Raw genomic sequence first — 60,827 nt, forward strand, 5'->3', positions numbered from 1 at the left:
TTTTTCCTTTATATTAGAACTATTATATCTTTTCTTTATATATCTCTTGTAAGTTATTTAAAAAGGGTACGTCGATCTGTTGTATTATCGTGTGTTATAATCATCTTCTCACAGCGGTGGTTGTCAGTTGACGCTTATGTTTTTTGACTTTTCTAGTAAGGGTTTCTATATAAAATTTTGTGTCCGTTATGCTGTATTATTCTAACAAGTTGTATGAGAGCTCTAGAATTCATCTACCACCGGCGTTTATTGTCAAATTGATCTCGCTGAAAGGCGAGTTGGCAGAGGTGTGCTTCATCTAGTTGTTGTTTCGTTGAACAATCTTGACGAGTTGGAGAACACCAACGGGGCGACTGTTTGGCTTTTTCAGCCATATTTGTAAACTAAAAATAATTTATAAATAAAATTTATTATGCGTGTTCTCAGCGAGCTAAAAGTCAAAGACAAAAAATAATTACAATTAAAAACACTAAAATCAAATTCAAACATAAGGGTGACAATATAACTTTTAGCTTACAAACATAAATAAAAACAAAAAGATTGGTGCTAAATCCAAAAGCCAAGCCGACTGCTCATACATATAGCTGTTTGGAGTTCAAGCGCTGCAATATTGAAGCACACAGTGCGTCCTACGGCGCCTTCGTTTCATGCCTACTAAATTAACATACCCCTCCGCGGAAAACGATTAGTACATGATAATTAATTATTAATTATTAAAAAAATATAAAATATATTAATATGAATTTTTAAAACAACTTTTCTATAGAAAATTTTTTAAAAAATATATCATTTAGCAGTTCGGAAAACGTACCTGTAAAAAAACGAGGGAGATAAGTCTAGCCGAACGCGGCCCTACACGTCGAGTGGCAGGGCATCAACCATCCACCTCCGAGGCCGAGCGCGCGTTCACCGACGCTTACATTAATCCTGCTAGTCACTTTTGAATATTTCCCGTGGAAATTGCTATGGGCACATGCAATTTGTACAGGACGATTTTGAATGTTTCATATTTTTTTTGGTTTACACTTTCTTTTCTCCAACATGTTTACCACTGAATTTGAGATTGAGAAGTTGAATGTCAAGATCCATTTGAGCATATATTGTTCTAATATAAATCGATGTTTATAAGGACAAAGCAATTCACCGAGGATGGTTCATGGACTAGGACTAGGTGGGATAAGTTGGATTCATCCCATTTTGCAGCAGAATGAGTTGGTTCCATTTTCTTTTGAGAAAATTCTCTAGTACCGCTGAAATTTTGCTACATCCCTCAATACCCCTCAATTTTACCTCATCCCTTATATACTCATGAGTTTTCATTTTAATCATCTCTATACCCATATCCGTTAGTTGACCATTAGTTGATAGTTAAATATTTTAAAATGACTATATTACCCCTCCTATAAATATGTGTTACCTACCCAATAAATTTTCATATGAAAAAATAACTTATACTAAAATATAAGCGATATAATCATTTAACACCCAACTTAAAAAATATTTTTTTAAAAAATAATATGATTAAATCCATACATTAGTTTCACCAAAAAATTAAGTAAAACTAAATGTTATCTAGGTTTAAATTTTTGGGAATATATACAAAATTCATGAAATTTGATCTAAAATTTATTTAAAAAATTTAAATATGTTTCTAATTTTTGATAAACTAATTACATCCCCTTTATTTTTTCACAATGTATCTTTTTCACCACATATTTGTTGAAAAGTAATTTCTACCAAAACTAACAATCAAACTAATGGTCAACTAACGGAATGGGTATGTAAAGGATCCAAATAAAAACTCAAGGGTATATAAGAGATCAAACAAATTTTAGGGGCGTAGAAGGGATTGGGTGAAATTACAGGGCCACGTAGGGAATTGGCCCTTTACTTTTTGGTTGGACAGATATGTTAAACCATGTTTTTTTTGGTTGGAGGATGTGTTGAACCATGTTTTTTGTTTGGTTGGAGGGATGAGATGGGATAGAGTGAACTAATCATTTGTTGGTTTGAGGAACGAATGTGGGATGGTTGGATGTGATTACCTCTATACATTGAGTTGCTGAGGTTACCTCTAATATTCAAATGATATATTGAATACTACAATTAATATATGAATAATCTAAAGTAATTAAATGTATAGTTATATATTTAAAATATTTTAAATAATTTTAATAAAATAAAATGGACATTTCCCAAAAATTATCACATATGCACATGTCGTGCAACATGCTTGATCTTAATTTGTGTTTTATCATAAATAAATTCACTGGTTAAACAACATCAAATGATGTATCAACTAACAATATAAAAAATATAGCATCGCCGAATCGTCCTAGGATATATCTGTCTCACCGTTTTGGTGGAATGGGTTGGACCTGGATCTAAGTGGAATATTTCACTTCTAGGTCCAACCCATCCCACCTATCCACCAACAAAACAAGGTCAAGGATGGGTTGGTTCAGTCCCAACCCATCTCACCCTTTGAACCAAACACATCATAACCATTCCAATTGATTACTTTGATTAAATTGTTTTGGGCGTAAATTAGCTACATATACTTGTTGGTTAATTTATTGGCTTAGCTAATAATTAGGAGAGATATAAAAACCACCTAATATCTATCCATAACCGAATTGTAACAAATTTGGAGTCCTATAGTTGTTTACCGTGATCGGTGGAATAAGTTAGAAGTGGATAAGGAGAAGCCTCCGAGACCCACCAATACGCTATAAAAAATGAAGAAGGCATACGGCAATGCTCGTGTGGCAATTACGTACTCAAAAATCATTTTCCTTCTCTATCGATCAAGAGATGCACTGGAAGGACTTCGTGAGGTAATCCCAAGGCAGTGCCTTTGGTGACCCAAAGGTCGAAGACAGAGAACATATCACTGGTCCTCTAATATTGCCGGAGACAAAGAAGAGAAGACATAAATCAGAAGAGAAGACACTTATGGCCTTATTCATAGGTCTATATTTTATTTTTCCGTATCTAAATGAATTGGTGACCATATATAGACTAGGATTTTAACTTCTTTAATCTATTTAATAGATGTAATTAAACTCCAACACTACCCAAACACACGTACCATGATTTTATCACATCTCCGCTCGGTGCACAAATAAGTGTCACATTTCACATTTTCTACTAGTGTTATACAAACTCATTCTGGCAGTTTCAAGATTATATCCCATGGTTAGTTTGAAGTATGACTCATTGCTCCAATTTCGGTCAGGGTATTGCAGTGGAACTACTATAAGCACATAACAAACATATTATGAGGTTTATCAAGAGATTAAAGTATTTCATTTTGGTAAACATAAGTGTACTATGGTTTGCATCTCTGTTGGATTCCACTAGTTTATACCAGTAGATTAAGGAATTAATTTCCATAGCGAGTTTGAAGTATGCTTTACTGCTCCTGTTTAAAACATATGAGATTCTTGTTGTACTAAAGCTTGATTAGTGTTTATTATAGTCCAAAACACTATTTGCCACAAGATGATTTTATCTACATTAGGTTTCTTATGATTTTTATGCTACAAGAGAATTCATCTTAAGGTGGATATTATTAGAGACATGATCTGATTTATAATATGCAATGTTTTGGGTTTATGATATTAGTTTTCTAATATGATTTCTAGTCTATCTCTTTTAGAACTCTTAGAGTTTTCTAATAAGACTCGTAGTCTTTTTCTATTATGCTATTATATTTTCTCCGTATATATCTCTACAAACCTACACACCAATGGTACAACGGTCCATTATATCCTCTTACGTTGTGACCAGTGGTTGTTTTCGGTCAGCACTCATGGTTTTTCAAGGGTTTTCATGTAAATTTTCGTTTCTCTGTTGTGCATCTATTTTTTGAACAATATTACATATATGTGTATGTGTGTGTGAATTTTGCTAGAATGAGTCATGACTCCATATTTTGCATGCAATAAGATTTTGATATAAAAAGTTTATTGAGCCATATAAATCTAAATTCCGAGGTGATTTGATTTATTTTTTAAATCATGACGGAGCCGTCTGTGAGTCATGACTCATGGTAGCATAACTCTCTACAGTACCTATGCAATGCATATTTACTTGAAATTTTTTATTTTATACAATGCCTACAAAATTTACTTATTAATTTGTTAGTATCAATTGTTGGCTTAAATTTTCTGCAGTTTGAATAATATTGTCCTAGATATACTAAATTTACATTAGATTTGAATAAGGTGGGTTTCTATATATGAAACCCATTGGCCATAAAACTCAGTTTTGTATAAATTAACATGGGGCTATCTAAAATTAACTACTATTTACATACTACCTCAAATTTTTTTATTTGACACAATTGACTTTTAGATCAACGATTGACCGTTCATCTTATTCAAAAATTTTGTGCAAATATACAAAAGTGTAATTCTTAAATTTTATTTAGTAATAAAACAAATCATAGCAAAACAAATAATAACATATAATTTTTTAATAAGACGGATGGATAAAAAAAGTTAACGGTGTTAAATAAAGAAACTGGAGAGAGTAATTTGTAGGAAACTATAAGAATTATAAAACGAGCAATTCCAACGATCTAGAAATTAAGCATTACGTAGTACTCCCTACTTCCCTAAATATTTAACGTTGTTGACTTTTTATACATGTTTGACTATTCGTCTTATTCAAAAAATTTATACAGTTATTAATTATTTTTATATTATTTCATTTATTGTCAAATATACTTTTATACATATATATAACTTTATATATTTGACAAAAAGTTTTAAATAAGACGAATTATCAAATGTTTATAAAAAAGTCAATGCCGTCAAACCCTGAGGAACGGATGTAGTACAGTATAACAGCGGCAAAACCAAGCCTAAGTCACCCATTTGGGAATTTTTTGGACGGTGGTGTGCGGTAATCCGATCGGATGCTCAAACTGTGGTGTGTTGATATGATATGATCTGCAAGCATCAACCCTCCCACCCCTATTTATTTTATATATGTTTGTTAAGAGACACAGTAATTACTAGTATTTTGTTAAGAGCAGGAAAAGAGCAATTTGTTGAATTTTAATTTTATTTATTAAATAATTTACAAATTTAATTTTGCATTTCAAAAAATTACAAAACTAACCTCCTGCCGCCCTCTAGGAGGGCGCAAAGGTAATATGGCAAACGGCCACTCGGTTGTGACGAACGGCTGCCACCCTTTGAACCGCGGTTAGATACGTATATGTATAACGTATGTAATTATTAGAACATAAATAGTTCTTTGGCTCAGTAGTTACTATCTCTCTTCTATTTAGGTGAAAAAGGTCAAATCCTCACAAGAGCATATTTTCTTTCTATTTTTGCCAGCCCAAGAAAAAATCAAATAAAATATACCGGTTAGTCTCCAAGATAGAAGAATAGGTCAATGACCACTGACCTATGATAATAATTTTGATCAAACAATTACATTGTACATATACGTATCTAACTGTAGTTCGATCAAAAAATTCTCGTTTTAATAGAAAAATTCCTGGGCCGCATGGCAAATTTTGCATGACAGGAGGTTAGTTTTGTGATTCTTTAAAATACAAAATTAAATTGGCAAATTATTTAATAAATAAAATTCAAAATTCAAAAAATTCGGAAAAAAGAGCAGTAAATTAAGAAAGAGTGGGCCGCATGAAATGAGTTGGGTTTGTTAACGATGGACCTGGACTTGGGGATGCGTGCGTCGTCTTTTGGGCCCGATCGTCAAAGCACAACCTAAAGTAAGGGTGTGTTAGTTTGAAAAAACAAATTTTTTTCGGTTGACCGAAAATGTGGGAAGGAGTTTTTAGACACGAATAAAAAAAAAAATTTCATGGCCCGTCTGTAAACCGCAAGGCGAACCTTTTAAGCCTAATTAATAACTCAAAAATTCGTCTCACGAGTTTCCCATTATTGTGTAATTAGTTTTAATGTTCATATATATTTAACGATTTATTAGATGTCCAAAGATTCGATGTGATATTTTTGGAAAAAGTTTTTTTAGCTTATATGAGAAATGAAGATATATATATTATGATCATCAAATGCAAGCAGCTTGTTAGCCTACTGCACATGCATGCATGCTACATGCAGCTTACTTAGAAGCAAGTTGCAGAAGAGTATTTATTTAATGCCTGCCTGCCTGCCTAGTTAGTGTTGATTAATAGGCTAAGATACGATCGATCGATAATGGAATAATGAGATTCTCCAGCAAAGTCAACAGTATGAACCGGGTGGATGGATGAATGCATGGACCTAGCATGCAGCTAACTTAACCTCTGATCAGCTTATATTATCACAAATTAAAGGAATTTTCGAATTTTAATTTCTAGGGAGATCGCCTCCTTATTTGGAAATAAATGAAGACGTTGACCTTTTGGCACACCTTTAACTATTTTCTTTATCCAAAATTTTTTTGCAAATATACAAAATATATGCCATAATTAAAATATATTTTTAATAGATAACCTCGTTGACTTTTATGGATAAGCCAATAATATTGGTTGTGAATGATAAGCCAATAATAAAATGATGAGCAGCTTAATTAGGTTTGAGACAAGAGTCACCTAGCATCCCATTGTGTGGACAAATATGTGGTTCGTTTTCTTGGTTCACGGTTTGCAACTATGGTTGGCAATGCGGGGTGGGCCAAAGCTAGGTTGGGCAAGAACGGCTATGGTCCCAACCCCGAACTTCATCCTAGGCCTTGATCCCGAAGGATCCCCTAACTTGGACGGGGCCCTGACGCCTCCGAGGAAAGTTGCACATAGAGAAGATGAGGTACTCACTGCCCGGCTGTGTCGCCACCACCTATGCCTGGTCAATGAGAGGGAGAGGGATAGAGTGAGGCCGCTGTGCAGACCCGTTGTCACCGCTAGCTGGTCGAGTGACAGGGAGAGAAAGAGAGTGAGGGGGTAGATAGGGTTTGATTAGGTTTTTAGTGGGCTTTTGCTTTTGGACCATAAGGGATTTAAAAGTCTAATATATATCCCAAGTCCCCAAAGGTTCCCTGCGGGTTGAACCATTCCCTGTCCCTATCTCCGCCGGGTCCCAGGGCCCTAGCCCTGAATCCCCGCGGGGCCATTTTGTCCCCCGCACTCGTGGAAGAAATTATCAACCATATTTGCAATTAATTCTGACCGTTATGCCCCAATCCATCTAAATTCTAGTACCTGAAAAGAATGTAACCAACCCAATTGGTCCACATCATGTCATAATTTTAATTTCCACCAATTATGGTAAAGGAATTGGTTGCTTAACACAACTAGTAGAGTTTTAAAAATTTAATCACTGTCAAACCCTTTAGATCCTCTCAATACGATTATCATCAGATGATATTTTTCGAGAATCTTTTGCACAAATCTATGGCAACTTTGCACAAAACAACCAAAGACCACAAATTTCTTCTTTAATTGCATTTTTTGCAATTAGCCCACCATTCGTTTATGATTTTCTTTTTGCAAACAGGCACTCATAATTTGATAAATTTCACCCTTAAGCCCTCATTAAGGCCCCAAGAATTTCCTAGAACCTTCTAAAACCCACCAAAGCTAATTTCATCTAAACTTAGTTTCTAGAACTTTCCAAAAGCTAAAAAAACGTTTAGCCCCCATTGTTTTCACCTCCAAAACCATTGGCATACATTTCAAGTATTTAAGTTTAGTCATCCATATCAAAGAAGATAGTAAAATAGAGTAGAAGGAAGTAGAGGCATGTGTAAGCCTGATCCGGGCTGGCTGAGGGCCGCAGCAGCATGTGTGACCACCCACAGGCCCAGTTGGGAGGGGGTCCAACCGAACTTATATTTATATGTTCATGTGGTTTGATTTTTATTTATTTATTAAAAATAGATGATTAATCAATATTTGAATGCTAATTGATGATATTAGTTAAGGTTAGTAGCTCTATCATTTACTTGTTGGCTTCATAGTTGTAGCCAAAATTCGAAGTTTCAAATTCAATATTAGATTTGGTTTTAAGGTGCTCTTGTTGTAATTTAATTTTTCTAGCATTGTTTTTTAAACTGCTAAGAACAGAAATAAAAATAGTTTTAGTCATAAATTATTATTTTGTTTGTTTCATTGTTTCTTCATGTTCATTATTTTAGTTGTCAATTTAGTATCAAAGTTATTTATCGAAAACGAGAATAGAGACATTGCAAGTTTACTCTTAAGGTTAAGACATGGTGTATCATGTTAGCTACTGATATTTATTTGTGTCAGATTAGAGGATAAATGGTTATAAAGTATATATTGCATGTAAAAAAATATTTGACCTAAAGAGCTCATGACACCGAGTTTAATTACCAAAGATTCTCAAAATTATATGACCGGCCCGCTTATACTTATCCCAACTAGAGTTTAGTGTTTAGGGAAAAGGTCAGAGCGCATATATATAACCGGTTTGCTGGTATACCGCAGCTTTTGTTTTGCCACTTCCGTATATAATGGATCAATACTTGATTTTCTAAAAATAAACACAAAATGACATAGGATGCATGGATCGCCTTTGACTTGTACGTACGTGAGTATGAACAACTCCATATAGTATTAAATAAATTAATGTATACGTACGTGCATGTGTGGCTGACCGACAATATTACTGAGATCGATGCCCGTCTAGGCCTAGTCCATGTATCAAGTCAAGTCAGCTCCATGCTCTAGCTAATTCTGAGTAATTTACTAGTACTCCCCCATTTTTTTAATCGACACGGTTTTGACTTTTAGATTTACTTTTGACACTCTATCTTATTTAAAAATTTTGTGCAAATATATAAAATTATAAATCATGATTAAAGTTATTTTAGTAATAAATCAAATCATAACAAAATAATTTATAATAATTATTTTTTATAAGAAGAATGGTCAGACGTAGATTCAAAAGTCAATTCCGTCAATTAAAAAAAGATGGAGTAGTATTTTATTATTGTAGACAAAAACTCCTCTTTCTCGATATAAGTCATTGACTTGCTACACAATTCTACTCATTTTAGTTGAATGTTGCTGTTCTTGTAATAGACTACACAGAAAAAGTAACCATGTGTTTGCTATGAAAAAATTGTATTATAAAATGCTACGTAAGGGGTATGACAGGTATAAGGTGATTTGCATTATAGCTAGCCATTTGTTCTTAGAGCGCTGTATCATTTATATGTTTGATAAAAGAACTATCATCCAAAGGTAAGAAACAGTTATTTTGTAATTATATTTCTTCTCATAAAACAAGTTGATTCTAGCTTCTACGCAAAGTTAATTAAACTTCATTCTGGTTCACCATAAAGGAATATTTTTATTTCCATATATATAAGCCTGTTTACTTTAGTGAACTATAAAATTTGTGAGCTTACCAACCGAGGGAACATCATTATTGTGTTGATAAAATTGTATGACTCTATCTATCTACCAGAGTTTAAACTCTAAGCCTATAAAAATGATGTGCATGAATGATGTGGATAGATACTTATAGATGAAGGACAAATTAACCCCATGAACACGGAGCAAGGAATATGTGTGTGTGTGTAATTTTATATATTTATATATTGATGGTGGGCTGTTACCATTTTTGTGGGCTCTCTTTCGATTGGAACAATGTATGGCCAGAAATACATGCATGCATGTGGGCTGAGAGAAATAAAAGGCCCATAGATTGGAATTAGGGGACTATGAATGTGTTATGCCTTTTGGCTACCTGCATTCTCATTATTATACATCTAATCCTAGGCCCACACAGGGAGAAGCGAAACATAATGCTCTTTTTTTATTATTTTTTTAGAGAATGGTATTTTTAACCAGCCTCTATATCCACTCGGATATATGTAGCTATTTTTTTTATTTCAGAAACTCTGGGAACTTAGCCCAAGTAAGGATCTAGCCCCTCAAATACCTAATTTGAAATTCATACCCCTCAAATACCCAATTTGAAATTCATACTTCTATGGAGATTTGAACCCTGGACCTTGAATGTTACTCAGGTCACTGTAACCACTAGGCTGCATGCCCTTTCACAAATGCTCTTAGCTATCATGTTAATTCTGTTGAATTTCTGGATTAAAATATGCTAAATATTGACTAGATTTTCATAAATGATGACAGTACGTATCTTGACCAAGTACTTGTCAGAGTTGTTCAGCCAAGTTTGACAAGCTCGGTAATGATAACTTCAACCACATTTGTCCTGGTGTTGGAGTTGGAGCAGTGTTGATGGCTTCTATGGTGTTTGATCTATGACGGGTCAATTAAAGCCGCTAATCTAGGTGTGATGAGATGGTAATGATATTGGCAATCAAAAACATACGAGAGAACTTTAATTAGGCAAAAGCCTTGCCTGGTCTTTGACCAATGCCAAGCATGACCTTGAGGGTGAAAACCTAGTTTGAAATTCTAAATGGGTGTGCAGAAGGGGCGGATCAAGCAGGGGGCTTCAGCCCCGTACACGCTGGATCTCTCATGAAAAATAAGGGAGGGGGAAGAAGGGAGGAAGAAGAAGAGGGGGTTGGAGGAATAAGAAGGTAACTAACTTCTTCAGTCTTCGGATCCTAGAACCGCCACTGTATGCACTGTATTTGATGTTGTTTTCCTTCTTAGAGTTTTTGCCTAGAAAGTCATGTTCCATAGTCGTGGATTGTTGGGTGGATTTTGTGATAGTTGTTCGCTATAGGATGTCGGAGCTGCTTGTATTATGTGATAAGCTTGGCAATGATAAAGCCAGATATCAGTGTTGGTGTAGCGTAAGACTTTTTTTTCATCCTCCATATGTTTTCCTTCAATTAATCATGTTGATCTATGGTTTTTTAGCCTAGTTATCCTCATAAAACTTTTTTTCTTCTAAATATGAAGCAGAAACTCCATATCCACCTTCTTGAGGATTACTAAAAGAACATTGTATCATCATCGATGGAGAAAAAGTCTCATGTATAATTTTATCTTATGGAATAAGACAAAAAGGAAGAGACAAGATTACCATATACTCCCTCTGTTTCATAATGTAAGACGTTTTAGCTATGCTTAGATTCATTTATTAACCAATGTATATTGTTTATATATATGTCTAGATTCATTAATATCTATATAAATTTAGGATATGCTAGAAAGTTTTACATTATGAAACGGAGGTAGCATTAAATAGACGATCTAATAAACAACTCAACACCATCTATCTTATTATATGTAATATTTATAGAATTAGTCAAGTCTACCTGAAATAAATCAACAGATGACCTTTTATATGGGCTATCTTTATGTTATCTAGATATAAAGTGCACAGACTGTATAGACATCAATCGTCTAAACCACATAAGGCATTTATAATAGTATACTTTTAACTGTCTATAAAATTTGTCATAAAGAGTTTAAGATGAAGCAACAGATATAGCGAAAACATAAATAATGAAGTTGTATTTGGAAAACTTCAAAACAAAGTTAAAGGGAATATTTTGTCATAAAAGTTTTCTCCATGGGCTTCAAACCTAATTGTTCCCTCGTCACTTTGACTATCTTGTTTGCCCATTCATCATCCCGCATGTTATCCATAGGATATTTTGCAGAAGTTGAACTTCACATGTAAGTTGATCTCTTCTTGGTACATCATTTAGGCATTTCTCTTCTTGGTGAATTCCATTCAGGAACTGCATTGGAGTAATGCCCCCCATGATAAGTTGTTTGATGATATCTTGGGAAATTATATTGGTAACCACAACCATTTCCAATCCATAAGAAACTGTAGGCATTTCTGTTTTGATTGGATTCCGAGGGGTTTTAGGAGGAAAATATATAGGACCCCAAATATGGTTCATTAGCAATCGATCCGTCCACTATATTCTTGATTAAACTTTGAATAGTGTTTACTAATACACCAGATTGATCAATCATGCACAACTTAATTGATGGTTTCTTGGAACATTCTTTCAGACTAATGGGTGGAGGTTAGCTCTATTGACCTATCTCTCCAAATGTTTACGGTTATGGTGACTGGCTTTTCTAAACAGGCCCTTGTGGTGTCATACTGAATAATTCCAAGCATAACCTTTGATAATCTCTAACACTTTGTTCAACTGGATGTTTTTTGTGCATCGGTTAATTTCACAAAATCCATGGGTATTATATTACTGGAATCAACATCCCTTTGATCTCTCTGCACCAGACATATGAACTTGTGTTGAAAAATGGGTCCCATCCAAGAAGCGTGTTGGCATAAAATTCGCACCAACATGTCGAAGGTCTGAAAGATCTGCTTAACTCTAGTACATGTCCTAAAATTTTCGAGGTTCAAGGTGTGCCGGTCATATTGACCCTGCAATTAACAAACAAGATAGAAATAATTTTGGTTAGATCAATTAGCTGATTAGCCGATGGACGTTGTTTCAACTGGTCGATTGGTTTAAAAACACAGTAATAGGATAACCAGCTATATTATCAATGTGGAAACAATATGTAAAAAGTCATAAAAATCATTAGCTACAATCAATCAATGATTAACTTTAATCAATAATTTCCTAATATGGATACTCTTGATAGATCAGACTTAACCACAATAGTATAAGATTATGAGTAATAAGGATAGATCAACATTTTAATATATCAAAGTTAAATATCAATATAATGAGCTAATGACCATCAGCTATGTTCTAATGATGGCAAGCGTAGATTTGCCAAAATAATCAATTTAACTTATGAAGAATAGTCTTTATAGGTTGGAACTAGCCGAGACAGTACAAGATTATGCTTAATAAGAATTAGATTAGACGATTAGTAAATCTACACTAGCTATCAATCTAAAGAGCTAGTGGCTTATATTTTTATATCATATCAGGATAGCTCATCGGCTAGAATTACGATGAAATAATGAGCAAGTTAAATCAACTTAACATAAACTATTTGATGAACATAATCTAATAGATCAAACCTAACTGAGAACATACGAGATTGAGGATAACAAATACTAAATTGTTAAGCTGATATAAATTGCACAAAGTGGCTCATTAGAATTGCGGATGATATTGATTAGGGGTACCCCGTATACTTTACATATTCATATATGACAGGGAGTCTATAGAGATAGAGATAATATGTCATGTACAACTTGACTCGGAAAGGAAATGCCTAGTATTCTATGGCTGATCTAATAATCACAATCGAACTTGGACATGGTTTGATATTACATGGCTAAAGCTGAAATCGTATATTACTTGGCATCTAACTCATGTAACCCTATCCATCAATATATTAGAGGAGGTAGGGGCATCCCTCGAGGACATATTCACAAGCTTTCTACTATTCCATTACAATACATAAGGCTACAACCTAGCTAACATGAGTAGAGTGTTACTTTGTACTTGAAGTTCCAAACCTTGGCAAACCCCTATCTCCTGCACACCATCTATCTTTTGATCTCACTTGTCACCCCCTTTGTCACTACTAGTACAAAACATCGGCAATTGTCACATGATTTTTACTTAAGATCCCAATCTGAATATTGAGAAGGAAAAGTTTGCCCTCAGTCAAGCCTTCAAGTTTAGTGAAATTTGACTTCAAGCCGACAAGTTTGGAATGATATCTTTCTCTGACTCGGATTCGAGTCAGTCGAAGGAGTTATATATCCTAGCCCATCTCATCTAGTCCAAACAAAAGTCTAATACCATCTGGATCCGAATCCACGGAGAAGATACAAATCGAGTCGAACCCAAAATCACTCAGACATGAAGATGAAGCCCATAAAACTATCTAGATAGAGGCATCAAATAACTGCAACATCACTAAAAGTTTTGAGAAAATCTACTCCATACCATTGAGTTTGCATCGATTCAACGATCTGCCATTGACTTTGTCGAGTTCTAAGATATACCCTCGGTTAGCAGTTTTTCTACAATATACCTTTGGATCCTATGCATTTGTAATAAATGTCCAAAATGCCTTTTAGACATACAAAATTGGCTATTAATTTATCATGTTAGAAGATCGAGAAAATTATGAAAATTTTTGCCTAGCATCCTAACAAATCATTATAGTTTGTGGGTATCTAATAATAAAAGATACCCACAAACTATAATGATTTGTTAGGATGTTAGGAAAAAAATTTCATAATTTTCTCGATCTTCTAACATGATAAAGTAATAGTTAATCTTGTATGTCTAAAGGGTATTTTGGACATTTATTACAAACGCATAGGATCCAAGGGTATATTGTAGAGAAAACTGCTAACCGAGGGTATATCTTAGAACTCGACAAAGTCAATGGCAAATCGTTGAATCGATGCAAACTCAAAGGTATGGAGTAGATTTTCTCAAAAGTTTTCTCCCACCAGGTTCTTACCTTTGAACAAGTGGTCGAAAGGAAACAAAGAGAACATGAAGTTGCATGTTCGGCCAAGGAGAAGCATGAAGAGGAAGAACGAATCCATGGAGAAGAGGGAGATAGGAGGAGACATGAAACCAAGGCCTGCACAAATCTAAGGAACGTGTCTCGTAGGATGCATTCTGCTATCTTATAGACCCTAGTAATGGACACAAAGTTTTAACACTCCGAAACAAAACATTGATGCAGCCACTACACTCTTGGATACAATCTTAGAGCAACTTTTGAATCACCCAGATGTCCAAATATTGAAAAATGTAAAAGTGATAGTGACCGCTACCGCTATTAAGCAATCGCAACACAACAACCACACTCTAGCCCGATAAGAACCCTCTCCTCTAGGTCACCGAACTCAAGGCTTCCTACTAGAAGCAGAACCCTAGTTACCAACCACTCGGGCCAACCGTCCATAAGTTCTGACATCATGTGTCATTAGAAGAAAACTAGTGGTGTTTGAAGAATAACGATGATTAGAGAAGGAAAGGCAGCAATCCGAGAAAGAAAACTTACGTTGTACCACTAGATAAAGTTACGTCACATCTAAAAGTGATAGGTGAGGTGTGATCCATGAGACCATGTAGAATCTTTTAAGAGGAAAATACCTAGTCCTACTACTATTCCAGTAAAGTTTGTTTTGGGTACTTATACTTTGGTGGGTCAAACAAAACACTTCCATCGATCCCCGCAAGTTTCAAACTCTGGCACGACTCACGAATAGTAGTAGTAAGTATTAAATGATAATGGTGCTCCCCCACATGCAACCGTGAACTTCAAGGACTAGACACACACTCGCCTCGTCCTCCTCCTCTGTTACTGCCAAATTCCCCATCTCTCCCATCCATTGTTATCGTTGCTCTTCTTCTTCCTCCTCATATAGTACGCAACAAGATTGCATCTTTATTATTATTCAGTTATTGGTCTCATGATATGATATACTCCTACTTCTGTAGAAAAGAGTAACTATTACTTAGGGTGTGTTTGGTTGCCTGTATCTAGCTGACTCGCATAAGAGATACATAGAAACGTTTGTTTGGTTGCATGTACACTTTTCAGAGTTAGGCTGTCTACATGCAAAAACCATCCCATGGCCAGGCTGACGAGAAACGCTCGGCCTGAGCATCTCAACTCAGCCTGGCTCGTGTGATGCCCCACACTGCACCCGCGTGTGCACTGGTTTGCACCCGCACATGCAAAAATCAGACTGGGGTCACCGCGTAGCCAGCTCATTTCCCCCCTTCCCCCCACGTTTTAGGGTTTGGACCTCCCACCGCCATAAGCCACATCGTCGCCGCCAGGCACACCGCCGCGTCTCCTCTCGATACCAGCCAGACTGTCGCCGCCATCCACACCAGCGCCTCCTCTTCTGCTCACCATGTCTCCTCCCATCACCATCTATTTCAGATCCAGACCGCTGCCTCCTCCTCCCATCGCCATCAACACCAGCGCCGCCTCTGCCTCCTCAGCGCCGCCTTGTCCCACCACCATCCACAAGGGGTATCGGCAGTGCCAACGCCAGTCGTCGCATTGCGTGGCACCAGGGGCGTGGGCGCGGTGGTGATGGCAAGGCCACTGCTATCAACTCCTATCATTTCTGACCTGTTATCAACTCATCTACTAGTTCATCACAAGGTGTGAGCTGTGCCAAAATACTAACTCATATTCTAGGGGTTTTTTTTGAGATAGCTGACATCGAAATAATTATATAGAGATTTTGCTGTCAGCCCATGCGGCACTCATTTTGATGAATATGATGTGGTGTGACTGACCTCTCAAGTGTAAATATGCTTTGGTTTAGGTTTTGTTCATGTGGAAATCCTTTTTTGCAAAATATGAACTCTGACATTGGATATGCTCACTTATGTGCAGTGAGCATAGATCAATCTGTTAGATCATTTATGTCATTGCTTTGTTGTACTGGATTGCCAAATTGATCGGTTGTTCAATTTATTAATTATATAAAGTCTTTATTCAAATTAAAATTTTCATTCTAATGATTCATGCGGTAACATTTCCATTCAACATAAGAATTGTGTAACATCCAACCAAACACCATCTTCTGCATACAGTATCCAGAGATACAACCAACCAAACAGAATCTCATGTCATCCAGGACAAACCCATACAGACAACCAAACATAGCCAATTGCATGACTCTAACTAGGCTAAGAGCAGCCATGCTATAGGATACGGACCAGGCCGGTATCATACGGGCAACCAAACAGACCCTTACTAATTTTCTTCTTACCACGTATTGGACAATGATGCATTGAATGAGATATGTGATCCCATTTTCTTATTCTTACTTGTAGTGCTGGATTTAGAATTTTGTAATTGGGGATCTGAGAAAATTAGTAGAATACGTTTTTATCATTAATACTATAAACTTATTTTAATATTTCAATTTAATTTATTGTTTTACTTCTAAATATATATTGAAATTTAAAAAAATTATGTTATTTGTTCTCTCCATTTCATATTATAAGTCAATTAAGTTTTTCCTAAATTAAAATTCAACATATTTCAAATTTTTTTTATAAAAACACCAACACCTACAATATCTCATTTATTCCATTAAATATACAATAAATATGTCTTCATGATGTATTTATTAGTTACTACAAAACATTTGTTGTTTCTAGTGTTCCCTAGCAATACTGACGTATTTTTGTATACATTTATCAAGTTACACAAGTTTAAGATCACTTGAAAAATATTTATAATATACTATAATAATCAAATTGATAATAAATGACACACCCTTATAAATATTATATAAGTTTATATGATTTTTGTATCACATAATATTATCTAAAAATATTATTACCTTATAATATTATAATTAGGTGAAAAAATATCTTAAAAATTCTAAAAACTAGTCTAATAAATTGGATGCATATGTACAATCATTATATATAACATATACCATATAGTATAACCCACAAGCTAGTGCTGAAGTGCAACAGTTAGGTGACTAAAGGTAGGAATATCATCAGCAAAAATAAGAAAAGATGAGAAAATAATAAAAAGAACAATATGGCGATAAATATTTAGTTTCATATTGCATGGTAGTAAAGAATAAGTTTGTGTTAAAAATTATGAAGATTTCAAATAATATTAGTAAATTATTGATAAATGAGAGTATAACGCATAATAATTGTGTTCAATTTATCTCATGTGTGTAGTTGGAGACTAACCTTATATTTGTTTTCTCTTAGCATGTTTAGCCAAGGAACCTTTCAAATTGAATAAAAACGCATTGAAGTATATTATTTTTTTATACTAGCCCATGTATATAGCAAACTTTATTGGGATAATCTATATTTAAGTGATATTATTTGGAGTAAATTTCATCATAGTTGCATAAAACCATAAGTACTATGATATATGGCATATGACCATAGGTTTTATGATATATGGGTGTCACATAACCCCACTTTATCTAAATATCAAGTAAATTTAGAATTTAAATAATATTATGCATAGGGAATAATTAAGGTAGCAGCTCGTATTAAGAAATTAATAATAAAATTCCATGGACACTATATATGATGAAATTTGTTGATATAATGTGTGCTCAATATACATAGAGACATTTTTTTTGTTAAGTCTTAGGACAATAATAGTTGAGGTTATGTGAGTGACACAAAGCATAATATATGTGGTTTCTAGAAATCATTTTATTATTTAAGAAATTAGGCAAACCTTATATTATCACTTTTATCTCTTACACTTTATATCTATATATTTATACTGTAATTTTCAAAACTTTTGGTATGACAACTACATCTAAGATGGTTGATTTCGATTCCATTGGAAAAAATAGTAGTCTAAACTTAACATATAAGTAAAAAAAATGATTAATCAATAAGAAAGAATAAGAGGAGAGTCCTCTTGTGGCTAGAAAAAGAAAGGAGAAAATCATTATGCCTCGAGTATAATTTCTCGTCCTCTTGATATTAAGAAATTTGCTATTACACTGCTGCATTCGTAACATGTGACTTATCAAGGGGCACCTGAGGTGAAGAGAACGACTCTATCTGACTTGGGAAAAAACGTGTATGGAAATCCAAAATCAGTAAGAAATTCATTATCGTCCGACTTAGCTTGTAAAAGAAAAATAAAAGTAAGGTGTCGTATCCATCTCACTAAACATCAAGGAATAAGTGAACATCAACAATAATAAATCTAATCATAATAAAATAAACAATAATTACGTAAATTTTAATTAGATATATTGTCAAATGTGTGCCACTAAATCAAAAGTTTCATCTAAGAGCAAACCTAGTAGATCATCTATACTATTTTTCATCCTAAAAATAGATGATGTGAGGAAAAAAAATTCCAGCGCTCATCTATCCCATCACCCAAAAATAGAGTATAATCCATATTAGAGAGAGAAACTCTAAATATAAATGTTTTCTCTTCTCCTCTATATCTCAACATTCAATTACATGATGAGAGAGCAATAACAACATACATGAGAGTGGGTGGTTACAAAATATTAATAAAATATATATGGATGATGTAAAATGAATGTTGTAGGAGTGATAACTGATATGAGTAGATAATCTATTGTAGATGATCATCCAGATAGTAGGGATGATAAAATTTGGATAAGCTGTTGGAAATACTCTAGAAGATTTTTTTATCGAAGAAAACAAAAGTATGTTTTATGTGTGCTCTATATTCTAAATTTATGTATTGACGATGTAATGTATGCTAATATTATGTGACAACAAATATAAGTAAAAATCTATTGGTATATTTTGTATATAATGATAAACTTTTAATTTTATAATTAATTATTGGTCAATTGCTTGAAAGTTCGAACAATGTACAAAGTCAAACAAAAAAATTATTTTCTAGTGGTATCATTATAATGACGAACTTTGCAGGCATCCGAAAAGTTTGAGAGAAGGAAACGTAACCAGATCGATCTCCTCTCCCCCCCTGAGTGAGAGAGAGAGAGTATGCTGCTGTTACTACAAGTGTCTTTCTTTTCTCCGTACTCCCTCTCTCCCGTACGCAGCCGGCCGGCGAGCTCCCCCCTCCCCCTCCCAGGACGAGCTTCTCATCTCCCGCGACCATCGTCCTTCATCCTCACCGGTGAGCGTCCTCATTTCTCTTCTCTTCTCTCTCTATCCACGCACTTTACTTCTTTTTTTTTTTGTCTCTTCTCTTCTGGAATCTGCATCATGAACCCTAGATAGTTTCTCTTGTGGATCTGGCTTAAGGGAGATTAATAGCAGTTCTTCTTTTTTTTTTTGTTCCGAAAAAGTTTAGGAGTTGGACTGAACCCCATGTCCCACAGTAGATGAGATCCGCCCCTGCCTACTTGTATTGTATTGGCATATCCTATTCCTATTCCTATTCCTATCATCATGCAAATATACTACTCCTACATAGGACAAGATCTCCACAGTTTTATACATAGGCCTGATCATAGGGATGGAGATTTGTTTCTTCTTTCCTTCAAAAGGATTGGATTTGCTTTGTGACTTATATACTGCTTGCTCCTATACTGTTGCTCTCCTGCGCCTAATAATGCACAAATTTATTTTCCTTTCTCTTCAGCTCAAATGGACGCCAATCCTAGCACCGCCATGTATCCTCTGCACCGCTGCAAAACCATTTACCTGGTTCGTACTTCATCATTCATTTCCAAATACTTCATTATAAACTTCCCAACACAACACAAAACCTACTTACTATGCGGTGGGATCGATTCCCATAACCACCAACAATTCTTGTCTGCAGGTGAGGCATGCCCAGGGTATTCATAATGTGGAAGGCGACAAGGATCACAGTGCTTACATGTCACAGGAACTCTTTGATGCACACCTTACTCCCTTGGGCTGGAAGCAAGTAAATTGACACTTTCTTGCTTTCCTTCTACAAATTCATCACATCTGATTCATTCTTGGCAATTTCAGCTGCTGGTTTCCATCATAATGTTTGCTTATCATGCTACAAGGACATTTCCTTGTGTTTGGTATTTTATTGTTGACTTGTCCAATCGAACCAAAGTACAATTGCTGCTGAAATGGAATCCACACTCATTTGGTGTGCTTTAGGTATTCAGTCGTCCATGGTAAAAATAGATAGAATTACGAAGATAGTTACACTCCCCATTCTCAGATCACCAATATATGTAAAACTATTATGATTTAGTATTTAAAATGACATTGTCAATAAAGACACTTTCATATGGGACTATGTTGATGTCCTAAATATCAAGTAAAAAAAAGAACGGAAGAGATAATGCAAAATTTCTTATCAAATCACTTTTAACAAAAAGACCTTTTTTTATTTTTAGTTTTAGGTCATAAAGTATTGCCTACATTATTCATTTTACCTCCCTGGCAAATCTGACTTGGTATAAGTTAGGAGATCATCTTTTTATTAATAAACTGGCTTACATTTGCAAAGAAACATTTTCATTGCGTTTACAGATTTTGTGTGAAACTTCCATATAGATGGATGAAGCATGGGATGATTACCTTTTTATGTCATGAATGATTTTTGGGTTCTTATAAAATGTAGAAATGTCTGATTATTAGATTCAAAATGTTATGTTAATGCATAAATGCCCTAACCCTAAAAATATTTTTTAATGGACAACATTATTTTGAATTATGTCAATGGGGTTTCACGGTAGTTTTGTTTGAAATTTTCAAGTTCCAGTATTAGTTGGTTTGTGTCAATTTGTAGGTTGATTGCCTGCGTGAGCACGTGAAAAAATCTGGACTTGCACAAAAGATTGAGCTGGTTATTACTTCCCCTCTACTGAGGTAGTTTTTTCTTGACCTTCTTGTATGCATTTTAAGTGTTCTCAATCCTCTTCTAAGCTTCCTAATGTTTATGAAATAGTCCTGTTCTGTAATAAATCATATCACTGCTTACAAGCTAGATTAATCCAACAAATCGATTTTCTAATCTTTTAACTGAACATGGTATTTTGGAAGGCCTATAAAATCTGCCTGTGTTCCATTATAGTCCCTGATATATATGTGAGTTGGTGATCTCTCGGTGAACCTTAACAGATATGCCCAAGAACTGTACACATTCAGTTAGTGATGCATACTAAAGCATGGTTTCAGACAGAAGAGCAGCACTGGCTTATTGGGGATTAGGCAAGAACTCAAAACTTTGCAGCATAGCCTCACTTGGTTCAAGTAAAATCATGATAGTTGGATGTGCCATGTTGCATACAAGCTTGACTTTTCTGCACAATGAAGCATAGGGTTTCTGGTGTTCTATTTTTAAATGTAAATAATAATCATGATAGGCATTAGTAAATAACTAAATATGCATGTGGTATGGACCTCATTCAGACATGTCTGTATTTTCTTGTAGCATTGGCTGCAGGGTCAATGTGCGTTGTATCTGGTAAAGACAAATTTAAGTTTATCAGAAACATATTGCCTCAGCATAATATGATATTGCATTACTGTAATGTGTTTATAAATCAGCCTCACCATCATCTAAACTAATTTTGCAGAACTATGCAAACTGCAGTTGGGGTCTTTGGGGGCGAAAACTCTGTTGATGGAGTAAGTGCACCACCATTAATGGTGGAAAATGCTGGACACAGTAGCCGGTCAGCTATTTCTAGTTTGAACTGCCCACCATTTCTTGCAGTTGAGGCATGCAGGGAGCACTTGGTATTTCTCCTAAAACAATTTTAACTATGCAATTATTATTGTACGTACCATGCTTTTTTATTATAATTAAACATGCTATTTATGCTGTTGCTCGAATCTATTTACTTTACTGTGCAATAACTTTGTAGTTGAAGTAGCACACATATTGCCCATGCGTTGCAACAGGATTTTATTAAAGAAAATTTTCATTAGCATGTTATTACTGTTATTTTCTGCATGTATCGTCTTTTAATTGTACTGACACATGGGTCCATTGGTCCCACAGTTTTTTTTCTCCCCACAAAAAGTAGCGTTAGTGAGGGATGGTTGACAAGTGGGTCCCACAATCATTTTTCCTTTAAAAAAATAGGTAGTGGTGGGGTGGGTGCCACCATCTCCACTGATTCTTTTTGTAGAATGTAGATACCCTGTTTGACAAATTGAATATTTTTATATCTGTAGTTTTCTCATACCAGTAGTTTATATGAATTCTATCAGTAAACTTCCATAAATTTTTATTTCTTTTGTTTGATCCTCTATTTTTATGCAGGGTGTGCATCCCTGCGATAAGAGGAGGAGCATTACAGAATACCACACTCTTTTTCCTGCCATTGATTTTTCGCTGGCAAGTATCCATTGCTGCTATTCCTCAGATTCCCAGGGATCTCTTTGCTTCAAATGGTGTTGCAGTGATGTAACATAAGATTTGTGTACACTTTCTTTACAGGTGGAGAATGATGAAGATGTACTTTGGGAACCAAATGTCAGAGAAGCAAATGCATCTGTCGCAGCTAGGGGCATGAAGTTCATTGACTGGTAATTTCTTTTTTGTAATATCATTAGTTCCTTTTTCAATAATTTCCGTGAAACGCAATAGCCATATTTCATGAATTCTTTTTCTGTAGACATGCATCATAAGAAAAATAGTTAAGGTCAATCGGTAGTTTATAAGGTTGTGTCAAAAATGTCTTGGTTAGACAGAAGTCAACTTGCATCTTTCTGCTTTTCTTTTCTTCACTTTAAGGGCATGCCCTTGTAGATATAAAATTGCGTACATCATGTTAGGAGGAACCTGAAATTCAGCTAATTTTGCTACATCTATATTGACAAGCCAATGATTTAAAGAACAAATACAGAAACAGAAAGAAAGAGAAGGAATACTGGTGGGAACAAGTATAACAGGGACACTCAGCAGTGGATGTACCCTTCCACTGGGCCATAACAATACTTGTTTTGCATGCCATTAACTAGTAAACATGGTACTTGTTTTTTTTATATTTGTCTCATTTCCCGTGTTAACAAATCATCTGTATGCAATATTATACATTGGAAGACCCTAGATGCAGAAGCCAGCAAGATTATAACCTGTTACACATAGCATTTATAACGGACTATGTTTTTTTCCCGATGTAATTTCAGGTTATGGACAAGGGAGGAGAAAGAGATAGCTATTGTAAGCCATAGTGGATTCTTATATCACACCTTAAGCATGTACAGCAGGGAGTGTCATCCAACCGTAAGAGAAGAAGTGGGCAAGCAGTAAGCACCTTGACACTGAGAATCCTTTTGGCTCAGTAGTCGATGATTATCAAATCTGTCATATTCTTTAAATATATGCAGATCATATTAATACATTCATTAAACATCACCTGTTGATTCATAATTTGTAACATAACCAAATTGGGCTGTACTCTTTCAAAGTTCCTAATGCTTTGAATCCTAATGATACTATTAAATAGGAGTACCTTTTTACTTTTTGTAAAACTCTTGACATGATAATTCTAAACACTACAATGTTAGAATCATGGACAATTGCATAAAAGGATTTAGGATTGTGGCTAACAATTACTTGGTTATATACAGCTTTGCCAATTGTGAGCTTCGGTCGATGGTGTTGGTGGATACAAGGTCAGTTTTGTGTCGTGATGTTCCAATGGCATGCTTTGTTTTCTTTCCGCTATGGATTTGCTAACTGTTTGCATTCTGTATTGGTAAATTGAATGCTGCAGTATGATTGGGTCAAATTCCGCCAGTTACAACTACCCTGGAAGTACTCCAGCTGGACTTGATCTTCCTAGCGATGCTGTAGCTTGAGTAAACTCAAAAGACCTGTGCTAAGAGATAAATTGGGTGCCTTGACTATTTTTTTTCCTAGCCCATTAACACTACTCAAGCTTGAATTGGGAGTCTGAAACTTAGCTGACTTAAAACAGCATCTACAGATAGGACTTACCATTTGTTACTCAGTATGTTTCACGTTTTTACAGGATATTTCATTCTTCAAACACGGTACTGAACTTTGATTGTAATAAACCTACGAGTCACTGAACTTGATTGTAATAAACGTCCGATTACAAACTCTTTGGATTTGCTTTATGAAGCTACTTCCTTTGTATTGTTAGATGCTGCTACGCATTGTTCGATCTAATACCAGATTAGGCTAAATATATCAAGTTTCATCATAGACAATTATAAAATGGCCTTTCAAAAAAAAAAAGAAGGTAAAATGGCACAATATATCATTTCGAGTTTGCCCTTGCTAAATAGATGCAAGGAGCAAAACATCTAGCCATAAATTAGCCAGATGAACACGACGATGGCACCAGTTGGGTAACAACACAAACTTGAAAGATCAAAATTTAACAACCCGTATGGTTATTCTTATGATTATTGACTTCTCCACGAGTAAATAGTGAACAAGTTCAGAATGATGTTCTACTTGAAGCAACTAATCTCTCAATAACAAAATCCATCGACGGGAATTGTTACACCACAGGATGTCAAAAGCACTAATTATCTACACTTTATTATTTTTCGCCATCTCTTCCACATCAAGCTCTACTGCAAGAACTGGTGAATCCTGGTTCATGGCCACTTGGCTGTAGCATAAAGCAGGAGCAAACAGTGAGTCTATGTCAAATTACAAACTAGTGTAAATGAGAGGCAGCCCAGAATTTAACAAGGAACCTACCTGTTCTCTACTGGGCCATGGTCGACAGCTGTTCTTAAAGAGTATATCACTCTGCCCAGGATATCAGTCATAGGAACTGGTCCAAACAAGCGGCTATCCCTAGCTTCCTGTTACCAAAAAAGCATAAGAAAAATTCATAAGTCGTCCTATGCTCAAATTTAATACACATATTTGTTAAGCCATCCACACTACACTTTGTGCCTACAACGATGTTCCCAAAGCCCTTTTGCAGCAACAATGTGAAGATATCTCGTCACTAACTTCTCTTCATATAGTACTTCTATGCTTGTCACTAACAAGTAATGGCAACATTTGATTCTGCTTATAAGCTTATCGTGTGTTTGGTTTGGTCAGGTGGATATGTGTGGATGGGATATAACAGCGATCCAGGAAATATTCCTCAAATATGTTGGATGGATAAATCTGGCCAATTCGGATAGATGAGACCATCCACCCTTGCTAACAAGGGTCATTAGCAACTAATTGGTGATAATTAGCGTGTATTGTTATTAATTAGAGAGTCCTCCCTCCATCCCAAATTGATCATCATATAGGAGAAAACTAGAAATCCCAAATTAATCATCATATAAGAGAAGAGAGCCTATTATACATTAATTGTAGTGTGAAAAACTCTTTGATTAACACGCACATTAAATGCTTACATGCGTCTACCCAATCAGCTTTGATGTGATTTGCAAATTTAGATTATGCATGTATTATGTATACATGCAGATTGGGATTTGTGACTCATAGTTTTTCAATGCTAATTAAATAGATTCTTGATCTTTACACCTAGACCTTATATGATGATCAATTTGGGATAGAGAAAGTATTATTTTAAGATTAGTGTTGATTAGGGATAATTAGTATATTTTTCTTAATTAGTTTTAATCATGTTAAGCTTAGTAATAATTAATATCTTTGGATATGGATTAATAATTTACTATTTTCATTCCATCCACCCTCGTCCATCCATCTATACAAAAAAATTTGGCTCATCCCATCCACTCAATCAAACAACCAACCAACATAGATCATCATATCCAACAAAACATAAATCGCTATATCCCAACATACCCTCAGTTACTCCCTCACTTTTCGCTTCTTGAATTGCTCATGGTGCATTTTTGCCAAAAAAAAAAGAAACTTTCTATGTATAAGATTCTTAAAAAGAATCAAATAAATCCAACTTTCAAGTTTATAATAGTTAATACTTATTTAATCATGCATTAATGATCTGCCTCATTTTATGTGCAGCTGATCAGCTCAGCTTTTCATAGATCAATTTTATGTAAAAGCAATGAGTGTATATTTGTATAGCACCAACCATCAAAACTATGTTTACTTTCTTCATACATCAATTAGCATACATACCTTTGGCTTTAATGATTGGTTATCTGCCAGAACCCAACATTGATCCTTATCAAGTACAAAAGGCTCGTCCTTCTCATCATTAGAAACCATCTCATAGCCTTCTAGGGCAGCCAATCGTCGAACGATTATATCATCAGATTTCTCTGGGTCTTTCAGTAAGACAACATCCCCAACAAAGACTTGTCTGTGGAGATAATTTGATGCATAAATGACTACCACATATGGATTGTGGAGATGATAATAGTATCTAATTCAAAAAGGTACCTCTTATAGCAATTCGAAAAGACATTCTAGCATTAGGTTATATCAAACTTCAAACATGGTTATTCTATGAGACCCGTTAGTTGTTTTAAGAAAAGATATCAAATATTAGGCAGTCCAACAACCATCACATAATGATATAACCACTTTTGTTTGGTCAATTACAACCTCATAACAATCAGTATCTTCTTCAAATTATCATTTGTGAACTAACAAATTAATGAACAAAAAAAATCAAGACTGGAACAGTATACTCAGAGTACTCTTCAACATTTTTCTTAAAAGGACAAATTTCTATGCACAAAGATGAAGGGTTAGCATATGAGTAACAAGCAAAAAAAAAAGTGAAGAGCAGTTCATGAAACTTGAAAAGATTGACAAAAGGGATTATCACAGGCAATCACTTACAATTGCATCAAGTTCTGTCACTCTTCTGTTAAGATCTCAGTTACAGCCTCAACTTTAATCACTATGCATTAGTATGAAACAACATGTTGTTTCATAAGGAGGCAGAATTAGTAAGTGAACCGATAAAAGGGTGTCCTTATATCCTATTATATAAAAATATTCTACAATCATTCTGGCCAATTAGATGGTATAATTACTCAGAATTAGGTTCACAAGAAAAGAAGGGGTCATATGCTATGCAAGTCTGACAAAAGGCTAAAGATAGATTAAATTTTGTCATGGTCTATATCATTTTGGAATACACCAAGCAACATGCTTATACCAGCATCCACACTACCCAGAAGGCTACCAGGCCGAAGTACTGGATGTGTTGCTGGCTTGCCAATGCGAACAGCCAACAGAAATTCAAACAATAAAAATCCAGTAAATATAGCTATGTAAGGGTTTTGGTTCCATAATGGAATTTAAACATTCAGGATATCATTTGAACTGAAATTTTTCACTGCATCTTAGAATCATGTTTTGTCAACATGGTCAGACTAACTTGCATATGAATATATACATGATACATCCAATGGTCACTTTGAATAGTAAATATTAGTTCAATAAGTTCCATCAAGAAGAAAGATGCTAAGTAGTATGACATAATCGAGATAAAAAAAAGATAAACCATGGTAGTGAACTGAGGAAAGTATCAAGTTTACAGGAATTTGATGATGACGAGTAAAAAAAAGAGTTTTGCTTTTATTGATAAGCACGTTATTCAACAAAATGGACAGCAAGGAGTGTGGGAGAGAGTAGAGGTAGAGAGGGTAGTTACGTTGGAGACAAATTGGCGAGCTTTCTAACGAGGAGGGTTCCTCCGGTTGTAGATACTATGGGGGCCATGGCTTCTTCCCCTTTATTCCAATGCGTGTAGGTGAGCTTGCCTTGGAAAAAGTTCTTCCAGATTGCGTCAGTTAGCTGGGTGCTGTTGATCTGGCCAACGTTATACTTCTGCATTGTGAAGAAGACAAATGAAAGAAAGCTACAATCTTTGCGGATAATATGGTTGGCAAGTAAAGTAAGTAGGTCACATAGTTCCATGAAATCAAATCAAAGCAATCCATGAGATGAGATGAGATGAGAGGGATTATGGCATGGATCTAGGGTTAGAGAGAGGGGCGGGGGAGGAAGGCATATATACCTTCCATGAGAGGGAGATGGAGTACTCGAATTTGTGGGCGGCGTAGCGGAACCACGTCGACAGAGAAACCATCCTCCTCCTGCTGCTGCTTGATTAGCTCCTCCTCTCTCCCAATCCCCCTGAGGGAGTGGGGGGAAGAAGGCAGAGGCGGCGGCGCGGGGGGAGCGAGGACGACCAGAGCTCACGGAGGCGGCGGCGCAGGACGAGAAGGGAAGGGGACCGGCGAGATTTTTATTTTCTTTTAATTTTTCGAGAAAAAGAAAGAGAGAGAGAAAGAGAAGGGTTTTGGCTTTGATGCTTCTTTTTTGTTCTTGCTCCTACCACCAACACAGCACCAAGGATGGGATCATGTTTCTTGTGTTGATTACCTAGGGTGTTTATCCACTCAAGGTGCCGAAATTGCTACCAACCGGCGGCGGAGGAGCGGTTACATAGAAACCACGGTGAATTTAAAACTAAAATTTTAAATTTAAAAAGTCTGATAACCACGGTTGGAGGGCAAAAAACATATGGTTTGGGATAAAAACCACGTGATTTCTGAAGAAACCTGACAATAACACAAATCAAGGATAAAAAGATTTAAAAATATAGAAAAATAGGGCAAAGTTATAGAAAAAATAGGAAATAAATAATATGCTATAATTGTAACCCGCTAAGACATGTTTCATATAACATATGCATTCATATAACTAGCAAATAATTCAATAATATCTAAATATAACCATTTTCATTTTCCCTACGCACATCTCTATAGTACAAATATATATCTACATATAATTCACATACATAGTAACTATTAACAAATAAGTGACAATTATGATTTACATTTTTATATGACCTTAATAACTCTACAATGTATAAACACATGTCTTACAAATCATTCACACAATGACTAACAACTTCATTTTATTTTCTATACAACCTTATATCTATAAACAATTATTATAACAGGAAGGTCACCTATAATTTACATACATATATTGTTTCACTGTACTAGAAAGTTAACCTTAGTAGCTTATATCTACGGACAAGTATTATAACATGATAGGTAGACTAGAAATTAACCATCTACCTACAAACAATTATTAAAATATCTATATATTAAGTACATATTCTAAGCATTCAAATTCAAGTACCTAAAGCATTTAGATATATTTTAAATACCAAAAGCAGAAACTACAAAACTGTTGGTTTTACAGAAGAAACCGCTAAATAATGGACGGTTATCACGGTTTGAGGTGGTAACTGCGCCATTAAGGTGCCGACACTAGCTCCTACAAGCGGCGGTTACCACGGTCACCGTGGTATTATGAACCCTAATGCACTCTTCATTTTTATCTAGGATGGCTTTAAAAATATAATGGTATGATAATTTCTTATATTTTATCTAAAAATAAATAAGAGCTAACCTGAGTAGGGTTGTGAAAGAACCATACTTCCACCTTATTATTACCACTCCTTAGATACAAGAGTCGCTTGTGTTAACTCTGCCCCTTCGCATATACTCATCGTGTTTAGTTTGTTTAGCAAACATTAAAATTGGGTTAAAAAATCATTTTAGTGATTCAATTAAATGGTTTAAATTCTGAATCTAAGCTTTCAATTGACTAAAGGATCATTGATGTGATAGGTATCAAGGGAATCTGTGAAGAAATGATTATATTATGCTATAAAATTTGGATAGTATATATATATATATATATATATATATATATATATATATATATATATATATATATATATATATATATATATATATATATTGGTACGGAGTGAGTATTATGCACTCACACTCCCATATCTTATCACAGTTTTAAAAATTACTCCAATTATTTATCTCTCTCTTTTTTACAAATTAATTACCCTATTCCGATAGGACGGTTTATCATTTATCTCTGAAAAAGAATGGATTATGCCATGGCACGGCACGGCACATTGATAGTACCATATGTCAAAGTCATTGTCACCAAATCATGTCATCTTATATCTTTATTATTAAACGTTCCAAATAAACTTCACGTCTACTCATCTAGAGTAAATTGTACTTTGCACAATCATTTTATTACATAATTCTCACTTAAGATTACCTTTAAATCTATCTTCTTACTTTGGACGAAACAAATTTGTCATTTTTTTGATTTAGATCACTCAATTCTATTTTATAATCATGTTTAGCCTCCCCTTAGCAAATATATTTACTGGCGTTGTCACCCATTTCCGCCTTGAAAAATAGTCAATCTGCCCGTTGTTGGATGCTACAACCAACATCGCATCTAGGGTGGTTCTCTGCTACCCAAGCCTCAACTCATCTCCAATCGGATGCATTGATTGATGTGGGTAGATGGATATCTCGTGGTCATTATCCCCTGAGCTTACATAAGCAACAACTTTCTATGACAGCAGACCGGCTCTACATGGAGAGCAGTTGCAAACAACCAGTGATCATCAAGGCATAAAAGGTATTCTTCCCCTCCTCAATCTCACAAACCCTCCTTACAGAAGCTGTTGTGCTTCTTCCTCACTTGTGCACCGCAAAATCTAGGGTGTTGTTCCATCCTGCAAAAATAAATAAATAAAAATGTGCAACTCTTTCCACATTCCCCTCTCATGCTTACTCTGATATACTGTAATATCTGGGACATGCAAAGATCAAATATTTTCCTTTCTACATCAATGAGCGATTTTAATTTGTTCTGTGCTCGTATCAACTTAAAATCGCTTTTAATTCACTGCCATCTTACCAATACAATTTGAACTTGCTGATACCGCGAATGGCTAAGAGGAGTACAGATCAAAATTTCAGAAACCAAGCAACAAAACTACTGAACACTGTAGGTTTCATATCTGTTGACTTAAAATGATTGTAATGCTACTCTGAACCGTTGTTTGTTTGAATATAGATTTTACCGGAATATATATATATGTATGTGTGTGTGTGTGTGTGTGTGTGTGTGTGTGTGTTGCATCGATATACAAGACCTAAATAATACAGAAAAGGGAGCTGCAAGCAAGGGGATGAAAGAATTTCAGGAAGACATGTTTCCTTGTCGGAGGTAGTTCCGTAGCAACACACGGTACATAACTAGTCAATGTAAATTCTCAACAGTCCGTTTCTTTCAACTTGGTAAACGCAGACCCAACAACACAACGCTAACGACTGCCCATGCAAATGTGCGTCACCCCTGCCATAGAGAAAACTCATTACATGATACAACACCAGAAAAATGACCGAAGCTTCTGTACGAATGTTCTGATTAAAATGTACTACCAAGTTTCTCGAGACAGCCCATAAATTATTGATGGATACATATGTAATTCGGCATTCAGACCTTGAGGATGTCATGAAATGCAGACGGCCGTTTCCGCTTGTTCAGACACAACTCCTATATGCAGGTAGAATCAACGTCAGAAGATATTGACTGGAATACTGACATATTGGACTGGGATACTACTAAAATGCAGTTGGCAAACCAATGAAACAAGACATGCAAGAAGATAGATAAATAAAAAATAATACTACAGAACTTTCTAAATTCATGTTAGTATATAGAATTGTAGTAAAAAGTGTTGTATATACATGTTTCCACAAGAATTAGAGGTAAACGTGCAATGGAAGAACCAAAAATAGTGTACTGTCTTGGAAATGTTCAGATATTCATCAGCATTCATATTAAGGCAGCCTCCACAGTCACATCTAGACTTATTCAATATGAGCACATTTTCAGCAGAACCCCAAACACAACATTTAATTATTTCGCACAATACCTCCAATGCAGAAGCCACCCTTAATAAGCTAGCCTCGCCCCATGGACGACCTATCAGTTGCAAGCCGATAGGAAGCCCTTGCTTGTCATGACCAACCTGAGTCCAGAAGTAGTAACATATTAACAAGTACCCTTTTTAAAGATATCCAGTTAGTGAACAAAAAATCCTCATATTTTTGTTCCGTTTTAGATATAAAGCCTTACAAATTCTTTACTATTGGAAATAATGCCAATCTTGAGGCTAAACGTTTATGAGTAACTAATCCAAGATTTTCACTTTCGAATGCTAAGCTGAAGATGCAATATATACTCTCCATTATTAAAGGAAAGGTGCAATGTATACATACACCATGAGTTGGCACAACTTACAGGTACAGTTATGGCTGGCAAACCAAGAAGATTGCCAGCTATCACAAATCGCATCAGGTAAGCTGCAATGAAGTGGCAGTGTGAGACAAAAATGTTTCACATGGTCTATACATAACAAAGTAGCTGAATTTGCAGCTAGCACCAAAACAGACATATACCCTTTAATTCATAAACTACTCAAGTCACATATAGATGAAAGATTTTTTAGATAAGGATGAAGTGGGCCCTTGTGTAGAAGATGCACAAAGCCCAAAGGTACATTATTGCAAATGTTCCATACCAAATGGAGTTGAGATAAATAAAGCAACAAACTTCCAACAAGATAGAAAAATGCCAATTTCAATTTGCCAAGATAAACAGGCAACAAGATGAACATATAGATAAAAGATGATGGGCTTATTGCTTTAAGTTGTGTAATTAAGTCCTATATCAATCTAGACAGGAACAAAGATTTCTTGTTTAATAAAAACATAACAATCTAGACAGGAACAAAGATTTCTTGTTTAATAGACACATGATTCCCACATTTTTTCCTTCAAACTGAATGCTTTATAGAGCAAGAACAACAGGTATGTAGCGGTTTGGTTCTCCACCATAGCAATATTTGGAAGAACTGGCTTAATGCCAAAATTTTGATAATATGAGATGACTACATAAACATTCATTCCCAAAATTTTGGTAGACAAGGTTTCGCTGGAGTGTTTGGCTTGCTGCCTTGCCAGGCCATAGCCCTATACAGGCTCATATAATGTAAAATAGAAACAAAACATACCCTATCAAATAACAGCAGTCTCATCCTGATTCGGGTTTTGTCAACTTAAAAGCTCCGCTTTCATAGATAAACGAACTAAATAGCTAAAGAAGATGCCAAAAGACAATGTCTTCCATACAATTTACCTGACACAACATAATCAGACTCTCCTAACTTTAGAGAACTTTGCGGTATTTTAGGAGCAGTAATGCTGGAGAAACAACAAAATTTTGTTAGCTGTTTCGCCGACAGAAAATACATTCACAAAAGAGGCAAAGTATATAAAAGTTTTCAAATATAGTAAACCCAGTAGACAAGAGGTGCATCACTCTATGGAGTATAAAGACAAACACTTACAGATTAGTTAATTTAACTATTCCAGTCTATTCAGAACTGCATTGCCATAGGACGATTCTCAGACATATAACATAACGTTCATTTAAGGTAGAAACTGCAATGCTAGCCAGGGAGAGGAAGAAAGCACGGGAAGCACTATTGTTGAACTTGCGACCATTATCACACTGGGCGGCTTTGATGGTGAGACCGAACTGAGTGGTGACCCAGGCGAAGAAGTGGAGAAGGGTGGAGAACATGTCAGACTTCGCACGTAGCGGAAAGGTCCAAGAGTAGTGGGAGAAATCATCAACAATCACCAGATAATATTTCAAGCCAGAAAAAAAGACTAATGACAGGAGAAGTCTACAGATCACAGTGAATGAGATCAAAAGCACGATTCACATGCGAAGAAGAGGAAGAAAAAGGAAGTCTAACATGACGGCCTAACTAGCGCGCATGACAAAAATGCCCATCAGTTCCCCTAGTACAAGTAAGATCTGCACTACGACTAAGACGAGACAAAACGTCGCGGCCGGGATGACCGAGGCGACGGTGCCAAGTGGTGGAAGAAGTGGTAGAGGCCAAGGCAGCAGACGAAGGTTGAGTCGATGGAGGAGCAGCGGAAGCAGGAAGATGGAGGGTGTAAAGAGATCCCTGGCTGTCACATCGGAGGAGTGGACGCCGGGAAGCCAAATCCTTCACAGTAAGACCAGAAGAGCCAAACTCAACAGAACAGGAATTGTCAGCGGTAAACTTGCGAATGGGAAGAAGGTTGTGAACCATCTAGGGAGCAACAAGAACATTGGGGAGGTGAAAGAAACCAGGAACAGAACCCACAGAGGTGACAGGAAGGCAAGTAACATTGCCAACCATGATGGCAGAAGGGCAGGAAGGGGAGGGTGGACGGAAGAAAGTATATCAGCATTAGGAGTGGTGTGGTAAGAGGCGCCCGAGTCGGCGATCCACTCTGCGCTGATCGGCGGCGTGAGCAGCATGGTGCTGAAGGACTGGGCTAGTGCCGCCTGGTCCCACCCCCCGGTCAAGCCAATCGAGTCGGAGCAGGAGGAGTCCAGGACACCGGGGGAGCAGGGCCAACGAACATGGCCATGGGTTGGTGTGGAGGGCGAGCCCCGTCTCCCGGAGTCTGGAATGGCCACATCGAGATGCGCCCTGACCATGGGTTGCTGAAGGATGGCCAGGGAGCAACAGGAGCCGGTGTCGCCGCAGGCGTCGCCACGGGAGGAGCATGACCGCCCCCACCCGAACCACCACCCCCACCACCTCCACCAGAGCCACCACCACCCTTCCCATTCCGGCGACGACGCCCGGAACGACCGCCCCCACCCCCGCTTGGCCCGAGGGGAGGAGCGCCAAGGAGAGAAGTGGCAGGCGGGGCCGAGGAGGCCGGTGGAGCCGTCACAAGAGCGGTGGAGGTGGATGAGGAGGAGGAGCCCACCGAGAGGCCCCGAGTGATCTCGTCGAGGCAGAGGTCGTCGCGAACCTGCAGGAAAGAGGGCAAAGGCCGTTGCCGAGGTAGCCAAGTCCGGAGAAGGTCGTAGTGGCTGCTGAGACCCTGCAGGACATGGAGCACCAAGATCCGGTCACTCACTGGGCAGCCGAGGTCATGAAGAGCATCCGCCATACCCCTCATCTTTCGGCAGTACTTGCCAACAGAGAGGTCCCCTTGCACGAAGGTGCGGAACTGCGCGTCAAGCTGAAGAGCACAGGCCTCGACGTTGCCTAGGAACTGGCCCTCGAGAGTCAGCCAGGCCTAGCGCGCGGTGCCGCCAGGAGTCCGCACGACGTCCTGGAGATCAAGGGAGATGGTCCCAAAGATCCAGGAGACGACGATGCTGTCGAGGTGCAGCCAAAGCCCGTCCCGGGCCAGAGCAGGAGTATCGGCAAGGACGTGGTCGTCGAGGGCGTAACGGCGAAGAGCGAGGACCTGGTCCCGCCAGCGGCCGTAGGAGGTGGACGAAGTGTCGAGGACGACGGGAACCAGGGCCCGGATGTTCTAGACCCCGACAGCCTGGAGGTGGAGCTGGGCGACCATGGGGTCGCTGGCGGCGAGTCGGGGACTGGGGCCACCGAATGGAGACTCAAACTGATGCAGATCGGAAAGAGAGGTACCGGTGTCGGTGACGGGCGGCGGATTGGCGGAGATGAGCAAGTACTGCTCCGCCTCAGCGACCCGGCGAACGAGAGCCTCCGCCGCAGTCCGCTCCCGCTTACTGCTCCGCCTCAGCGACCCGGCGAACGAGAGCCTCCGCCACAATCCGCTCCCGCTCCTAGGCAAGAGCGGCGGCATGAACCCGCTCCTAAGCCGCCAGCGCCTCGGTCTTCACCGCAAGGAAGGCAGTGGCCAGGGCGGCATCCGCCGTGGCGGTCCTGTCAGGGGAGGACCGTCCGGCCCCGTCCGGCCAACCGTCCAGCCGGGTGTCTCGGCCAGACAGAGAGGTCGGGCTGGACCGTCCGGCCCCTGAGCCCGGACCATCCAGTTATGGCAGAGGAGCAAAGGGGAGGAACCCCGGCGGCATTCCCAGGCCGGCGTAGGGGGAGGGCGCGGCGACGGGGGCGGCCGGAGGCGGAGAGCGGGCCATGGCGACCGGGGTGGCGCCCGCGCCCGCGGCGGCAGCGGCCGGGGCACCGGCACCCAGGGCGGCCACGACGGCTGGGGCGGCACGCGCGGGGGCCACGGCGGCCGCGACGGCTGGGGCAGCAGCAGCTGGGGAGGGGGCGGCGGCGACAGCGGCGGAACCAGCCGGCGGCGGCGATGCGGCGGCCAGGGCGGCGGCGTAGGAGGGAAGGGGAGGGAAGGAGAGGGGGGAGGGAGGAGGCGGTGGCCGGCGGCGGCGGCGGCAGCCGGAGGAGGAGGATGGGGAGGGAGGAGGGAGAGAGAGAGAAAACCCTAGCTTGATACCATGTTGTAAATTGTGATTAGATTAATCTTAACCCTAGAAGGGTAGAGGGTATAAATACACAGGCCTCATGGGCCTTGGGCCAAGCCACACACCAACACATACCATGAAGCCTATCCATTTATGTTACGGTAAGCACTTAATTTGATTAAAGAAAGTTTGAAGTCCTTCCAAGCACACTATCTTTTGCCTCCTGCTTTTCAAAATTAGGGTTGTCATTGTGCATGATTATTAAGAAGCAAATGATCACCCATTAACTTAATCTTTGAATCTTGTAACACTAACAACATTTTAAACTCTTCAGCATGATAAGAGTAGGTACAATAACAGGCTATAAGCCAACTATAAGCATATTTTAAAGAGATAAGAGGGGAGAGAGAAGAGATGTGAGCTACTAATTTATAGCCAGCCAGTACGGGCTCCAATACGAAATGTGTGTATGACATGTGGGACCATGTATTGATGTTTTGTAGATAACTATTGTATGAATTGGCTATTAGATTGACTATAGATGAATTGGAGCTAGTAGTTGGCTATACTATTGAACTTGCTCTAAGGCAGATGAACTGCTTATTTGACACATGTTCAGGAACCAAGACTCAGCATTAACACAGTGTTCGTTTTCCAAATCATGATTGTTCTAATGGACATTTGCTTAGAAATGCACAAGTTCTGGCTGGAAACTACAAACTTCCATTATGAGCTGGACTTGCTAACTAAGCAAAAGATAATGGATGGAGGAAGCATTCATCTAATTAGTATGAGCAAGGGGTAGGATCATGTGTACAGAGTGATTATAATGAAATTTGTAGACTCATTACCCAGTTGTAGGGGTCGCTATGACATCAACCTTCTTGAAAGCTTCATTGTGATAGTACATTATCCTTCTCCTAAACATGCCCATCAAAAGATAATATAAGTACACAATTAGCACAATATAGGAGGCATCATACAAGAATAATAAGAAAGCACAAACATCAGCATTCCCTGGTGCTCACTACGGTAATTGGTCAGTAACATATGATTTATGCTTTAGACTAAATTGCATGAGGAACAGAAAATCAATGCATAAGCTGCATGTATACCCTTACTCACCTTATTCGTTGAGAAGCAACATAGTCAGTTGAAGTGAATGATCCAAAAAGTGCCAAACTTGTTCGAGTATCTAGCGTAAATTCAGTTCGTTTTCTGGAGGAAATTGGCAGAAGAAGATCAATGCTACAGAACAGTTACAAACATATATTTTTACAAGAATATATGTAAAAGACAACATATATTTTTAGATTACCAGGGAGCAATACCAGAAGGAAATTTTAAAAACTCTAGCTCAGAACATGTAGAATATCATATTCATAAATAGCTATGTGTACCCTGCTCTGTAGTGAGGATTCAGGTCGCAGAATGATTCTGTGCCAATTGAGACAACATGGGCAGTACGCATCTCCTCAAGCTCTGGTAGTATTATTTCTTCTATCTTTAAAAACATAAACCAAATCTTATCAACTAAGATGACAAAGAAAATCTTATCAACCAAATCTAGGCTCCAAATTATAATAAGCTGACACAATAATCTAATTTTTTGTTTCAGATTATTTATATAATCCAAATTGCAATAATCCTAAGCCAAAACAAACAGGGCCTTAAGAATAGCTCATACAATTCATTAGCTTCATAAAAGCTACAGATAATAAATTATCAGTTACAAATCAGTTAAGAATTGCAGAGTTAGCAAAAACAAACATATCATTTACACTTCATAGCTATTTCAAAAAAAAAAAATATTGATGTACATAGAAGTATTTGTACACATGGAATGCCACATCAGTAAGTAAAAAAAAAACAGAAAACCAGAAGATAAAACTGTGATAATTAACTAGTAGAACACTGCACTCCTATTGTCTAAGGTATATTAGATAGTGATGGTCTTACTTGACATCCAAAGTTGCTGCAAAGAAGATTAAGTGCATCCTCACATGTATTAGAGATATCAGGATCAGAAACATCATGAAACCACTACAAAAGCCAGTGTAATTTTAGAATAGATTCATGCATACCAAAATGATGCTTGATGTGAAAATTTGTACCTCTGTATATTTTCCTATTTTCACAGATCCCAATATACTGTTGTTGTCAGGAGACACCAAATTAGGGACACAGAGTGGTGACTGTAGAGATGAAGGGAAAAATGCAGAAGATGTGAGCTTGACAGATTGCCTTAAGATCCAAACCAAATGTTAACTCCAGAGGATAACTAGCAAGTTAAATGTTTGACTATATTATGATCAGAGCACTCTAGCTGTAAAGTTTAACTTTATACAAAATAAAACATCGTACTACGCTATCATTCAGTTGTCCCCACAATAAGAAAACAGCAAACTGGCTATATGCTATGACTGAAGCAGCCAGTCATATGGCCCAAGGAATAATGAATCAGCCAGCCACAAAAAACTTCTCTGTTTAGCAATCAATTATTTTCTTACCTATCCAATTTATTAGTAAGAATTATCTAGTAGTTTTAATTTGTTAGCATGAGGATACCATATTATAAGGAGCTATGACATTAGTCTTCAGGCAAGATTAAAGTACCACCATCTCTCCCTGTACATCTGACCCGATGTGCTTGAGCCAAGCCACTTCTTGCTCTTCCCACCTATACTGTTCAATCTTCGTCTCCAGCTATTTTATATACTATCCTAGCCTACACTAGCACCATAGAATGGTGCAACATGAAAGGCATTCCAGCTTTTGTGGTATTTAACAGTAGATGAAAAAAATACAGCAATTGTAACTTACTGGTCTCAGGGTAAGTTTATCCATAGGTCTAGAGCCTGCTATTGCAGAATACCTGAAAAATCAGTACATTAAAATGATAGTCAAATATAAGGATCATTTGTATCATGTAAAAGTAGTGTTCACAAACTTTCAGCTTATAATCGAGAAGAAATCTAAGCCTCACAGTGCAAATGATTTCAGATCTCGTGATCTCTCTAGCAAGGTAAACAGCTTACACTAGCATTGCATCCTCCACTGAAGAAGCTAGAGGAGAGGCGACTTCAACGGTCCCACAATCACAAAGTGCCCTGCAAGTGAAATCTCTCATTACACATACTTCCAATAGGATGTTTGTAAACATATTGTAATCTGGTCAGTTGTAGGATAGCCATAAAAAACAACTCATCATGTACTACGCTGTTTTGAATAATTTCCACCAAAAAAAAAAACAGTTTCAGAGCTTCTGGAATGTTAGCAGAGAGCTATATCATAAATTTATAATTAATTTGAATTATAATGCTCAAAGGAGTTACTACAGTAAATATTATGTGCATTCTAACTTCTCTTAGTTACCCAGTCATATCTGTTCGTCCATAGGTTGTCTTCAAACCAACAATGCCACAAAGTGCAGATGGAATTCTAACAGAACCTGGCACAATAAAAATGCAGTAACTGGAGATCAGTACAGAACTACAGACAACACAAGAATCTAGGGGCAATGAAGCTTGAGAATTATATGTACAAACCTCCACCATCTGTTCCAATTGCTGCTGAGCATAACCCTGATGAGACTAGTGCAGCTGGTCCAGATGAAGAACCACCAGTATATCTATCAATTGAATGTGGATTTCTTGCTGTTCTGCAATTGGAAAGGTTTAAGAAACGAGATGGTCAAGTGATAGGCATCAGAAAACATTAAGCTAGACAACCAAATTAAGACTGAATGAAAATTTTGAATTCCTGATCTTTTGTTTTCCCTTCAGAATGTATTGGATTTTGATGTGATTGCTTAGGTCAAAATATTTATGTTCATCCCAGTACTTTACTAAGCCTCTAATGATCAACTTAGTTTGGGGAAACAGATAAGAAAACAATTAATAGTCCATCTGTCCTTTGAATATGTTGTTCTCATTTGTGTACACACACTGTTAGGTGTTCTATAGAAGCTAGCTAAGTTATCTAAACAAAACAAGCAGCCACATAATTATAACACAAACCCATAGTTTGGATTGTTTCCAGTTACTCCAAGTCCTAGCTCATGCATATTTGCTTTCCCGATAAATAGCACTCCACATTTCCGCAAACGGGCAACACAGACTGCGTCTTTTTCCACGGAGCGGATTTTGTCGAAAAATGTAGTAGCACCTGTATTTTATTTTTGGAAAAAAGAAGAAGACATAAGTTGGAATAAGATAGAGCAACCAAACGGCAGGTCCCTTGAGTATGTTAACTAACCCTTTGATGGATATGGGAAGCAGTCAATGTCATCCTTGATGGCGATAAAGATGCCGTCCAAGATGGAAATCGGGTTTCCTGAGGAACGGAACGGAAGAGTGTGACATGTGAAGAAGATAGGATTGTAATTGAAAGTGAAAGATATAATAAGAATATGGTCCAGTATAACGGTGTTAGAGAAGGGTAAAAGAAAGAAAGAAAGAAACCTTGGTGAAATCTCTTGGTGGAAGCTTCAGCCTGTTTCCTGAGATCATCCGCATCAAAATAAATCAACATAGGCATGGGAGGCTTCCTGTTGCTCCACTCCTCCACGGCGGCGATGATATGGTCGGCAACCTATTATATATATAGTATAGTACAGAGTATAATAGTAGAGTAGAGTATATTGCAGTATGGTATAGAGGAGAAGGGGAAGGAAGAGAAGAGAAGACTGACAAGGGACGGGGTTGTAATCCCGGAGCGGTAAGCGTGTGCAAAATCACGAATCCTCCAGTAGAGGAAAGGCAGAGGAGAGGGGTTGAAGGTGTGGGGAGGGAGGAGCTGAAGCGCTCGCTCAACTCTCACCACAGGGTCTGTGTCATCCCCGAGAACAACGACGCCATGCTCCGCCTCTGCCGCCATTAACTCATTCATTCATTCCAAACCAGTGCTATAGCAGTAGAACAGCAAATCGAAATCGAAATCTGACCCTGCGGCGGGTACTCCGGGCGGTACATGGGGCGCTCGGGGATCACCGTATCCTGCAGCATCTGCATATGTAGATATGATGGAATTGCATAAGCAACTAGTAGAATCCAAAGGGCAAGGGGGCAAGAGGGCAGAGGAAACCAACCCACCCGCGTGATGTTGTTCTGCGACTTGAGGATGGAGGTGAGGAGGCGGCCCAAGATGGGCGACTCCATGAGCCACACGAAGGCCCTCAGGGAGAAGCCGCTCAGGTGCGGCGCCTGCAGAGACGGCGACTCGTACCTCACCGCCGAGATGTCCACCTCCTCCACCGCCCTCATGGCGCGCGGCTTCGTCTTCCCCATCTCCTCCTGCACCGGCAGCTGCCACTGCAAAATTGCAAATGGAGGAGGAAGAATTTTGGACACCAACAATGGTGACGGCCGGCGCCCAACGACTTCCTTTATTGGCGGACTATTAATTCATTCATTCATATTCAACATCTACCACATCTTATGACTATTAAATTCATTCATTCTTTGTATATTCTACTCCTACTCTTCATCTCCTCGTGACTGACGACCTAGGCCCCGTTCGGCAGCCCCTATTAGTTAACTTATTATTTTCACGCGTACGTTTCCTGAAGTGCTAAACGGTATATTTTTTATAAAGATTTTATATAAAAAGTTATTTTAAAAAATCATATTAATCTATTTTATATTTTTTAATAATTAATTAATCATGTAGTAATCTATTACTATGTTTTCCATGCTAAGACATAAGTAAGTTAACTTATGCCCCAACAACTAACGTGGCCCTAGTCTTCTTCTAGACGATTGATTACTATATTCTTAGTATTCTTTTTTCATTTCGTCCATGTATATCCATGGACCAATCAATGTCTAAACCCGGTATCCTTTACTAGGGAAGGAATGGATCAGGACTTAAATGTAGGTGGCTTATAGTTTTTTTTAAGAAAAAGGAAATAAATGAGCGATTGTTTGATATATTTTTTTTGCATGAAAAAAGTTCAACGGTATATTCACAAGTGAAAAATAGTTTTAAAATAAACTTTTATCAAAGTAAAAAAACCAATACTTAAAAATAAACTTCGATAAAAACAATCATAAAATTAACTTAATTTAAAATTAAAATTTCAGCATATAATTATATGTATAATAAAAAGATAGAGGTGAATAAAAGACATCGCGAGTACACTAGTCCATATATCCATCCACCATTAGGACATGGCTTGTCATCGCTACCATCGGTCGGTCTCACCCAACTCCATTATTAGTACTCAACTTAACACTTCTTTTAACTCGAGAGAACACTCAATTCTTTGCTCTCATTCATAATGTCAACCCTACCCAACCACCCGCAACCTCTCCTTAGTCCTTACTTTTAATATTCACCCATTAATATTTAATCATTAATTTTCTTAAATTACATTAATTGCTTTCTTCATACCTAGAAAAAATTAACTATCATGTAACCACCTCAAATTCGAAATATTTATCTGTTGGCACAGTTTTTATACACTAACCTTTAATTTAATGTGATTAATATTTGTAAAATATATGTGCAAATTTTACCTTTTCAAACCCAAATTCCTCCCATAAAAATCACTGAGAAAGAGGTTAGGAGTTAGCAGGCAGGACGATGACAAAAGACAAGAGGAGACATCAACGGAGTATACGAGACTCGTGATCAGAGCAGGTACAATAGCAGCAGGCTATAAGCCAGCTATAAGCATATTTAAAAAAAATAAGAGGAGAGAGATGGGACGTGGGCTAGCCAGCTGCACACGGGCTCCAAGACAAAATGTGTGCATGACATGTGGGACCATGTATTGATGTTTTGTAGGTAACTATGTATGAATTGGCTACTAGATTGACTATAGATGAATTAGAGCTAGTTATTAGCTATACTATTGAATTTGCTCTCAACAATTAATATTGGTATAATTACATGTTTGACCCTATTTTGTACTTTACTCCCTTCGTCCCAAAACAAATCAATCTTTCGGTTTTCGTGTCCAGTATTTGACTATCCGTCTTATTTGAAAAAAAAATAAAAAATTTAAAAAAATTAGTCGCAAAAGTACTATTCATGATTTATCGTCTAATAAAACAAAAATATTAATCGTAAAATTTTTTAATAAGACAGAGTGTCAAACATTATAGGAAAAAAATAAAAGATTGATTTGTTTTCGGACACATGGAGTAATTACTAAAATAACACCGTTTTACCAACTTTACTTATTTGAACTTTTTCAAAATCAAAATCACCGTTGAACCGTATTCCGTTAATTACAAGCAGAGCGACGGTGTTAACTAAGGTCAAAAAAATTCATTTCTTACTTTGTTCATTTCACCTACTTTCCAAAGCCTCTTCCTGTTTTTACATAATGTTCAGGATAGATCAGTGCAATTGAATATGGTTTGACATACTTGTGTCAGATCTGAATTACTTTATTTGGTTTTATGAAAAAACTTAAATCAATTTGATAAATGTTATCCTATTTTGACAAAAAAATTGATAAATTTGATAGAACTTTGATGAATTTCACATATGAATAAACATTTTTTTCAATTTCAATATGACATATTTGAAATAGTTTTAAAAGTTAATTCATCAAAATCTGTCAAAATAGAATACATTTTCAAATTTGACTTAATTTATTTGGTTTGTGAAAAATTTGACTTTGACTTGACAAATTTTATTTCATTTAGATAGAATTTTGATGACTTTGAAATATAAATATTTTTTTTAAAAAAAAAATCAAAATTGATGAAACTGAAATATTTTTAAAAATTTATTTTTTTTCAAATTCAAGAATGTTCTGTCAAAATGGAGGAAATTTTCAAATTTGACGAATTGAAATATTTTCGGAAAGATTATTTATATTTCAAATTTGTCAAAGTTTGATCAAAATGGAATAAAATGTGATGTTAAATTTATCCCAAACCAAATTAAATTAATTCCAATACAAATTTGTCAAACCAATATACAAGGTGCACTTATTTGTTGCAATCGTTAGGCCAAACTATCAAAGGTACTTACGACCTAAGTTAACATTTTCGCTTGTGCTTAATGGAATAAGGTCAGACATTCGGTTTCGAAAAATAGGTGAAATGAGCATAGTTCGCAAAACATATCAAACTAGACGGGACCCGCGCTTCGCTGCGGGTGGGTAAGGAAACACAAACCGAAAACATAATATAATCTAAAGGAGAGCAAGTGATAAAAGAACATAAGAAGCAGCATAATCTATTCATGGAGATTTTGCAATGAATGAAGACAAATATAAAATATAGAAGAGTATACTCCATTACATATAGATGTCAAACGGATAGGTAAATGGGTTTAAAGTGAAAATAGGATTTCTGGAACTATTTTTAAAAGGATAATCCTAATTTTCTCTCTCTCCTATATGGAACTGCCCACAGAATAGCACACTAAAACCACCTTAAAAAACTGGCCTGGAATAAATTGTGCATACAAAACGAAAGCATGGCCTAATTAGCCTTTGTATTATGATCTGATGCAACACACGAGTATTATGACTACTAACTTGAAAGAAGATGAAGCGAAAGAATTTTACATGGAAACGCACAAGGTCTGTCACAGACTCACAAAAATTGCCAGTTACATTGTGGCGACGAAACAATTTTGTTAACTTTACTGCTGTTGTTTACTATATGTATTACGTTCTTTTCTTTCTCTCCCTCTCGTCCACTGGGGGATGGACGCCAGCACCAGGAGGTGGCCGGCCTGGCCGGGAAAGGCGGGCTCCAGCGGTGGAAGGCCGAGGGGGACCGGTTCCCCTCGGTGGTGGTGACTGGGAGGCGGCGGGTGAGGCTGGCGACGGCGGAGGCAACCGCAAAGCTCCGGCGAGGGCGCGGTGTCGGGGAGGTTCAGGGATAGGTGAAGACGGTAGGAGAGCAAGCAGCTGGGCGCATAGAGGCGCTGGCCGGCAGGGCGTCGTGCAGTCCGCCGGCAGTGAACAGAGCGGCGACGGGGACAGCGGTGGTAGGCGATTCCGACGACGATTTCGCCAGAGAAATTCAGGGGGAAAAAGAAATAAGAGGTGATGATTCCCGTTTTTACCGCTGATTTTGGGGATGGAGCAGCGGGGGGGATGGCGTCGGTGGCCGGCGGTGGCGAGCTCTAGCTCAGTAGGTCGAACAAAAAGAAGCAAACTTGGTTTTTCTTGAGGGTTGGCTGGTTCAAGATGGTGAATGGATGTACGATGCAGGGGTGATAAAAGCTGGTACGTGGCAAGAAGATAATTAAAGACGACATCGGCGACGTCGGCTGGAACGGCGTCGCATCAGACGTGGCCGTGCGGGGAAGCTGAGAATGAACAGCTCGCACCTGGAAAACAATAGGTAGTATATGATTGGTAACTAGGCTACAAACTAAGATCAAACGCACGAATGCCCCAATAATAATCGTCAATTGGTTGTTGCTATCTCTAGTTTTTTTTTTCATAACAAACTTATGTCAAACGGTTGTCACTTTCAGTATTGTAACATCGTTTAATATGTGATATTCTTTTTCACACTAGCTAAATATTCGTATATTACAATATGTTATTGAAAAACAACAAAGTTAGGGCCATGTTCGGTTGGGTAGGAAGGATGCTAGAGCAAGTACGATATAAGCCAGCTCTAAACATATTTTTAAGGAGATAAGAGAGAAAAGCAGCGAGCTATAAATTTATAGTCAGGTGCAACACGAAGCACGAACTCTAAGATACAATATGTGTATAACAGGCGGGGCATAGTAATATATTTTTTTTGTAGGTAGCTATTATATGAATTGGTTATTAGATTGACTATAGATGAATTAGAGCTAGTAGTTAGCTATACTATTGAACTTGCTCTTAGTTATCTAGTGCGGAAAACACAGTAGTATATTAGTACACGATTAATTAATTATTAATTGTATTATTTTTAAAACAACTTTTCTATAGAAGATTTTCGTAAAAAATACACCGTTTAGCGATTCGGGAAGAGTGCATGCGAAAAACGAGGGAGTTTGGATAATAACTTGCCGGGGTGCCGAACACGGCGTAGGTCTTGTTAACAAAATACTTTTGATTGCTTGACACAAGATCACACGTTTGTTATACTTTGTTTACAAATTTTTTAGAAATACTTTTATCTGAAATAAAACAAAAATGTCATGCTTATAAAATTAAGTCGTAGAGCTATCAAATACAAATAACATGAAAATCATTCGGATATGCATTACGCGGACATAATGTATGTAATAACCCACTTGATAGTGACGGTGGTTATGACAACTCACCACTACCACTCACTTGATAGGGTAGTATTGTATGTAAAGTTATAGCGCCACCCTTACTGCCATGAGAGAGCTTTGCCACTTGGTCAAGTAGTGACGGCAACAGCAAAGTGGCGGCAACGGAAAGGTACAAGAGAAAAAAAAACAAAATAAGAAAGAAAAAAATCGAGAAAAAAATGAGAGCCGGCACGAAATCAAATAATATAATATTATTCTGGCATTTTATTAAAGTTATACAAATTGAGTGGTAAAAAAACTCAAAAACCCAAATTAAGTAACTCGCGTGTGTGTTATGGCGTGAGTGTGATGTATGTTCATGTGCGTCCTGAGTCGTACACAAAAAGGCAATGTTGATTGCATAACCATCGTTTTTAGAAACAATTGAAAATAACACTTATTCTAGCGAAAATGCAGCAGAAAGGTAGGGTAGACTAGCTTCAGTGGGTACGGCTCCAGTCCACAGGCAAAGCTTCGATGGTAAACCAGCTCACTCCTGAGAGTCACCTCCATCGGATTCCACTTCTAACTCTGGAGGGGGAAATAGGGCAAAACTGAGTACAAACCATCGTACTCAACAAGTAGCACGGAAAAGAGAGTAGTAAATGATGCATAAGGATCATCAAGGGCAGGCTAAGGATAGTTGCAATAAAGCAGCATTTAAATAAACAACAGAGATTAAAATTGAATAAAGAAAATTAAATAACTTAAAGAATAAGCAAATAACAATTGTAAAATACCGCAACACTGTCCAACGTTACACCACGTTGCGACAGGCCCAACCACTACTCAACGTTACATCACGTTGCAGTAGTCCCAAGTGAAAGCCAGTTTACCTAGGTCATTAAAGGTTCAACTAATCATAGTGAAGCTGGCAGCTCGCCCTTAACCGTGGGCATGGCTATTCGAATAGATTATACTCTGATCAGAAGTGTACTACTGTACTCACAAGATATAGTCCCACTACACTTGAACGTGCGCCGACATGCCACCATGGCATACCGGAAAGGGAACTATGACAAGACCCGTCGCATAACCCTCCCTATTCAATCGCACCACACTTCAGGTTTCGCCCCCTCCTTTAAACTAAGTCGGGCAGCCCCCTCTTGTGTCTAAGTGAATCCGGAAGCAGCATAGGCCATCGTTACACCACGACTCCCATCCCTACTCCATCACGCTCACCCTTGCCTGGGTACGTCAAATAGTTCGCAATTACACTCCAAATCCCACCGTTACCCATTCTGGCTTGTGGTTAGCACGGAAATAACTTCCAGGGTTTCCTGCGAACCGGTCCTTAATTACCATGGGTGCGACTCTCAAAACCATGCACCCACAGCCCACCATTATCAATATTTTAGTTGCAATTAACCCGAACCAGGTGATGAATCATAAGTAACAGCTATTCAGAGCTAATCATGATTATTAAATGATCCCATGAGCTACTTAAACTAAGCACGGCTAAGCATTAACCTAGGCCTAACTCTAGTCAAGTTACCCCTGATCTAGCATGAATAAAGTTAGATAAATAATAGCATAATAATAAGGATTACCCGAAAATAAATACGGTAAATACTTTAATTAAAACAATGCATATTTGAATAAATAAAGCGGGGGATTTTGTAATAATAGGTTCAATATGATCAAATATGGGTGCTACTTGTCTTGTTCTGGTCCTTGAGGAACTTCGGCAACGATCTTGAAGTAAACCGGCTCTTCGGTGGGGTCCGAGTCTAAGCGACAAAGCACAAAAATAAATAAAACAGACACAAACTCTACTGAAACAGTAAAAGAAAGTATTTTTAATGGATTATTGACAATTTTATGAATTTAATGAGATTTGAATGGACCTAAACGGAGACTAGATGAATTAGTTATGAATTCTAGAAGTTTTCTGGGTTTTTAACTAAACAGAAAAGTCCTAAATCAATTATTGCGTAATTAATAGGGCTGCTAACGTCACGGAGGAGAGAGGAGGCGCTGAAGGGTGGGAGCCACCTGTCGGTGAGGGAGAGAGGGGAGGAGAGGCTGACACGCGGGCCCGAGGGGAGGAGGGGTCGGCCGGCTAGCGGCTGCCATGTGGGCCACGGGGCAAGGGGGAGAGGGTGAGGCCGACGGGTGGGGCCCGTCGGTCAGGGAGAGGGAGCAGGGGAGCGGGGAGGAGGACGCTCGATCGACGGCGGCGACCGGCGAGCGACGACAGCGGCGGCGCAACGACGCGGCGACGACCGGCGACCAACAATCGACGACGGTGCACGGCTGGCGGCGATGGCCACGGCGTACCGCGGCGGCGCGGCGAGCGACGACACGCGACGACGCGTGACGGCGAGAGGCAGCGACGGGTGCCGGCGACGACGGCACGGCGACCGCGTGGCGGTGGAGACGGCGCCCGACCGACGCGGAGGCGACGACCTACGGCGACGGGCGCGGGCTAGCGACGACACCAAAGGGGAAGGACGGGGAGGGAGAGGGGAATGGGGTTGCTCACCGGCGAAGGCGAAAGCGGCGGAGGGTCGGTGACGTCGAGGCGGCGGGGGTGACGTGGATGGACGGCGACGAGCGGCGTTCAACGGTGAGATCGGATGCGGCGGCGAAGGGGTCGGACTTGGCGGCGTAGGGGACGGAGGGGCGGCGAAGGGCGCTGAGGTGCCCATCGGCGACGATGAAGGCCGGTGGAGGGTTGGCGACATCGAGGCGGAGACGACGACGTGACTGGACGGCGATGGCGGGCGGCGGAGGGCGAGATGACGGGGCGCGGCGGCTAGGTGGCGGAGGAGAAAAAGATGAGTGGTGGCGCGAGGCGGCGGGGGTTTTATGGGGAAGGAGCGCCGGCTAGGGCGGAGGCGATGGTTAGAGGTCGTACCGGCCACGACGCGGAAAAGGCGGCGGCGGGCTCGGCCACGACGCGGCGGCACAGCGACTCGGGGTGGAGGCGGACTCTGGCGCGGCCGGCGCAGTGGGGTTGCGGTCGCTGACAGGCAGGCCTGGCCTGTCAGCGGCGCGAGAGAGGAAGGAGGTGGCGGCGGACTTCGCAGGCGGGCACGGTGCGCGGCAAATGGGCCGACGGCCCAAACGGAGAGAGGAGGGCGCACGTGTGGAGGGAAAGAGTGGCCGGCTCGGCTGGGCCGGCCGGGAGAGCGGAGGGATGGGCTGGCTCGGCTGGGCCGGCCCGTGAAGGAAGAGGGGAAAGAGAAAAAAGAGAGAGGGAAAAATTGGACTTCGGCCCAATTTGGGAAGGAAAGGAAAAAAGAAAGAAAAAGGAGGCAAAAAGGAAAGCCTCACTTTTGCCGAGTTTTAAATTAATTTGCTTGGCCAAATTTTATACTCTGTAATTTGAGTTTAAATCCTGTTAATCGATTTGGTACCTCGATTTAATTAAATTAATTTGTTTAGAGAGATTTTTCCTGGGTTAGTTAAGTCAATTATTATTTACGAATTTCTTTTACGAATTTAGGCTTGGGATAAAACTCCGGGTGTGACATTAAATAAATTTAAAAAAATGAATTGTATGTTAAGTTGGGTATAATAAATTGTGGTCAACATACAATTGAGTCTGCAAGCATATGTTGTATCGATAAGTTTATAATTGAGAATAGTAATTATCCACAACATCATAAATAAATTAAATAAGATGATGATCTTTAAGATAACGAAGAAGAAAGATAGAGGCGACATCATTTTCAACCGAGTTCTCTGATACCTACTTCATTTGATTTTTTTTATTCGATGCAAATATTCAACTTGAAACATTACACAGTAACTGCTACTAATAACCTTTTAATTTCCATTTTTTTTTACCTTTTCTCCTTATTTTCTCTTTTTTCCTTTTCTTTCTTTTCTTGTTTATTTTCCGTTTCTTTTTTCGCTCTCTTCTTTTCCTTGTCTTCTTCTCCCCCGTGCAAACTCTTCTGCCATCCCTTACAAGCCTTATATATCATACAATCCCGAGCCATGAATTTTATGTCATATTCAAGCGAGACATTTGCTTGGTTTCTTTTCTTAGAAAAGTAAAAACAAAACCCTAGTGCTATTGATAGGAGTGGGCTGAAAAAAGCCAAAAAATCGCAAAGAAAATCAAAGAAAAAGAGGGATAAAGTAGGCATCCAACACACGAGGTCCAAGTCGGCCTCAGGCCGTGTTCGGCCATCTGACTAGTTATAAGCCTTTCTCGTTTTCCGCACGCACGCTTCCCGAACTACTAAACGGTGTATTTTTTAAAAAATTTTCTATAGAAAAATTGTTTAAAACATCATATTAATCTATTTTATATTTTTAATAATTAATAATTAATTAATTATGTATTAATCTATTACTACGTTTTCTGTGGCAGGAGATAAGTTAACTTATACCCCTCTAACGGACGGGGCCTCAATCTTCACTCTCAGCTCGGCCTGCTAGCTGGTGAAGCCATCCATGAGGAGGCTTGGCAGGCCGGCTGGAAAAGAAGGCGGCCCAACCTATGGCCCATGCAAATTAAAGGGCATAGGCTAGGATCAAACCTGAAACCTTTGGTTCGGTATAACAACGCCTTATACATTGGACCACATAGTCTTCTAGTAGTATTAATGAGCGCAAGATTAAAGAAGTTATTTTGCGATTCCTTGATAAAAGCGTTTTGTATTTTATAATAGTAGTAATATATAGTTAAAATATCTTAAAATGTAAAAGGAAGGGGAGAACATAGTACCAACATGCCAAGTGAAAACGAATCATGCATCTCTAGCAAAATATATAATTAATACTAGTACATGTATAAGAAAGTATGGCGCACCCATTTGGCAAATGAAGATGGGAAATATAGTCAACTGTGCTAGTTAATTTAAATTTAGACAAAAATAGTGACCAGCGTTGCCACTTGCCAGTAATAATAATAAAGCACAACAATAATCTATCCATATTTAATAAATAATGTGACTTTTTAGCAAATGTATTTTATTCAATTTTGTTTTAAAATAAATGAAAATATAAGTTATAATTAAAATATATTTATTAAAAAAAATTAAACTATAAAAAATAAATAATAATTATATATTTTTGTTTAATAAGACGAATTATCCCAAAAAGCCACCAATGTGAAGTATTAATAATTGCATAGCTAAAATCAGCAGCCCATCTTGGGCATGTACGACATCAGCCCACTAAAAAGGCCTAAATTTGAAAGTTTAAAGAGGCTTAGCCTACCATCCGCTAGTGGGGTCGGTCTAATGCGCGCGCGGGCGCTCGCCCCCCGCGCGCGCGATCGGATTTGCATCGGTACAGTACGTACTCTCTCTCTTATATATAGATAGAGTTCGGCTACCGTGCTTTCAGCAGCACTTCAAACAAATGCTGTCATCAGTTTTAACCATTAGATCTGATTTAGATTAGCATTGATTGTACAGAGGCGGAGGGCTAACGGAGCACGTTAAAATTTATCTAGCGATTAAAACAGAAAAGAGCGATGCCCTCCTTCCTCCTGATCTCATCGTTCCCATCTCCTTCCAGCCTTCCTCCCGATCTGCTCACCCCCTTTCTCCTTCCTCCTCCTGCTCTCCTCGTTCGTGTGCCCTGCAGCCCCAGCGCTCCGTGCCACCACAGCCCCTCCTCCTCCTGCCTCTGCAGCCCTGCGCCCCGTGGCCTCAGCACCCACACCATCCTCCTCCGGTGCCCCACGCCAGTGCAGCCCCTCCTCCTCCTGCACCTGTAGCCCCGTGCCACTGCAGCCCTCCCAACCCCTCTCCTCCGGCCCCGTGCACTGTGTCACCACCCCTCTACTCTCGCTACATACGTGTCTTCCCCATGTGCCGATGACCGAGACCGATGAAGCTTTGGTAACCCCTCTTCTCTCTTTTATTCCTTTGCAAAAATCTGTTAGAGGTGGTTGTGCTGGTAGCATTCTGTACCGTAATATTTAATTGGTTATTATTGGATATAAATATAAAATTTCAAACTGCAGTATCTGATAGGAATCAAATAGTATATTATTGGATAGAAGTATATTTCTTAGTACCAATATCTAATTGTTGCTTGTGGCCATTTTATCTGTACTAGTTGAAAAGGAAAATTAGGTTTAAAGATTGAGAATTGTTGATTTACCACTTCATGTCAAAGCGAAAAGCATGGTATAAATAATTTAGGAAACGGGTTTGGATATGAAACCTATTTCATACTATTATTGATCAACATAGGAGTACTTCCAGTTATCATGGGATACATAGCTCTATTTTATTTCCATTTAGTCTTTAGTAAAATGTGAAGTATTCTATTTTATTTGGCAACTAATCTAACTGGAACATGTTGCTTGTTGATCTTGCTTGGTTAGCTTCTCGTTACCTCTCGAACTATTTAGCTATAATTTGAAATCTTAGTTGTGCGTCACCCTCAGTTTTTAATGTCATAATGCTACTGGTTCTGCTAAAATATCTGATGTGGACGTGCTTAAAATCACATTTACTTTCCTCAATTTGTAATTAGGCACATTCATGCAAATTAAAAGGTACTGGTCAGTTAATTACTCACAAGGTTGACCTCATTTTAACTTGCTTCCTCTTACTGATATGAATTTCGAGTTAAATTATTGTTAAGTCTGAAACTGTACATCATAATTATATTTTTTTTCGATAGTTTTTTCTATTATCACTCTCCTATATAGTGTGTCTAAATGTACATAGCTGAGTTAATAATTAACCTCAAAAAGGGACTGTTAGTATCACTTGGTTTGGTACAGCTTAGAGTTTACATTATTATTTTTCTTTTCGCATGCAGTTTTGTTTGATTTACTAGCGGTAAAATGGATGATTTTGCAATTGATGAAATAGACATTTTGGATGGAGATGAATCTGAAAATTTGTTGGTACATGAAGTATTCAATTTGCCGGTAGATGAAGCAGAGAAGTGTAATGGAAGTGAGACCTCAAATGATGTTGGTTTTGAGCCTCACGAAGGGATGGAGTTCTCTAGTAAAGAAGCTGCATATGACTTCTACAATGCGTATGGATCTGTGCTTGGGTTCAGTATTTGTGTGAATAGTGGTTACAAGAATGCACAAGGTACCATCACTTCAATGAGATTGGTTTGTAGTAAACAAGGGTTTAACAAGCAACACAAATGTCAATTGGAAGAGCCATTTGAGGTGGCTGAGAAACCAAACTCAGGAACACCTGAAAAGTCAGTACCAGAAAGAAGAACTGGTTGTAAGACTTCATTTCATGTTAGACTACATGAAGGTGGAATTTGGAAGGTAACAGGCTTCCACAAAGACCATAATCACGAGTTTGTTGGTAGTACTCCATCAAAAAAACGACATCTTCGTTCTCACAAGACAATTACAGCTGAGGAAAGGGCAGATATCAAGTTGTTAAGTGAGCAAAATGTAGGTGCTACTCAAATAAGAGAGTATCTTGCAGCAAAGGCCGGTGGTAAAGCAAACCTTCATTATGGTAAGAAAGATGTTAACAATCAGATTTGAAAGGAGAATAGAAGCTTAGTCGGGGTGGATGTCAATGCAATGGTAGATTACTTCATAGTAAGGCAACAAGGTGATCCTAAGTTTTTCTTTGCTATAGAACCCGATGAAGACAATTCTGCTAAAATTATTTTTTGGGTTGATGGACGATCAAGAAGGGCATATAAAGAGTTAGGGGATGTCATCACATTTGATACAACATATAATACCAACCAGTATAGCATGCTTATGGCACCTTTCCTTGGTGTCAGTCCTCATCGACACTCAATATTCTTTGGCTGTGCATTGATTAGAGATGAGCAGAAGACGACCTTCTTTTGGTTGTTCCAAACATGGTTGGATGCAATGGGTGGTAAAAAGCCAAAAACATTTTTTACCGATCAATGCCCATCAATGAAGGCAGTAGTTGAGAAGGTTTTTGGTTCTAACACTGTTCATAGGTGTTGTTTATGGCATATATTCAAAAATTTTAGAGACCACTTGGGGGTTCTTTATGGGGTAGTTTCTGGTTTCAAAGATGAATTGAGAGCTGTCATCAACTTCAGCTTGACAGTTGCAGACTTTGAGAAAAATTGGGAAGGCATGCTTGAGAAGTACAAGATGCGAGACAACCCTCACCTTACCCTCATGTATGACAAACGAGATACATGGGCCCCAGCCTACTTTCGTGGTTCTTTTTGTGCCGGCATGTCTACTACGCAAAGAAGCGAGAGCATGAATGCAGTCACAAAGATTTGGATGGGATCTAACATCACTTTACAATTTTGTCAAGAAGTTTGATAAAATGGTGGAAGGTACTTATGAGAGAGAAAGTGATGAGGATATTAGAACAATGAATGAGAAAGCACAATTGTGGTCTTGTGATCCAGTTGAGGAAGAAGCACGAAAGGTGTACACACGAAATGTTTTTTCACTTCTTAAAAAAAATTGAAGAAGGCATCTGGGTATCGTGTGCATGAGGTAGAGAAGGACATACTTTACAAGGTCCGTCCTGCAGTAAACCAAATCAAGTATGAATGGTATAATCCTATACGCGTTGTGGTCATAGACAAGAAAAATAGTACTACTGAATGTGAGTGCAAAGGTTTTGAATACCAAGGAATTTTGTGTCCACGTGCTCTTGAGGTGATGCGACACGTTGGATTGGAGCTGTTCCTTCCTCCTCATTACATTCTAAGGAGGTGGACTCGTGATGCTAATGCAAGCATAAAAGAGAGCAGTAAGTAACAAGACAGTGGAGGGTAAAGATTGTGAGCTGGATTCCATCATGCTTCATGCCTTAAACCAACTTATGCAGGAAGTTGCCAAAGAGGCTGTCAAGTCTTATCCTGCAATTGAGAAAGCTCGTACACGTCTGATTGAACTGAAAGATGAAGTAATTGAAATAAATCAAGCAATAAACCTCAAATCTATTTTGTTAGAGAAAGATGATAATGTAGTGAATACCATGAATGCTCCATGTGAAGCACGAAATGTCTGAAGTTTGGAGACCCGCAAATCTCACGGTGCAAGGGAAAGAGGAAACCCCAGAGGTTGAAGCCTCCATCTGAAGTTAAAAATGCAAAAAAGATGCGAACTTGTAGTTATTGTCACAAAAAAGAAGGTCACAATATGGCTACATGCCCAAAGGTATTTCTCAGATTGTAATTAAAAAATATACTTAATACGTGTGTTTATGACTTGATTTCTCACATTTATTGTTACATGTACATGTAGAAATTGAAGGATGGAAAAGCAAAAAAGGATCGGGCATATTGCTTTGAAGAGGATGATGATGTTGAGACTGACAGTGACACTGAAGATGATGAGTACTAGTGAGATCTTGGTACTTATTAGTTCATGTTTGTGTCTAAATATTTTTATCATTATCAGGATGTTAATCCTTATTTTTGCAACTTACTAAGTTTAATCCTTATTTTTGCAACTTACTAAGTCAATTCTTTATTCCATCAAACAGCAAATTAATATGTTTTCTAATCTTATTTTATTTTTTCCAGGGAGCTTATGGAGAAGATATGAGATGCATTTTGGTTATTACTTCATTTTGGCACAGCTACAGGGGCACATTTTCGTATACCTAATAAGGGTATATTTTTGTATAGCTATAGCCTATAGGATACATTTTGGTATATCAATACGGGGATATATTGTGCTGCAGTTAAATTTGCTATGTAGTTTTTCTACCAAAAATGTATAAATTTACAGTTAAATAGTTCACATTGTTATAGAGAGAACATGTTTCAAATAATGAGAACCATATTAGCAAGCAGCAGTGCTGCACCATCCGTTTTTACCAACAAAAAATCACTTCAGTACAATATATTAATATCATACAAAAAAAGAATATATTAATATCATAAAAAAAGAAAAAAAAAGAATGACATATGAGCCCATTAGTATACACAACCTATCCTCTCAAAGCAGCAAACTATTATCAGAAGCACAACAAAAAAAATAAAAATAAAAATAATTGATGGGTTGCGGTGGCGTGGGGCAATGGGCTGCATGCCGCGCGGACGAGGAGGGCAGTCTCCAGGACGGTTCCGTTAGATGCTCCGTTAGCCCTCTGTCTCCATCAGGATTAAGCGCTAATCTAAATCAGATCTAATGGTTGAAACTGATGGCAGCATTTATTTGAAGTGCTGCCAAAAGCTATATACACATAAAACTTTATACCTATAAACTATATACACGTAACTTTATACACATAAACCATGCAGATTATATATATATATACACACACATGTATTTATACATGTAAACTTTATACTCATAAACTTTAAACACATAAACTTTGTACATGCAAACTTTATATATATATACACACACACATGTATTTATACATGTAAACTTTATACCCATAAACTTTATACACATAAACTTTGTACATGCAAACTTTATGTATATATATATATATACATGTATTTATATATGTAAACTTTATACACATAAACTTTACGTATAAATTTTATGCATGCAAACTTTATATCCATAAAGTAAAAAAAAACCATAGGAAATGGGCCCAACCGTATATAAAATAAACGGACAATTTTCCACCGTGGGCCAAACCTGGGCCAGAAAACAGCGTTATGGGGGTGTTCGCGCGCGCTCGCGCCGCGAATTAGTCTTTTCGCCACTAGTGCTTCCTCGATTTTTCTTTTTTAATACTTACAAAAATACATCTTCCTTTCATATATTACTTGCTCTAGGACTGGAGTGACGTCGCAAACGTGAATTTTGCAAGCAGCTCCATGCAATCCTCTGTTAGGGCGGTAATTGCAGCCTGATTACCCACTTATCTATGGGTAAAAAAACATATTACAACCGGATATGTATTTTTATTTTATACTCATGGGTACGCTATTAATTTTAGTCTATAAATATTTTAAGTTAGTTAAGCCAAACTTTAGTTTATATCTTGCATCGTGATATGATCATTTTAAGTTAAAATCAATATTTATTTTTTTAAGATATGATAGTTGGTAGCTAATCCATAAGTAAATTATTTATTATATAAATTATTTTATTGTTTGTATCATGTATACACAGTGATGGGTAATAGGTAAACCTATGCATATGTGGCGCCCGCAGGTAATGTACATAGGCAAGTTTTTATACTTATCATAAATAATGTGTATACACGTGGGCTCAAAATAATGTTGCATGTATAGTTATAAGAATGCACTACCAATGTCCGTCATGCCCGATTGTGGTTCCTTATTGGCATGTCTACAAAATTCATGTCCCGTTAATTTTGCTCCCTTGCAGCTCTCCATAAGAGTGGCAAGAGGGTTGCATGTAAAATTCAAGTGACATTACTCTGGAGTGTGGTCGAGTGGCTAGTGTAAAAGCATCGTCTGCTAGGCGAGGCAATGGGATCTCCTGTAAAAATCATCACACCCCGTATATGAAGCAAAAATATATTATTGTAATTATTAAATAAGAAAACATCGTACTACCTCTGCCACAATGGAAATAAGGATTCTAGTTTCATAATCAAAAAACTAAGGTGCGGACAAAAGATTAACCTTCAGTTATTTTAGTGGTTACAATTCGAATTGATTAGATTCCCTTGCAAAATATTTAATTGATTGAAAAATTATGGCCCATCTTTTTTATTTTTCTTATAACCTAATATTTTAAGGAGTTGATTTTGAGGTTTTTTTACTGTACTTTATTTTCCAGCTTTAGCTTTTAGATCGCTATGAACACGTATATAATGATTTTATTAAATTAATTTTCATTATAAAAATACCGTTATCTTTTTCTTTTAAAACCCAAAAGATAACCCTTAATTAGAATCAGTTCTACAGAAATATCAGCGTAAAATTTGAATAATGCCAATGTGCATATTCCCTCTGTTCCTATCCAATTGCTTGAATTGACCTGTGCTATTACATCCACAAATTCTTTTTAAATGATAATATTATGATGGACATATTTTTCATACTTTGTAGTAATACACTTTGATAAGGTGACACCTATTTAAGTATTTTAAATTATTGAAAGAAGACAAATTGTCAAAGCCTAGTAATTATGAACAATGCTCGGTAACAAGTATAAATGAGGGGAGAGAGAGTATTTTAGAATGGATGGTATGACAGGCTTGACATTCGAGGTGTACTGCATATATGTGGTACCAAATTTTCCCTGACTTTTGTATGAATGTGAAGAAAAAATGATGAAAACTTGGCAAATTCAGTTGTGGTACGTAGGACCAGCTAACGTAGCCTAGGAATTAGGTATGCAATGCACCAAACATATCCTTGTCAACTTCTGTCAACTCAAACCGAAAAACCGTTGAACATTATGAAAACAAAAGGGTACTTACGTACTGCAATGTCGTTGATCATCCTCTCGCATTAATTAATTAATTTAATTAAAGGAGAAACATGAACATAATTCCAAACTCCAAAGGGCTTGCCTGTTTGACGGGCTGAACTATATATAAGCATGAACTAACCTTAAATTTAACAACTTTATTTTACAGTTTATTTAAAAGGTTTTATAAATGTCTTTGTCATTCATGCGGGGCGTTTAGACTGTAAACATAGAATGTAAAAAAAAAACTTCATTATCAATTTTCCTTTGCATCACTTAAAGGCATAGAAATTAAAAAGAATACCCTCCAAGACACATCATATTGGAAAACATATATTGGAGTTCTTTTACCATAGTTAAAAGTACCAAAAATACTATATTTTCTAAGATTAAAAAAATTGCTATATCTAGATAACCGATATTAGAGTTAATAATATTTTACATAAAAAATTAATTCGTCAAGTGTAACTGTAAAATTTGCATATTATATATCCTGGAATCAGAAAAATTGAGTCACTGTACGTATGACTTTAAAGTCACAAACATATATATCAACATTATTATTGGTCCGTATATATGTTGGTGACCGGGACTGATATGTTGGAAGCAGTAGCCCAAGGATCAAATGTGTGTTCTGTAATGGGTGATAATACATATGCAGGTATATCATCTATCCGTATTTAAATGGGAACTCTAGGAGCTTATGTTAATCAAGAAAAATCTGACACTTGGAAGGATTTAGATCCAAGTTTAATAGTAGATGGTCAACGTGTCATGTCATGCAAGCAAAGAATTGATCATGTAAAAAAAAACTGAAGGATAAATTAAGTCAATAGATGGTCCACGAAAAATTAATGCAGTACTAAGGAAGCGAGCAATTAATAAACACATTGGATTGTCCTCGCAAAAGAAAATTATCAAGTGCGTTGCGGGGATAACCTGTACTGCTTCCATCTACTAGCTAGGTACTGTTACATTGTACAGTACTTGTGAACCTCAAAGAAAAGAATTAACTAGTCTTGTAGTACATGTGCAATGCCAATGCCAGCGCGGTGCGGTTCAGATTTTGCTTCCCTACCTGTGTCAATGAAAAGAGTTGCAACTTGCATTCTTCCTCTGTGGAGGTCATTTTTCTTCCTACGAGATTTTTATATTTACTAGATTGTCTGGTTAAGAATATAATTAATTCAATTAAATACTAGAAAATTAACATTTTATTTAAAAAAGATCATATAAAAAGCTTTTATATATATATATATATAAATTTATACGTAAACCGTAAGTTTTAGGAGCTTGAGAAATGTGTCTACAAGAATCATAATCGTCTAATTTGAAAACCTTTTGTTTTCTCCTTTTATCTTGCCATCATCGATCACTGTCCCTGTTAATTTAGAGACAATTATGCTATTTATTTTGTCTATATATACTAACGAATTTATCATTTTAAATTTAAGTACAGTAAGTACTTATACCAATACTTAAATACTGTCCTCTATATACATTAACTTTCACTAAAGACCATTAAATCTTTGCCTTTTTAAAAATACTAATTTTAAAGAAATATTACTAATGAAATTAGTTGTACGCATGCGTGTAGCGACTAGCAGGCGGGGGGAGGAAAGGTATACGTGGGCAGAATGCAACTGCAACAATAATTCTATTCCCCTTTCTTTTGGTTGATGCCGTGCTACGCTATCCTAGCCTTGCCATCACGACATTGCTTGCTAGGCTGGGAGAACCAAGAATTATTTTCCCTGTCCATGCATCCTGTGCAGTCACGGTGTAAATGCCAGTTAAGGCCTGGTTTAGATTTTAGATTGCAAAAATATTTTACAAAAACATCACATTAAATTTTTGACACTTATTTAAAATATTAAACATAGTCTTATTACAAAACGCATGGAAACCGCGAGACGAATCTTTTGAGTCTAATTAATTCGTCATTAGCACATATTGGTTACTATAGCACTTATGGCTAATCACGTCCTAATTAGGCTCAAAAGATTCGTCTCACGA

The 60,827-nt window shown here is 37.8% G+C and overlaps 3 protein-coding genes and 1 long non-coding RNA gene across 6 annotated transcripts; 2 read left to right on the forward strand and 2 right to left on the reverse strand.

The window, feature by feature from the left end:
- The first annotated feature begins 19,284 nt into the window (after positions 1-19,284).
- LOC102708705 (phosphoglycerate mutase-like protein 1) lies at positions 19,285-24,358 on the forward strand. Its single transcript, XM_006652003.3, has 10 exons — positions 19,285-19,468; positions 19,937-20,001; positions 20,120-20,227; positions 21,074-21,153; positions 21,864-22,026; positions 22,556-22,630; positions 22,733-22,821; positions 23,425-23,544; positions 23,869-23,913; positions 24,015-24,358. The coding sequence occupies exons 1-10, from the start codon at positions 19,333-19,335 to the stop codon at positions 24,097-24,099; spliced, it is 966 nt and encodes a 321-aa protein (XP_006652066.2). The 5' UTR covers positions 19,285-19,332; the 3' UTR covers positions 24,100-24,358.
- A 151-nt stretch (positions 24,359-24,509) lies between these two features.
- Positions 24,510-28,486, reverse strand: LOC102708426. Its single transcript, XM_006652002.3, has 5 exons — positions 28,206-28,486; positions 27,840-28,015; positions 26,351-26,534; positions 24,977-25,083; positions 24,510-24,884 (listed from the first exon to the last, which is right to left on the reverse strand). Exons 1-5 carry the CDS (start codon positions 28,275-28,277, stop codon positions 24,803-24,805), a joined length of 621 nt encoding a protein of 206 aa, XP_006652065.1. The 5' UTR covers positions 28,278-28,486; the 3' UTR covers positions 24,510-24,802.
- Positions 28,487-31,221: 2,735 nt separating this feature from the next.
- LOC102715385 (fatty acid amide hydrolase) lies at positions 31,222-41,703 on the reverse strand. 3 transcript variants are annotated; one of them, XR_001550171.2, is made up of 20 exons: positions 41,407-41,698; positions 41,259-41,319; positions 41,006-41,181; positions 40,777-40,906; positions 40,571-40,648; positions 40,333-40,480; positions 39,862-39,974; positions 39,689-39,764; positions 39,352-39,423; positions 39,137-39,188; positions 38,428-38,508; positions 38,273-38,356; positions 37,714-37,817; positions 37,439-37,531; positions 37,165-37,233; positions 33,236-33,300; positions 32,339-32,400; positions 31,971-32,066; positions 31,474-31,588; positions 31,222-31,387 (listed from the first exon to the last, which is right to left on the reverse strand). XR_001550171.2 is itself a non-coding variant. In XM_006653031.3 (20 exons), exons 1-20 carry the CDS (start codon positions 41,599-41,601, stop codon positions 31,382-31,384), a joined length of 1,815 nt encoding a protein of 604 aa, XP_006653094.1. In that variant the 5' UTR covers positions 41,602-41,698; the 3' UTR covers positions 31,222-31,381. The 3 variants fall into 3 exon arrangements, 2 of the variants coding, with proteins under 2 accessions (XP_006653094.1, XP_015692251.1); XM_006653031.3 differs by having other exon boundaries at positions 31,535-31,588; XM_015836765.2 differs by lacking the exons at positions 31,222-31,387; positions 31,474-31,588; positions 33,236-33,300 and having other exon boundaries at positions 31,976-32,066; positions 41,407-41,703.
- Positions 41,704-54,635: 12,932 nt separating this feature from the next.
- On the forward strand, positions 54,636-56,214 carry LOC102715656. The gene is made up of 3 exons (XR_001550102.2): positions 54,636-55,619; positions 55,707-55,815; positions 55,988-56,214. It is a non-coding gene; the product is annotated as an uncharacterized LOC102715656 (long non-coding RNA).
- The last annotated feature ends 4,613 nt before the right edge of the window (positions 56,215-60,827 follow it).

Source organism: Oryza brachyantha, chromosome 4, assembly GCF_000231095.2.
Source record: "Oryza brachyantha chromosome 4, ObraRS2, whole genome shotgun sequence".
Lineage (NCBI taxonomy): Eukaryota > Viridiplantae > Streptophyta > Magnoliopsida > Poales > Poaceae > Oryza > Oryza brachyantha.

Excerpts from the sequence above, each read along its gene's own strand:
- LOC102708705 (XM_006652003.3), top strand. The coding sequence starts at position 19,333 with ATGCTGCTGTTACTACAAGTGTCTTTCTTTTCTCCGTACTCCCTCTCT. Across the intron at positions 22,822-23,424 it reads GGCATGAAGTTCATTGACTG|GTTATGGACAAGGGAGGAGA; the intron begins GTAATTTCTTTT and ends ATGTAATTTCAG. Across the intron at positions 23,545-23,868 it reads AGAGAAGAAGTGGGCAAGCA|CTTTGCCAATTGTGAGCTTC; the intron begins GTAAGCACCTTG and ends GGTTATATACAG.
- LOC102708426 (XM_006652002.3), bottom strand. The coding sequence starts at position 28,277 with ATGGTTTCTCTGTCGACGTGGTTCCGCTACGCCGCCCACAAATTCGAG. Across the intron at positions 28,016-28,205 it reads CCATCTCCCTCTCATGGAAG|AAGTATAACGTTGGCCAGAT; the intron begins GTATATATGCCT and ends TTCACAATGCAG. Across the intron at positions 26,535-27,839 it reads CTCGCCAATTTGTCTCCAAC|ACAAGTCTTTGTTGGGGATG; the intron begins GTAACTACCCTC and ends TTATCTCCACAG.
- LOC102715385 (XM_006653031.3), bottom strand. The coding sequence starts at position 41,601 with ATGGGGAAGACGAAGCCGCGCGCCATGAGGGCGGTGGAGGAGGTGGAC. Across the intron at positions 41,182-41,258 it reads CCCGGAGTACCCGCCGCAGG|AGGCGGAGCATGGCGTCGTT; the intron begins GTCAGATTTCGA and ends TAATGGCGGCAG. Across the intron at positions 39,424-39,688 it reads GGACGAACAGATATGACTGG|GGCACTTTGTGATTGTGGGA; the intron begins GTAACTAAGAGA and ends TTTCACTTGCAG.